Source organism: Balaenoptera acutorostrata, chromosome 3 (assembly GCF_949987535.1).
Source record: "Balaenoptera acutorostrata chromosome 3, mBalAcu1.1, whole genome shotgun sequence".
Taxonomy (NCBI): Eukaryota; Metazoa; Chordata; class Mammalia; order Artiodactyla; family Balaenopteridae; genus Balaenoptera; species Balaenoptera acutorostrata.
The window spans coordinates 6,376,063-6,448,151 of NC_080066.1; positions in this window are offsets into that span (position 1 = coordinate 6,376,063).

Sequence of the window (72,089 nt, forward strand, 5' to 3'; positions counted from 1 at the left end):
CATTATTTATCTCAAATTGTATTTTCTTGAAAACTTTTAAGAAGCTCCTAACAGGGGCACGATTACTGTACTCATTTAAGGAAACACGCAGCTCCACAAGACAGAGGTTCATATTCTGATCACCCTTTTAAAAGTGAATTATTAAGAGAGATTCTAAAGAAAGATTAAATTACACTCTTATGTAGCTTCCTGTTTTTGTGTGTGTTAGCAAAAGGGCACTCATGAAAATGAATAAACTAATGAAATGCAACTTATTAGTTGATGTAATCAGTAAAAAAATGAGTGGTTAAAGGATGATTCTGTGGTTCAGTGGTTAATATGGAAAATGAAGAGTTAAGAATTGTGGGAACTTTTCAGTGACTCTGTCAGGTTGCTGAGGAGTGTAGGTTATCCATACTGCAAAGTTATCCACAGCTGGGAGAAATGCTGTCTTTATCACTTACTGACCAGCTACCCATTTGCTTTCTCACTTCCTCCAAAAACCAGGAACAGTAATAATCATCAGTATGTTTTACATAATAGAAAAGATCAGAGGTTCTTGGATAAAATGGCTATTTTTGCAACTTTTCCTTCTGTGACGATATATTTCTGCTAACAGGGCACTCTCCCTTTCGTACTTTGAAGTCCATATTGCAGCAGTGCTTTATTTGGCCTGTTCAAGTGGCAGTGGCAATGTAAAAACACTGATGAAAAACAAATAGGTAAATAAAATTAGAGTAGGACTCAAGAAAATTAATTCTAATACAAGTTCTGGAACCAAGAAGTTGGGCAACCTGCATAACTTCTAAATCTCTATGGAATTAGGATATTAGGAAAAGTGTTTTCCATTCTAGTAACCTTTAAATCATTTTTGTCATTTTCATGTTCAAATATAAAAACAACACACATAGATATGCAAGACACTTGTCTAAGAACTTTAGATATATTAGCTTATTTAATTTTTACTGTGATGTAGGTAGCATAATGATCCTCATTACACAGATGCAGAACCAAGGTTTCACTGCCAGTAAATGGCAGAACCTGGATTTCAATCCAGACAGGCCAGTTTCAGGATTTATATGGTTATTCACTGCATTGTAATGCAATTTATTGAAACTTTTTCTTGATATCAGTTCTCATCAATAAAGTTTTTCCTTTTTTATTTTAATAAATTTACTTCAAAGGAAACCTTTTGTCCCAATCGTAAATGGAAATCCAATGTCATCAACACAGACAGAAGATTACTATACACATTAAAAAGATATAAAGTAAGATTGTTAATTTAAAAATAATAACACAGAAGGAATAATAAATCTAATTATAGCAGAGGGGAACGAGACCGATTTGCCCCAGATTTCAGAGTGGTTTCATTGTACATTGGGAAGACAATCTCAGTGTTCCAATTTCCAGTCCAGAGTTCTATTCACCACATCCTTGGGAATCCTTTCTCATGTCATTAGCAGTTGATCATTCTGCTGGCTCCCCATCGGGTCTCTATTTACCAGAAATCCCAACTCCTCCACTCTTAGTTGCATTTCCTATTTCTCTGCCTCTGAAGGCTATATTGCTCATTTCCTTTTCTGCCTGCTTTCCCATTTCCTATCCCACATGGCTTCCCAAACATTCTTCTCTTCTATTGTCTGTGGGGTGTGGCTCCTTTTTTTGGGCGCTGAGTTCTACAGCCAGAGTCCTTGGAGTGTCATGGAAGGACTGAGAAGTCAGTGTGAATCAGTAGAGCTCATCTCCCTCTTCGGTGCTATGTCCATAAGCCCGCATCCCTGGACATGTTATCATTCTCTCCCTCCCCCTTCCCCTCCCCCTCCCCTTCCCCTCCCCTCCCCTCCCCCTCCCTTCCCCTCCCCTCCCCCTCCCCACCCCTCCCTCTCCCCTCCCCCTCCCCTCCCCCTCCCCCTCCCCACCATTTTACTCACAGCCACCGGTGTCCCAGGAGTCAAACACCTCTGCCTGAGTTCTAGATGGGTTTCCTAGCCTCTCTTTCATCTTCCTCTGGCTCACCTTTTCTTTCCCTTTACTTTCCTCTCTCTCTCATCTTTTTAGGCGCCCCCCCTTCCTAGTCTCTGTGCCACTCAGGGTGATTATGCAATGGTGGATAAATATAAATATAAAAAGATATTTGAGGGCTTCCCTGGTGGCGCAGTGGTTGAGAATCTGCCTGCTAATGCAGGGGACACGGGTTCGAGCCCTGGTCTGGGAAGATCCCACATGCCACGGAGCAGCTGGGCCCGTGAGCCACAATTGCTGAGCCTGCGCGTCTGGAGCCTGTGCCCCGCGACGGGAGGGGCCGCGATAGAGAAAGGCCCGCGCACCGCGATGAAGGGCGGTCCCCGCACCGCGATGAAGAGTGGCCCCCGCTTGCCGCAACTGGAGAAAGCCCTCGCACGAACCGAAGACCCAACACAGCCAAAAATAAATAAATAAATAAATAAATAAGAAAATCCTTAAAAAAAAAAAAAAAAAGATATTTGATCCTGTACCACCTAAAACTACCTCATAAACTAAAGACAGCCTACACCCTACACTTTTAGAAGTGCTACAATTTAGAGGATGCATGTGGCCCTTTTCAGCTTTAAAATTACGTGATCTAAAATGGACCAAGTCAGCTACCTTCTCATCAGTAATCTTTCCTCAACAATCATATTAAGACTTCTTTGCAGCTGGAACCAGTTGGGTGATTACTTTCTGGCCTGAATCTCATTAACAGCGTTGAAACCAACGCAGCCCTTAAGCTTTGCATGGGAGCCTTTCAGCTGAAATCACACTCTCTCCCCTAATGTGACTGTGATCTCCTATGGCAACCCTTACACAGAACAAGGGCACTTGTGTATCTTCAGGAAAAGGAGGGGACTTGTGAAAACGGGTTGACACTGACTTGGATAGGGTAATGGCTTAGTTAAACAGAACCAGGGGAGTTTAGAAAAATTAATTTCACAGAAATACAAATTTAATATGCAGTATTACACTTAAAGGGAGGGGTGCGTACCATTTGAAAGAGTTCTTGGTCAGGAGGAGCACCACCTCAAGCAAAATAAGGCAGGAAACATGAGGTTTAAGGACTGGAAAACTGCGCCTTAAGGACTAAAGGATTGAGGTGAAAGTGGGGAAATTTTTCATAAGTCTTGAGTTTGGAGTAATAGAATCCAGAAAGTACATGAAAATACAAGAATCGTTATTGTTTATCATACAGTGTAATAGGAAATGAGATGACTGTGAGCTGCCTGAATATGGAAAGAAAAAATATATATATATATATAATGTTTGGGGAAAAAAAATCTATGAGTTTAACCCTGAGAATGGGGACCACTGACTGTTAGAAATTGACGTACCATACAGTGGAGTCATTAGCTGTAGTAAGTTGTGGTAAAAGTAGGGTGTTTTATATAACTGCTAAAGTGGGCCAATTTGAAATCCAATGCAAGAAGTGAAGGAGAAAACACATTTATCAATAAGTTCTCCCATATTTATAGCTTCAAACACATCCACATTACAATGGGGAATCCGAGCTACTTTTTTCAATTGCTTGATTAGTTGGATACTTGCCCTACTAGATCTTATTGTATCAGATTGTATTTTCATTGTGCTCTGTGCCAGGGTGGGGCAGAGAGGGGGTTAATATCAGAAAATAAATTAAAACTAAACAATCTGTTTGGAAAGATGCACACCCATTTCATTCTGAAATATATTCTCCTCATTCCAAAATGTCATTAAAAGGCCCCAAATGGAACTGTACAAATGCGGTCTTCTCACACAGTCTCAAGAGGAGATTACCATGCTGGATGGGTCTATACCATATATACCATAGACCATCGGTAGGCAGAGAGGAAGCCTTCTGAGTCCACCTTGGCTCCCAGGTAGTATGGGAAGAATGCAGATGTACCGCTGTTTAGCCTGTGGGGAAGTGAGGAGTAGTGTTGGACCTTTCCTGAAGGCAATGAAGGCAAGGGATAGCATGACCTCTGCAGGGATTGTGGGGTGCACAATTCCTAAGCCCAACCCCAGAAAGAGAATGTAGTTGAATATTAGAGTAGTCTTTAGAGCCAACAAGTCTTGAGTTGGGATTAAACCAAAGGAGAACCCAAGGCCCTGACCAAACCAACAGAAAGTATAGAACTTAGACTGTTAATTATGGACATCAGTCAAGCCTTCAGTAGTAGATGCCAGAAGAGCAGCACTACCAGGCAACCAAGGGCAGTTGCCAAAAAGAGACCAAAAGTGATCAATAACAGCCTAAGGTCACAGCGCTTAGATCCCAGGCTCCCTCCAGCATGAGGGCCTGTGTGTTCCGCCATCACCCGGGTACCGTCTTGGGAAAGAGAAGGATGTAGGAAAACATCTGAAAGACTGAACATTGACCTGAACACAATAAGTTGCCTGAATTAAATGGTTTAAACTAGAAGAGATGGAGGCATTTAATTCGCAAGTTTAATGCCCATCTTCCCTCTTTCAAGCCTTGGTAGAGTGAGGCTTATGAAGAAGAGTAATAGATGAATAGTAGGGGAAAAAAGCTGTATTGTTTTTGCACATCTGATTAGTAGTCTGTAAATTGGTGGTCTTACATGCTTTTTCCTCTCTCCTTTCTTCCTTCCTTGACTTCTTTTCTCCATCCTTTACTAAATAAACACTTAATTCATTCCTCCAGTGTCTGACACTTTAATAGGTGCTTGGAATGAAAGGGCAACAATAGTAGCTCCTGCCTCCAGAGATCAGCCGTCTAAGGAAGGAGAAAAACAGGTAAATAAATAATTACGTTACAGTATAAGTACAAATATAGACGTGAGCAAACAGTTGTAGGTGAGTAATTGGAGGAATTAGTTTCCTCTCCATGGAGTAGAGCTTGGAGTTTGAGTATGCTTTTGTGAGGCAAATAACAGGATTTCAGACAGTATTATAGTCTTTGTAGAAAATCCCGAGGAAGTACTTTAGAAATGTCACAGAATGCAAAGACAATATACTAACGCCAATCTGGCATATCTATCTGCGAGAAATGAATATTTGGAATTTGAAAAACAATCTCACTTACAATAAAACCCAAAACGATGAAATATTTAACCAAATATGTGCAGCATCCATGTGCTGAAAACTATAGAGCACTCATAAAAGAAAGGAAAGGTGTATGCAAATAGAGAGATATCACATGCTCATGCATTGAAAGATTCAATACTGATGTCAGTTCTCCCCAGTTTGATCTATAGATTCAACCCTCAATCGTAACCAAAATACAAACAAGCTTCTTTGAAGATAATAGCAAGTTGATTCTAAAATTTACCTGGAAAGGCAAAGGAATTAGAATAGTCATGATAATTCCAGAAAAGAAGAACAAAGTCAGAGGACTCACAGTGCCTGGAGGCAGGACCCACAGTTGTCCCCTGATTTTAAGACTTACTATAAAGTATAGTGATCAAAACAGTGTAGTTTTGGGACTTTCCTGCTGGTGCAGTGGTGAAGAATCCGCCTGCCAGTGCAGGAGACATGGGTTCAAGCCCTCGTCCGGGAAGATCCCACATGCCGCAGAGCAACTAAGCCTGTGCGCCACAACTACTGAGCCTGTGCTCTAGAGCCCGCAAGCCACAACTACTGAAGCCCGTGTGCCACAACTACTGAGCCCATGCGCCTAGAGCCCATGCTCCGCAACAAGAGAAGCCACCGTGGTGAGAAGCCCGCGCTTCTCATTTTAAATAAATAAATAAATAATAAATAACTTAAAAAAAAAGACAGTGTAGTTTTGGCAAAAAGATAAGCATATCCATCCATGAAACAGAATAGAGTCCAGAAATGAACCTACACAAATATAGTCAACTAATTTTTGACAAAAGTGCAAAGGCAACTCAGTGGAGAAAGGATAATCCTTTTTTTTTTTTAAATAAATTTATTTATTTATTTATTTTTGGCTGTGTTGGGTCTTCATTGCTGCACACAGGCTTTCTCTAGTTGTGGCGAGTGGGGCTACTCTTCATTGTGGTGCACGGGCTTCTCATTGCAGTGGCTTCTCTTGTTGTGGAGCACGGGCTCTAGGCACATGGGCTTCAGTAGGTGTGGCACTCGGGCTCAGTAGTTGTGGCTCATGGGCTCTAGAGCACAGGTTCAGTAGTTGTGGCACACGGGCTTAGCCTTTCTGCAGCGTGTGGGATCTTCCTGGACCAGGGCTCGAACCCATGTCTCCTGCATTGGCAGGCAGATTCTTAACCACTGCACCACCAGGGAAGTCCCAAGGATAATCCTTTTAACATATGGTGCTGGAACAATAACTAGACATCCATATGCAGAAAAATAAACCTTGACACAAATCTCACACAGTATGTAAATATTAACTCAAGATTGGTCATAGCCCTAAATATACAACATAAAATGATAAAACTTCTAGAAGAAAGCATGGAATAAAAATCTACGTGACCTTGGGTTTGGTAACGAATATTTAGACACTGCTTCAAAACTATAAGCCATGAAAAAATTGATAAATCAGACTGTATCAAAATTAAAAACTATCACTTCATGAAAGACGCTGTTAACAATGAAAAGTCACAAACAGGAGAATATATTTTCAAATCATACAACTTTTAATGGACTTGTATCCAGTATATGTAAAGAATCCTTAAAACTCAACACTAAGCAAACAACTGATAAATGGCAAAAGATTTGAACAGACACTTTACCAAGGAAGATACATTGATGGCACAGAAGCATGTGAAAAGATGCTCAACATCATAAATCTTCGGAGAAATACAAATGAACTCCATAAGGTACTACTATATATGCATTGGAATGGCTAAATTTTTCAAATAAAATACATATATATATAGTGTATAACACGATGTTTTGAAATACACAATGAAATGATTACTACAATCAAGCTAATTAACAGATCCATCTCCTTTATAGTTACTGTTTTTTGTGATTGTAGTTAGGACACCTGAAATCCACTCACTAAGTAAATTTTGAGTATATACTACAGTATTATTAACTATAGTTATCATGCTGTACATTAAATCTCTAGATTTACTCATCTAAAGAATGAATTCACGAATTCAACTTTGTGCTCTTTGACCAGCACCTCCCCATTTCCCCCACCAACCCACCCCTGGTAATCACCGTTCTAGTCTCTGCTTCTATGTATTTAACTTTTTTAGATTTTACATATAAGTGAGATTGTGCAATATTTTTCTTTCTCTGTCTGGCTTATTTCACTTAGTATAATGCCCTCCAGGTTCATACATGTTTTCACAAATAGCTAGATCTCCTTTGTTTTAAGACTGGATAATATTTCAGTGTGTGTGTATGTATCACAATTTCTCTATCCTAGAATGGCTAGATTTTTAAAAAGAAATTGACAATATCAAATGCTAATGAGAATACAGCACAATAAAACTGTTATGCATTGCTGTTAGAATGCAGAATGGTACAGCCAGTTTGGAAAACATTTTGGCTGTTTCTTATAAGGTTAAATACATACTTACCATACCATCAATCCTACTAGTAGGTATTTGTCTAAGCGAAATGAAAACTTAAGTTCTCACAAAAATCCTATATATAAATTTTTGTAGCAGTATAATTCATGATTGTGAAAAACTGGAAACAGTCAAGATGCCTTTAACAAATGAATGGAAAACAAAATGTGGCGCGTTCATGTTCATAGAACGAAATGCTGCTCAACAGTAAAAAGGAAAACAGTTCTGTTTCATGCAACAACATGGATGAATCTTAAGTGCATTTTTCTAAGTAAAGTAAGTCAGACAGACTCCATAAGCAATACGTTGTATGGTTCCATTTATATGACATTCTAGAAAGGGCAAAATTATAAAGGGAAGAAAACAGTTATAACAGCTTCATCTTACACTAATATGTTGGGCTGCTCTACCTACTCTCTCAAACTAGAGAACTTGGATCCTGCATAGGATGAGATCTCCAAGCTTTGTACTCAGGGGACTTGATCACCCGAACTGGGCTCTTAAAGATACTCTGGTCTACTGCAGTCATCTTGGTTGGTATACTCTTGGGACACACACTCCTTAACTAGCCTTGCTCTACTTATTATTTAACCTCCTAGCAAAGACACAAAACCAAGTTTTATAGTATTCTTTTTTTCTTATAAAGGCCAACATCTGGCCTTTTCGGTATTGCCTTAATCATTTTCCTTCTTTTGGAGAAGAATACATTCTTCCTAGGAATAGTACAAGCAGTAGACCTATAAAATCTCAGACAGGAGGAAAAAAGATTAAAGAAAAGACTAAGTGCAAACTAATAAAGCATAAAACACTTGCACCATAAAAAACTGGGAAAATACCATTAGTGTGGCAAATTATTGGAAGAATAATTATCCCCAGAATGTTCAGGTACTCCCTACATCTTGCTTGCAAAGGACTGACATAATGTGATAAGGAGATAAAACTGTCAGCCCTCAAATGTTTGGAGGGATAAAGGTTTGAACGTGAGATTAAACTGGCTGTACAAACAAGGCCAATGTCACTGCAATGAAAATTGGACATTGCGGGTGTTTTGGGTGTGTATGTGAAATGCGCATTTGAATGCATAGCACAGGTGACCTTGTATTGCTTTATTGGGAAGAAAAGAAGATTAAAATTTTCCTCTCAGATACAGCCATTAGTTACTTTTTCGAAGTGGAAAACACCCAGTGACTGTACGGGGCATATTGGAATGATGCTCTGATTAGAGTAATGCCATTTGGATGCAGAGGTTTCTTAACAGTTTCAGGGATGGTGAAACATGCCAAGTCTAGGTCATCAGGGGACTCACCAGATCTTCCATGTTAAAGACAGTCATGACAGGAAATCATACTCTCTGGGACCAGCGCCATCCACACGTTTCCACCCCAACTTAGGGCATGAGAAGGTGAACCTTCTGGGCTGATTTGGTGTCATAATAATACAGCAGAACTTATGACAGACTCTCATGTACGTGTAATTGTACTGGAAGATCCTTTTGGGAAACAGAAGTTAAATTTTTAGGACAGTCATATCTTGACGATGATTTTTCTGAAATTCCTAAACCATTTCCTAGTTATAAATCAGGGAAGCAATTCTTCTCACTTCTGCTTTAATACAAGTCAACTGTTTGTTAATTTCTACTAAACTAAAAGGATCCAGGGAATTCCCTGGCGGTCTAGTGGTTAGGATGCCGTGCTTCCACTGCAGGGGGCGCAGGTTCAATCGTTGTCTGGGGAACTAAGATCCCACAAGCCATGCAGTGTGGCCCCCCCAAAAAAAGGATCCATATGTAGTTGACCCTTGAACAACATGGTGATTGGGACACCAGCCCTCTGCGTAGTCGAAAATCCCTGTATAACTTTACGGTGGGTCCTCCACATACACAATTCTGCATCCACGGATTCAACCGACCACAGATTGTGTAGTACTATAGTATGTATTTAGTGGAAAAGGTCTGTGTATAGGACCTGTGCACTTCAAATCTCTGTTGTTTGAGGTTTCACTAGGGAAAACAACTTTATTTTCTAAAGATATATGTACATGGGTTAAGTGTTGCTGAAACCTATGTCTTCACTTAGCTCATGTGTCCTTCTACTAACCATGTGGTTAGTTGGCACCAGAATTGGGCTTGTTCTAAAGAAGTTTCAGAGAACCAAATTGCATTATGCGGTTGTTCAGTACTGGTGGCTTGTATACCATTGTTTCATAGACAGAGATGATTTACTTTGTCTGCAGGCCTCTCCTCCTTGTTGGATTCTTTTAGGAATATGCTAATACAAGTTAATATTTACATATGGCCTTATGCTTGATACAACACTTTCACATATATTCTCCCTTTGGGTTCTCTAGTTATCATTGGGAAGTGTGATGATATTTTTATTGTAGATGAGGAAACCTAGGCTTGCAGAAATCATCTGCCCAAGATCACTTGGTTACTAACAAGAGAGATGGGATTCAAGCCCAGAGTAACTGATTCCAGAGTCCAAGCTCTTTCCATTGTGCCACACTGGAAGTTGATTCTGTGTAAGGGTAGAGGTGATGTCAGGCCTAAGCTATCTTGTCCCCCAAATCATTTAATAACCAACAATCCAAATGGTAAGTGAAGCCCCATTTGGTGATGTTAGGATAGAACAAGATAAGCTGGTTGAAGGAAAGATGATAAATTCCACTTTGGACGTGTGGTCTATTTAAGAGGAGATGTTCACTTGACATTGGATGTACTGGTCTAGAGAACCAGATAGAAATCTGGCTGGGTGATATAGATTTTGGAAACCCTAGTTATACATGGTAATTAAAGGCACTGGAATGGAAGAGACTTCTCTGAACAAGGATACTGCTATAACTTGAATCATGGCATGAATGGTGTTCAGATGATATTCAGTTCTACTTACATTTAGCTTGTAGCTTTATAACTATTATCATATCCGAGAAAAAACAAGAGAAGGAATGCTGGATTTTGGAAGTACGACCCAGCGAAGAACAACAAAAAAATTTTTGTGGATTGCTACATATTACACAGTGATAAAACATGACATTTAGACTTCAGCACTTTAAATAGTCCCTTGGGCTATGTTCAGGGCACAGAACAGCTGTATGTGTAATTAAATAAAGCTAATTTAAATAAATTAGATGAACCAGAAAAATCACTCAAAGTTTGTATTCATAAAAGTTTTTTGTGTAAGGCCTTGTCAATGCAGTTTCTTCAAACTGCATGTTTTGGAAAATGGTGGTCTCTAGGATAAGGCATACATTTTAAAGTAGTAAAAATAGAAAGTTTTTTCTTCAGATTTCATATTGAAAGTATAATTTTACTGTTAGTTTACACAGATGAATTGCAAGAGAATGTCTGCGATATAATTGTCATGGAAGGCACCAAGAAAGACAGTGAAATAGAATAAAAACACACTTTTTTTGGTTTCCTTTTACTGCATATATTTTAAGCACAACAACATGCATCTGGGAAATGATATTACTTTTCTTTTGGGTAGAAGCTACTGTGTGAACACACACTCATGTCAGTATTTATATGAGAATCTGTATTGAAAAAATTGGTCAGTTGTATTTGTTCCTGGGTTTGAAAAGGGAGATGTTGCTTTAGCAAAACTAAAAATTTTTAGAATAAAAACGAGCATATAACTAGCTTTAATGTTCCTGACTACAAGATTGTTATAATGTAATCATCAAGGGCTATGAAATTGTTTTCATCAAAAAGCTATAAGGACAGTTTCTGGGAACCAAGGTGAATTAAGGTTTGACCTTTAAAAATTCTTTTTTTCTTTCTCGACACTCTCTCTCTCATAGATACTTATTTTCAGGTTTTAGGAATGAAGTGCATTGATCCTGTTTTTAGAGATCAGTCATACGGGTAAACAGAAGCCTCTGTGATTTATGACCAAACCTACTGATAGTTCCTTAGAGAGGTTCAGCATTCACAGATTGAGAACTGTTTGAGGACCCAGGGATTCAAACATTACAGAGGAACTGCACTGCTCCGTCCCCATTTCAGAAATGAAAATAACGGCAAGTTGAAATTTATTAGAGCCCAATATAAAGAAATCTAATATCTAGCCAATCCATAATAAACATATTTTTTTTCTGGCCTTATGTAAAATTAATCACCTTGTTTTGTCTCATTTCTTTTTAAGATGGCTTTAGTGCAAGTGTTTAAAAAATACACTTAAATCTGAAGATGAAGAGAAGCTTTTAGGCTATTTAACTTAATGCTGTTCTAGAACCAATGGTCAGGGGAAACCTTAAGCAACAGAAGAGCTTTAAGAAAAATTTTCAAAACAGTCGAATGAGGTATCATCAGCTCTCAGTGTCATTTCATAGCAGCCATGTAAAAAGGAAATATTGTGTGCTACATCTTTATTTGTCATATTAAGTGTCATGGATATAAAATAAAGCAAATGCAATAATTACCCACCATACATTAATCAAAACCTCTTTTTCCTCAATGCGAGTCATCCAAATTGAGCTTTATAAAAAAATGTTCTTTATTTTAGAGAGGATATATCACATTTACTGAAGACATATGCTTATAATGGCAGAAAGCTAGATTTTTCCTTTGATTTCATATATATATATGTATATGTACGTGTGTGTGAAAAAAATATATACACACACACACATACATGTATGTATTTGTATTAAATAAAGTTGTTTTCCAAAGCTCAGAATTATTTGCTTAGTTTTTGCTTTTTTAATCAGAACATAAAACACAACAGTTATTTTGCTATTCTCTTCAAATTCTTCTCGTTATGAATGTGAATCTGATTTCTGTCCTTCCCTTAAAACAATCCCAGTAGGGGGCGTGGGATGAATTGGGAGATTAGGATTGACATATATACGCTACCATGTGTAAAAGAGATAGCTAGTGGGAACCTGTGGTATAGCACAGGGAGCTCAGTTCGGTGCTCTGTGATGACCTAGATGGGCGGGATGCGGGGACAGGAGGGAGGTCCAAGAGGGAGGGGATGTATGTATACATATAGCTGATTCACTTCGTTGTACAGCAGAAACTAACACAACATTGTAAAGCAACCATACTCCAATTTAAAAAAAATTCTAATTCTCACCTGGGTTACAATTTGCCCCCTAAACCAGAAAGCAAGAAATATCTTCTATCCACATCCCCCTGTGTTCAGAGCTATTTATGTTTTCTCAGTATTGTTTGGGGCAAGTGCTTTGGTTAAAGTGTACTTATGGAATCAAACTGTTTACTATTGACTGTGAGAAATATAGAAATAATGATTTCACATTCCCAGTTTGAAAATATTTGAGCCCATGCTTTATTGGACACTTTTAGCTTAGTGTTCATTCCTTAGTTTGTGTGTAATAAAGCCTTGTTTCTGAGATAGGTGTCCCTGGGAATTGGTTCTGTACCTCTTATGGATATAATACTGTATCTTTGGGGAGATTTAATGACAATTTCATTGATTATCTACAAATTACCCATATGTCATGGTAAACAGACCGATAAGCTTCAGAATCAATGAAAGTTTTAAAAATGATCTAATCAATGCACCAGTTCCAACTATGATCATTTACATCTAAGATTTGTATGTTTCTTCCTTTCTCTGAATGCCAAGTATTTTTACAACCACATTTGTACACTGATCAAGATAGAAAAATTACATCTAATTTATAGGTAAACTATTTTCTTTCCTAGAAAACAAAGCCCTTTACAGTAAAAATATTTGTTGTTTTTGTCATAATTGCACTAACACCAAGTTATACTTAAATTAGTGTGCCTCATCTAGTTGACTTATTTAAGTCCTGTCAAAGCAATGTTACTGTCTCAGGTTCAATCAAAATATAGTTTAACTAGCTCTGTAGGGAGAAATATATTATCACAAGCATTTTATTTCCAAGAATAGGAAGAAGAAATACCTAGTTCAGTTCCCTCCACAGGTCAAAAAAGTTATCGATTATAGATAAAGTTTTTTAAATGTCTTAAATTCATTGATGAGCTTGGAAAAGTAAAGGCTTATATTTTTTATTTTATTTCTTGTTTCCTCTTGTTCCCTTTTTTAGTTTATTTTTTCCTTCTTTTGGGTTACTTAAACATTTTTTAAAATTTCATTTTGATTTATCTTCAGTGTTTTTGAGTATAACTCTTTGCTTAGTTTTTTTTAGTGGTTGCTCTGGGTATTATAGACACACACACATACACACATATATACACACATATATATGTATATATACACATACATACACACACATATATACAGTCCTCACCATCTACCGGTATTAACATTTTACCAGTTTGAGTGTAGTGTAGAATATTATCTCCTGTTTATAAATGTTTAAAATTTTTTCTTTACATAGATTTAGGACTACACAAGACAGTGCTATAATTTTTGTTCAAAACTCAAACACACTTTAGAAAACTCAAGAAAGGAAAATTGTATTGTATTTAACTATATTTTACTCCTTCTCTTGTTCTTTCTTACTTCCTGATGTTTCATGGTCCTTCATTTATCATTTCCTTTTTATTTAAAAAATTCATTTAGCTATTACTTTAGGGTTGTTTTGCTGCCTACAAATTCTCTTACTTTTACTTCATGTAAGCATAGTGCCTGTAGTTTAAAAAGACTCTATTGTGCCCTTAAAAATTTCTTAACAGGGTAGATCTCACAGTAAGTGTTCTTACCACAATAAAGAAAGAAAAAAATTCCATGCAAGTGTTTACACGTGGTGGGGAAAGGTTTGGCTTTGGCTGTGTAGATGCATTTGTAGCATGACTCACACGCTATTAAATCTCCTAGCTCTATACTCCATGCCTTTCATTATTCTTTATTCTTTACCCCTGAATTCTGGAAATTTAAAAAATTTTATCTTCTGCTTTGTACTTTGATTTTCTGCAGCATCCAGGCTGAAGTACACTGCCCCCAGTCTGATTTTTATTCTGCAATCATTTTTAACCCCATACAGTCTCTCTTGATCTAAATATTTTTTTTCTTTTGTTCTGGATGCTATATTCTCTTGAATCACATAAATAACATAAATCAGGAATTTTCCTCTTGTCTTTCTCAGTAAATCTGTAACAGAAGAGGGCATCTGTTCTGATTCTTTGTAGTATCTTCTTATTTGGGACTGGAATATTTTCTCCCAGGTTTGGTATATAACATTTCTGTTTGCTTATCCTTACAGCAAGAGATCCACTGGCTTCTGGCTGAAATCGGCATTGAAATAGGGTCTGTCAAAGACTGATGTGGAATTCTGCCCAGTTCTTTTATATTTAGACAATAGGGAAAGGGACAATATAAATCTACTGTAAATTATCATTACCAATTCACAATACAGCAGCCTGAGGGAAATAGAGCAGAAGCTGAAACCCTGGGCAGTCCCCGCAGAGATCTGAGTCTTGGTGTCATTTATTCTCTGTTAAGTGAACTGCCGTGCTGGGTTTCGGCTTTCAGGATAACCAGTTTCTATTTGGTTAGTCCAATGCCAGGTACCTGGCAAAGGTAGTGCCCCTTTCCCCAACAGTGCTGTCATTCAGTTTACGATATCTCATCCCTCCAAGAACAAATTCGAGCATCACCCACAGTTGTAGGTGGCTTCTCAGGGTGGTAACTGACATAATGTTTGCAGTGAGTCCTGTCAGGCCCCAGTACACCCACCTTTGCTCTTCCTTCTGTCATCCATCCGCCTAATGTGTTTTTGGGTTTGGCCATTGTCTTCTCACTTACTTTCTTCGGATCCTTTCTTATAAGTAGGATTTCTCCTTCTCCTAAGAAGGATTTTTAAGTTAGTCTTCTGTATACCCTTGTGTTATATTCAGTTAGTTGTTTCAATGGGAATCTAAGAGGTGGCCATTAAAATCACTATTTTCTGCTCTGTACTTTTCCCCCAAATCTTTCCTATTAAATACAACATGTAGAGCATCACCTTCAGACCCTTACTGCTATTGTCTTCTCTCTTCATTTTTTTTCAACTTCTGAACGAAAATTCTTCTAGAGACTTAAAAGCCAAGTATGATACTCTCAGAAGCTAGGATGCTTGTACCATTAAATTAATGACTGCAATAATTATGGAGGAACTAGCAAATATATTCATTTTATTCATGCAGCAAACATTTTCTCAACACCAACTATTCAAGCTCCATGCTAGGCATTGGGAAAAAATATTTTAAAAAATATATATGGCCTGTTCCCTCAAAACATCTTGTGGAGTAAACAACAATTAAATACACAGTTATAATTTAATGTGTTACGAACAATAAAATATGTGGTGGGAACACCTGAACGGTATTATTATTATACTGCAGATCAGAAAAGATTTCTCGGAGGACTCAATAATTGAATTTTGGGGGGGGAAAAAAGGAAGTAGAAATTGCTCCAAAAGGGCTGCTTGGTAGAGATGGGAAGAGAAAATTTCAAATGCAGCCAAGTCAGCTTTTGCTGCATTACCATTCTACATCTATATTTACATTCTCCCGTGAGCATCTCCATGCAGCATCCGTATCTACATCACCCATGATGAGTATCACCATTCAGACGCCCCTATCTACACTCTCCCATCATTCAGCACAACTGGCTCTACCCTGATAAGTCAACAGAAGGATTTTTTAAAAATAGATGGCAAGTTTTCTTAGCCCCCAGAGTGACAAATATAACAAGATTTGAGGAAAATGGTCTTCATGCGGTTATCTTCTTTTTGTTTGTTTTTGTTTCTACTGTCACTTTAGCCGCAACCAGGGTGGAAAGGAGCCTCAAAATCAGATGAGAGGTCACACTTGACACATCCCAATAGAGACAGCTAAAACCCAGGGAAAGAGGCTCTGGCTGTGACTTAGAGCAAGATAAAATCCATAGTTGTTCGTTGACTTTATAAATGCTCAAAACATTCATGTTGGAGTGGGTGGGACATGACCTAGGCAAGGATGAATTCGGTGAAAGGATCCATGAGTGTGTGATAAAACCGTCAAGGAGCTCTCATGAATGAAATGGGACTCTAGTTGGGCCACGGAAGGTAAATTATAAAGGGCAGAGGAGGGGAGATGGACAAAGTCTTGGAATCAGGTAAAACTTGACCTGTCCAGGAAAGAGTGAAGAAAGGAACGTGAAAAGAGGAAGGATTCAAAACAGTGAGTCCTATGGCTGAAAAAGTGAGTCAGTGCCAAATTGTAGATGATCTTAATTGTCACATGGAGAAGTTAGAATTTTATCTTTCTCGAAAATGTTTGAGAAGGGTAATGGCATAATTTTAAAAATAAAGTTGAGGAAGGTTAATCTAACGAGTGTGCATAGAGTGGCTAATTTAGTAAAAATTCAATGAGCTTTCAATATACTGATGGCTCCCGCATCCTAACACTTTGTTCTCTCTGGTCCAACAACACACTGTACTCATCAGCTCACTTCCAGCTACTTTCGTCTTTGTCCTTTTTTTCCCTCCGACTTCTTATGGCCTTGTCCTCTTCCTTTCATTCATTCATTGTGCATCATCTATTCCTTTAAGACAGGTGTTGTTTACTGTGAGCCACACATGGTGCTGGGTTAGAGTAAAGAACAAAATAGTCATTGTTCCTGACGGCTTGGAGTTCAATATAACGTACTCCATTGTTCATTCTTTGGTCTTATTCTTGTCTAATTCCACCCTGTTATCCACAGTCTCCTACAATCCCATGACTTTAATGTTGTATGGTCTTTTAAACTAAACTTCATATTTATTTATTTATTTATTTAATAATTTCTTTTTTAAAATTATTTATTTATTTATTTATTTATTTTTGGCTGTGCTGTGTCTTCGTTGCTGCGTGCAGGCTTTCTCTAGTTGCAGCGAGCGGGGGCTACTCTTCGTTGCGGTGCGCGGGCTTCTCACTGCAGTGGCTTCTCTTGTTGCGGAGCACGGGCTCTAGGCGCGTGGGCTTCAGTAGTTGCAACACGCTGGCTTCAGTAGTTGCGGCACACTGGCTCTAGAACACAGGCTCAGTAGTTGTGGTGCAAGGGCTTAGTTGCTCCATGGCATGTGGGATCTTCCCGGACCAGGGATCAAACCAGATTCTTAACCACTGTGCCACCAGGGAAGTCCCTAAACCTCATATTTAAATTTCCACTTGCCAACTATATATTTTTCTCCTCCTGGATACCTTGTAGATGCTCCAAGCTGGACATGTCCAAACTAAACTCATTATCTTACCAGTACTCTACGCACCAGTGAAGTGGAGTTCCCTGTACAGGTTCTCATTAGTTATCTATTTTATACATATTAGTGTATATATGTCAATCCCAATCTCCCAATTCATCCCGCCCCACCCCCTTTCCCCCCTTGGTGTCCACACATTTGTTCTCTACATCTGTTTCTCTATTTTTGCCTCGCAAACTGGTTCATCTGTACCATTTTTCTAGATTCTACATGTATGTGTTAATATACGATATTTGTTTCTCTAATTAGATTATCTTAGCATTGCAGAGACAGCTTAATTCTTTTATTTATTTATTAAAAATGTTATTGAGCCCCTATCACATGCATGTAGTGTGGATACAAAGATAAGTATGGCATCTAAGGTTCATTTATTGGGGTTACATACACAAATACAAAGTATAATGCAACTTTATCTTTTAAAAACATTAAGCTCCCACTTCACTGTGCAGCGGAAACTAACACAACATTGTAAAACAACTATGCCCCAATAAAAAATAAATAAATAAATAAAATTTAAAAGGTAATCTAATTAGAAATAACTTGATAAGGATTTTTCTAAGCAACATAGGTTACATCCTGTTTTCAAGTCCCTTGGGGGAATCTTTGAAAAGTATATTTATAGATGTTAGCTCCATCAAAAAGTTAAGTACGTAACTATTTCCTTAACTTTCTTTCAGTTCCTACTTCCCTTCTTGCACTCTTTCACTTAGCCATAATAATATATATGTTCCAAACCCTTCCCCTTAACCCAATAAATTCTGTGTGTGAAAAATCCCATGAGATTGGTCCACATTTATTTACCTGGGTTTGATAGGACAGAAAGAAGATATTAAAGCAGCATCTTAAAGAACTTCATTTCCAATGGGTCTTGGTTCAAATTTTTTAAATGTCTGCTCTCCACTTCCCAAAACTAAATTAAAAACTGTGCACATTGAACTCTCTATGCACAAGCTCACGTAGAAGCAGCTCCTATCAAAATCGACACAGTTGTGCTGTGACTTCTAACACAAGCCTCGTAAGTTTATATTTGTTTGGCCCCTTCACTTATTCCACATGGCAAAGATAATATCATTCATCCATTCATTCACTATCTATTGAGTGGTTCCACCTAGTGTTTCATAAATGTATCATATGTGTATACAACACACAGTTTCTACTTTTCAACAGTGTCTAAAGTTGGGCTTAGCTTTTTCTGTAACTCCTTCATTTTCATTCTCTTATTCTTCCTCTTTATGTAAATAAGATCATTTAAAGCCACAGATGTAAGGAGTGTTGACCCTCTCTCATATACTCACAGACTGTTAACTCCTCCGTCATCTGAGCGATTCCAAAGATCGCCCTCTGAGTCATCTCATACGGTGCTGTAAAGTGCTGGCCGACATGTGTGTTTACTTTAGTCTCACCTTCTGGAAACTCCAGCCTGCAGAAAAGGCCACTGATAACATCATTTACTAATTGACCTCTTATGTACAAGACTGTTAGTGGATATATTTATTCAACATATATTTTTAAGCTCTCTTTCCAGGTATGATGTGCTAAGATCCAAGGATACAATATTGAGCAAAAACAGTCTCTACCCTCTTGGAGCTTTTGGAGAGACATCCTTCAAATCCTCACACTAAAAAAGATGTAAATCTATTAGTGCAATAAGTGCTGTGATGAAGAGGTATATAGGACCATAGTAGTGTTTAAGAGGTCTGGCTGTTTAAGAAGGAAATGTGGCTAGTCTAGGGGGACTGTGAAAGGCTTCCCCATGGAAGCGTTGATTAATTAAAGTGGTGAACGTTGTGTGACTAAGTTGGACTAATTTGAGGAAAGAGAGGCAGAAGCTCCAGTAACAGGGAAAGCTTGTCCCAGACTCTATAAGATACTCATGCTGGTATCAGAGGTGGATGATTTTAAGAAATTTCTCACAGAGTTGCGATTTATATCAACTTTTACTGAATGTAATTAATAATATTCAGAAAACATTGATCTGACCCAGGCCGGGTATATTCCGTGAAGGAATAATCCTTGATGTAAAAAGGAATCCTATGTGATTTATGTTTTAAGAGAGCTGGAAGTAAATAGTGAAAGGAACATTGGCTTTGATATCAAGCATATCTGGATTTGAATTTTGGCTTGGATGTTTACTAGCTGAAGGACCTAGAAGAAGTTGTTGACCTTCTCTGAGTTCACGGCATAGGTTTATCCGGGGAACTAAATGAATGAGACAGCATGTGTACAGTATCAGGCACTCAGTACATGTAACTTTCCTTAAACAATCATGTATTTAATTGACACTACTGTCCTAAGGGATGATACTCCTTTGTGTTTTGTTGTTTTCAGGTTGCTAATGATCTTGAATTAATTGGTTTGGCATATGATTATGTGTAATGATTTAGGAGTGTGAATAGATGAATTTATTCATGCTGTTTCACCTTCATGTGTTTAAGTGATTTTATCCTGCCTTTACGTTCTTCAGGACCCTTTATTTATTTCCCTTCTATTGATGAAAATGTGATAATACGCGATCCCTTTATTGTTGTCCTTTTTTTTAAGTTCTGTTTTCTCACCTGTATTGAAAATACTGAAAGCCAAGGACTCGGTTTTATACCTCATTATAGCCTCACTGCCTGACATGATATCCCCCTCATAACAGGAGCTCAATAATTATTGGCTGATGATAATGAGAGCCAAAATCAAGTCCAAAACTTTTCTGATCTAGAACCACTATACCTGGCCTCCATAGTTTTAACATACTATCTCTAAAACTAGGTGGGAAGGAGTGTTACATGTCATAGCTGTTTATATCAACATAGATATAGACTTCTTATTGAAAAATAGAACTATAAATAGTGAAAAGAAGAAAGTAGGAGAAACTGTGTATAAGTTTGAGATAGGCCTGGAGGAGCATTAATGAAGTAAAATTCAGTGTGTTAATGCAATCTTTTTTTTTTTTTGGCTGTGTTTGGTCTTCGTTTCTGTGCGAGGGCTTTCTCTAGTTGCGGCGAGCGGGGGCCACTCTTCATCGCGGTGTGCGGGCCTTTCACTGTCGTGGCCTCTCTTGTTGCGGAGCACAAGCTCCAGACGCGCAGGCTCAGTAGCTGTGGCTCACGGGCCTAGTTGCTCCATGGCATGTGGGATCTTCCCAGACCAGGGCTCGAACCCGTGTCCCCTGCATCGGCAGGCAGATTCTCAACCACTGCGCCACAAGGGAAGCCCTTGTTAATGGAGTCTTTAAGATAACTTATAATGTTATCTGATTTTATTTTTACTTTATCTATGAAGGTTGCTATTCACAGTATAAATAATGACAACTTTTAGTAAAATTGATATTTTAAGCTTGTTGAAGTTATTCATTAGGGATTAAAAATTACTTTATAAATATAATTATAACGCTACAAACTCTAACCCTACAACTATAGTAAACTCTAACCCTACAATTACAGTAAACTATAATCCTACAAAATAAGTTGATTTGAGGCTCTTGAAATACATTAGAACACCTTTAATTAATGAAGCACTAGAACTTAAACAAATTCCTAATACCATGGGATCAAAGACTCGGTGGATAAAAAACTGGCATCTAATTTAAAATAGAAATTTGCACTTGGGACTCCTGAAAAAGAAACTAATGGAATATGACATTATGTGGGTTATTGGACAAGTGGGGCGAATTTATATAGGTGGCCATCCGCCACCCACCCTGCCAGAAAGGCCTTCAGTTCTTGTGAGTTCTTGACTGGCCAGGCTAACCCTTCACTATGATAGTGATTTCAAGCTTAGGATAATTTTTCCCATTGCAAGACTGGAAGAATAGGAGACATTAGAGATGAAGTTTTCCATGACTTATCTTTGCTAACTTCAGAATGTAAAATCTAATCATCCTACTTCCAAACTGTCTAACTGCCCATGTTCTTATCACCAATAGATGGATGGCACTTAGTGAATAATTATCAGCCATCAGAATCTTGATCAGACTGAGTTCACTCTTGCTTTGACAGTGAATGTTAAGGCACAGGTAGTTCCTTAATAGGACTTGACTCTCTTACATGGAAAGAGAAACAATTAAAGGATGCTCTTTTTTTGTTTGTTTGTTTTTAACCAAGGTGATTAGATAGAACAGCGTTTACGCTTGACTGGATAATATCATTCTGTGTAGGAATAGCTCTTAATATAGTTTATCTAATGAGTAGCACATACTAGACATATTTTTCATATTCTCATCAGTGAAATGCACAATGTTGCTTGAGTCATCTATGTCTACATTACAGGAGGTATTGGTTTGATGGGATGCTTCTCCAGGATTTCGGGTAGAGCTAGATGAGTATCGTCCCCTTTAGTTCAAATTGCTTGATGTTCCAGAGCCTTTGGGACACAAGAAAGAAGAACCTACACTAGCCACTTTCTGTTTAGCAACTTTGTTTCTCATTTTTTTTTTTTTTTTTTTAATTTATGGCTATGTTGGGTCTTCGTTTCTGTGCGAGGGCTTTCTCTAGTTGTGGCAAGTGGGAGCCACTCTTCATCGCTGTGCGCGGGCCTCTCACCATCGCGGCCTCTCTTGTTGCGGAGCACAGGCTCCAGACACGCAGGCTCAGTAATTGTGGCTCACGGGCCCAGCTGCTCCGCAGCATGTGGGATCTTCCCAGACCAGGGCTCGAACCCGTGTCCCCTGCATTGGCAGGCAGATTCTCAACCACTGCGCCACCAGGGAAGCCCCCGTTTCTCATTTTACTTGAATCTCTTGAATAAGTAAAGTTCTGATCCACTTAAAAATTTTTCTTCTCGTTATTTCCCAAGCCAGTTCTGTCCCTAAGGAGTTTGGTATTGATGTCTTACATATTTTTACATCAAAATGCACTTGATCTCCCAGGATGTTTGTGCCATGGTTATACCCTGCCCTCTTTTGAATCTTAAATCTCTCTCTCTTCACTGATACCTTCCACTGTGTCTTCACACTTGAACAATGATCTGCTTATCTTCAAAGTATTTTGAAGTTGTTTCTTCTATTCACCTTCTTCTGATTCTCCTTACATTTAATTCTCAAATCTGTAATTTCTTTTCACTACTTACACCTTCTCAACATCCATTGCTTACCAGGTATTTGTAATTCTGCTTTTATTCTCTATAAACTCACCAATGACACTTTTTTTTTTTTTTGGTCAAACTACGTGACCTCTTCTTAGGAGCTTCTCTATGGATTTTGATATTTTTCATCATCTTCTCATTCTTGACTGTTCTCCACAGTTTGTTTCCATGGCTATGCACATGACTGAGTCTCTTCCTGTTTGTGTCTGTTTTGTTGAATTGTTGCTTTCTCTCCTCCATAATTGTAAAAAAAATTCCCACAGTTCAATTCTTGGCTATCCACTGCCTCTGATCCTGTCCCTAGGTGTAAAACAAACAAACAAACAAACAAAAAACTACTTCATCCTCATTGCTTCAACCATTGTCTCCTTAAAGATGGCTCTCAAAAATAAATTTATCTTAAGTACAACCTCTCTTCTTAACTTTAGACCTTTATCTCCAAAAATTTGCAACATATTATACTTTTTCTTTTTAATTCCAAGTCCAATATGCAAGTATGAATTTTACAGTGTGGCACATAGTAGATATTTAACAAATTTTTGTTAACTAAAGGAATGAATAAAAAAATCTTTGAGATGTCTGAATGTTTCCAGATTCCTTTATTACTTTGCAATTTTTTTTATCAATCACCTCTTTTCAGTTCCCATCATCACACTTTTAACTCTTCATTATTTTATGCCTGACCAAAATAATCTCCTATAAAGGTGCTGTGACTCTGTTTCTCTTTGCTCCAAAGCAACCTTCATATTGTTACCACTTGACTCTCTTTTAAACCTCAAATTTAATTATGTCGCTTCCATACTGGTAAATCTCCATGGCTCCCTCCCCAGTATGAACTCAACATTAAAGCTAGATCAAATGGTTAATGCATTGATAAATTTAGCAGGTATGCTAAATTTTTTTTGCAGTGATGTAACAACACTAAATGTCTCCCCAGAAGAAATGAACTATCAAGCCATGAAAAAGACATAGAGGGATTTTAAATACATATTAGTAAGTAAAAGAAGCCAATCTGAAAAGGATACATACTGTTTGATTTCAATTACATGACATTCTGGAAAAGGCAAAACTATGGAGACAGGGAAAAGATCAGTGGTTGCCAGGGGTTTGGAGGAGGGAGGGAGGGATGAATCGGCAGAGAACAGAGGATTTTTAGGGCTGTGAAACTATTCTGTCTGATAATGGCAGATACATGTCGTTATACATTTGTCAAAGCCTATAGAATGTACAGCACCAAGAGTGAACCTTAATGTAAACTATGGACTTTGGGTGATAATAATGTGTCAGTGTAAGTTTATCCGTTGTTACAAATGTGCCACTCTGGTCCATAGTAGAGGAGGCTGTGGGTATGTACGGGCAGGAAGTATGTGGAAACTCTGTACTGTCTACTCAGTTTTGCTGTGAATCTATAACTTTTCTAAAAAATAAAGTCTATTTTCAAGTCTCCCCAAAGCCTTTCCATAGACTATATAATGAAACTTTTAGATTTTTGCTCATAGGTTAGGTAAAAAGTGTATCCCAGAATAGTTGTAATTTTCATTTCTCTTATGAATGAAAGAAGTTCTTTTTCTCTCAACTCCATTCATGTCCTTTGTTCATTTTTCTATGGAGTTGTTGGTTTTTTCGTACCCATTTTTGGTTTTTTAAAAGAGTTCCACTATGTTTTCCTTTGCTCTGTTAAGCTTACTTCCTCCTATATATAAGGTTTTTACTTTGTTCTAAAGATTCCTATTTAGTTACACTTTTATATACTACTATATATTTTATACACTACTATATACTTTATATATTACTATATACATTCATCTCCTGCCATAAATATTATTTCCTCTTTGACCCCTTCTCTTCTCTCTCTTCCACAATTTAGTTTCAGCCACTAGCATTATCTAGTGCCTAGTTTTGTACTCTTAATACACTTTTATTTAAATAGAATTGATGACTTGATTTGTTGCCTTTAAATATTATCCTTTAACTCCCAGCTATCATTAAGATGATGGAATAAGTAAACTCACTCTACCTCCAACTTTTTTCTCTTCCTTTCCCGACTTTTGACATTTCTGGTGTTTCTGCATTTTCAGGACATACAATATTTACTTACTTTTCTTTTCAGTCTCCACATCTGTTGAGTGCTAGTTCTTCACTTAAATATTTCCTGTGTTCATCAACAGTACTCTCACCATACTTTCCCAAACCATCCCTTGCTTGGCTGAAGTCATCCACTAGCACTTTATTCAAGAAGCATTTTGAGTTCTGGCGTGTTTGATGTTGTCTATTTACTGGAAGAACTTTCTAGATATCAAATTGGTAATTTTCTTTCTTTAAAAATCTTGAATGTTTCTCTACTATCTTCAGTCATTGAATGTTGCTAGGCAGAAACCTGATGTCAGCCTAATGTTTTCTTCTTAAAGCAGGGTGATTATAGGTACTAGTTTGTCCAAGACTTCTTGCCATATGAATATCTCAGCATCTCACTGTATTTAGCATTTTCCTTGTCCTCCTTTACTTTCAAAAGTGCCCTAGTGTGGATGATAAATTAAATGGCCATCCTAACTTACAATGACTTGATCCCTTGTGTACTTAATAAAAAACATTTCCTTTAGCTTTGAAGTTCACTAACTTTCTCATGGTATATAGTGATGCTGAGAATTCTTAGACAATTTTACAATACAAAATGTCCATGCAAAATGTAGACTCAACTCTTATTTAGTGCAGATTTTGAAATTATCCCTTTAAATCTTTTCTTCTATTATATTGTTTTGGTCATCACTTTGATTTTCCTCAGGGGTTGCAATTATGCTTCTGTTGAGTCTCCTTTGCCTTTCTCCTTTATTTGGCATTCTTCTCTAATCCTTTTTTAAGGTTGTTTAATTTTCATTTTATTTTAATGATTTATTTCCTTATTGTGTTTCTTTGCATCTATTGCCCCTTATGTTCCTTCCAATTTTCCTCCCTTTTGAAATGGCATTTTTTTCTTTCTTTCCTGTACTCAGCTGACTCATATTCCATTTTCTATTGGTTCCCCATCTCTTCTCTGAGTTCTTGTATTGCTGCTTTTGATGTTCCTTTATAGAAGCAATTAGTTATAAAAGTTTAAAAAATTTATGGCAAGATACTTTGTCACAATTTTCTTCTATACTATGGTTATGTTTTTATGCATTTTCTTTTCATAAAAATACTGCTTTTTGCCCCTTTGACTTTCTTATGGTGTCTTTCTATTGATACTATTCTAGTTCTCTTTTTTTCACTCATCCCAGCATGAGATGGATATTTCTGGACAAGATATTTGTACAAGTTTTGGAGACGGAATAGAAGGACAGGCAAAGGAAAGGGCCCAGGATAGTCTTCCAGACTAGACAGGTTCTCATTCCGAAGATTCTTCATCTCCGCAGCTGCCTACTTCTGAAATGGTTTCTCTGTATGATTCTTGCTGCAGCTCTGCCTCTGCTTTTCTGAACCAAACCACCTTCCGGAAGGCTTCTACCACCAACTCTTCTCATTCAAATTCCCATGCTTATTTTTGCAAGTGAGGAATATAGTTTCTATACTTTAGCATAGCCCCTTAATTTTAAGAAGTGTATTTTCCTGGTGCTTTTTTCTGAGGTGCAAGTGTCATGCCCTCTTGCCAGTCTCTGTGTTTAATTAGCACTTTCTCCTGCACAACTTGTGCCCAAGCTCAGCTGTTTTGGGCAGCTCTCACATATATTTTGGCAACTGTTGATTAGATTTGTCTCCTAAGATTATTGAAGATGGATTTTACCATTCTGTGTTCAGTCTCCATTAGGATTTTGGTGACTTCTAGGAGAAGAGAAAAAGCACTGAACTGACTTTTTCAGAAATTTTATAGACTTTCTTTTAGTCTGTCCCAAATTTTCCAAAAAGAAGAAAAATGTATCTGTGGTTACATTTTACTAATTTAAATAAAGTCACATTTTAATTAAATCCACAGACCCCACTTTTTAGCTTTTATTGTCAAAAATAGAAAGATCAAAGGGTATTCAATATATAATTGTTTGCAATGTGCTTTCATATTCATTTTCTTGAATGATCTTCAATAATCTCTATGAAGTCAGCAAGATATGCACTATTAGTCCCATTTCACAGATGAGAAAATGTAATACCACTAATTTTACTATGCACTAGGATGACAATATTGTATACAGATTTTATAGGCCAGATCAGGATAATCCGCACCTATGTAAGACCATTTTCCTCATAAATTAAAACAAGATGTGTGTGTGTGTGTATATATACATATATGTATATAGTATATATACATATATGTATATATATATATGAACTGAGGAGATTTTCTTCTTCTAATGCTCCAATTACCTTGATTTCAAATGTGTTCAATAAAATATGAAGTTTCCAAGAAAGTGCCTTGATACTGAGAGGGATACTGGGGGGGGGGGTCTGTTCCCCATTGATCTGAGCTACACATCATGTTTCCATGTAAGACTTTATATGCCAAAGAAGTTCATCAGATAAGACAACGATGCTAGAACACCACTTTCCCACCAAATAAGAGAAGAACTTATCTGTGGCATATTGGTGATAATTCTAGGAAAGTCATATTTCCTCACGAGTCACCTCATCCTTTTACTTCTTCGATAGCCAAAAAAAGACAAGAGATACTTTGGCTTATAATTTATATATCAGTGCCTTGGGTTTCACTGAAGCTGAATGTTAAAACTTGAGTAAGAGTCCCTTGAGGAGCAAGCAGGGGTGAGTATTAGGCTTTGGGGTGGCATGAGCATAAATGGTGCAGGGAACTACATACAGTGCAGAGTTATTAGAGTGTAATAGGAAAGTGGATGCACTTTATTGCTTACCCCATGCTTAGAAGCTGAAGGCACTCTTTTGTATCATTATCACTTAACTGTGATCTCTATATAAACCTGTGTGTCACATATACATATTTGATGACTTTTTCATGGTACTTTCTGATCTTCTCCATTCCTGCATCTTGTTCCCTTCGTAACCTCCTGTAGCTCACTTGAAAGAATAACTGAACATAATGTAATTTTGAATCTGGAGCATGACAAAGAAAAAGCAGGAAACTTTTCAGAAGTTCTAAGATCAGAGTTTGCTCATCAAGTCAAGGAGTCACAAAGTGACACTTTGCCAGAAGAGGAAGGGCTTAGCAGGCTGTATTTTTCCATCACCATCTGACATCTATGTTTGTATCTGCCTTCTTGATGGAAAAAACCTTCCCTGGACACTTCCATATGCTTCCTCTCTTCCCATCTCTATCAAAGTTTATGTAGAACTCTGTGGATTTTAAAACACAGATAGGGCTTCCCTGGTGGCGCAGTGGTTGAGAGTCTGCCTGCCAGCGCAGGGGACACGGGTTCGAGCCCTGGTCTGGGAAGATCCCACATGCCGCGGAGCAACTGGGCCCGTGAGCCACAGTTACTGAGCCTGCGCGTCGGGAGCCTGTGCTCCGCAACAAGAGAGGCCACGACAGTGAAAGGCCCGCGCACCGCGATGAAGAGTGGCCCCCGCTTGCCACAACTAGAGAAAGCCCTCGCACAGAAACGAAGACCCAACACAGCCAAAAATAAATAATAAATAAATAAAAATTAAAACACAGATAATGTATGTGAACTTGAAATCCTCCATAAATAAGACTGAAAGACAAAACACTTAACTTTGGAACAACCATGTAAGAACAACCTTGTAAGAGTGAAACTGGAATTCTTCTCAGCTGCTATCAAAGGCACCCTGATTAACGTCTCTTTTCAATTTGTCTCTTTCCTCGTCTAATTACAATTCTCCATCATCTTGCATTCCCTTAACCATCAACAGGTAATAACTGACCCAACTCAGAGGTGCTCCCTTTCATTCCGTCCCGATACCATAGACAATGACTCATGAAAGAAGCGTTCTGGAGGGGGGGGGTAGGGGGAACAGGTGTGATGGAGAATTACATAGCACTGAGGGTTTATCAGAATATCTGGGGTCAAGGAGATTGGTAATTTGAAAAATTCACATTTTCTGTGGCAGCTTCTTCAGACACAGGCTTTTCCGCCTCCCACTCCTGCCCCTGACTATTACGGCTAACCCAGCTTGGGCTGTTTTCTTAATCTATTAATGTTTTACATGATGTGCCAAGTCAACAAACTGAGTTTTCACAAGGTACTTAAATGTCATAAAGGAAGAAAGGAAGAGACTTCTCAGGATAAATATCTCCAGAATGAGTAGAAAGATTGCAGTGGCAAGCTGACTAGTCCCTGACAGTGTAGCTGGTTGCTGTAATTACAGTAAAATGCTGAAACCAAGGAAGTGTCGATTATGAAAACATTCAGCAGGAAAAGTAATGAGATGTGGAGCTTTCCTTATTTTTCTCTACTCAAAATGCATCCCTTTGAGCGAGGTGGGGGACATTCACATCCTAGCTATGGAGGTACTGTGATGATCGTGAGCCAATAAAATCTAAGGTTCTCAAGCCAAACAAATACCATTTGTTCAATGATTCAGTAATGCCTATATAACCTGAACAGGCCACTTAGACCCACAGCAGTTCCCTCATCCAACCTCAACTGGATAAATCCGTGGGGTTGGCTAAGTCTGTCTATCTGTCTGTCTGTCTGTCTCTCTCTCTCTTTCTCTTTCCCTCCCTCCTTCTGTGTCAAATTTAAAGTAAAAGATACAGAGCCTGAGCCAAGTGCTAGCTGAGTTTCCTTGCTGGTGAAGCATTAATTTGAAGGTCCATGACCCTGAACTCCCAGTTGTTGAAATACCCCAAATTACATTGTTCACAAGGCTGGCTTTTTCCCCTCTTCCTTGATTTCAGTGAAGTGTCTATGCTTATAATAAATTCTTTGCAAAGTAATTTGAGCAGGTTTAAGCCCCTTGCAATTAAATATTCTCTCTGTTGCAGTAGCCCCTGCCCTCAAGGAGCTGAGAGTGAAAGTAAATAATTAGCTGTAATCCTGTAATCTAAAAGCTTATGTAACCAGTTTATGGACCCAATTTCTTGGAGCATAAAAATGAGATGGTTTATTACAAGTTGAAAGCCTTCCTTAATCACATGGCCAAATCTTATACTTTTTCAGACACGTGCAGTTATCTGAACCTTCTCATTCTAGTATTTAAGATTCAGTCCTATTTACTTAAAAATTTTTAGTTTCAGGTCTGCCTCAAAGTTCTCCTTGTCTCTTCTCCATAGAGAAGGGAGAAAGGAGGTGATCTGGCTCTCAAACACCTTCCCCCCTTCCTCTCCTAGATGCCTGTTCCTTCTCTGTCGGGGATCTGTGAGAGGGAAGAAATAGAAAAGGTCAATTAAATCTGTACTGACCTCAGCTTATCGCTGCCGCTGCTCCCCCTGGGATTGATCGTGGCTGTTCTCTGTGTGGCCGGCACATTGTTGACGCCCACTGTGTGGTGGGCGTGGTTATGGGTGGAATATTCAGGTCCTATAAACGGACGCACACATGCAGCGCTCCTGCAGGAATTCGCCCACGCCTCAGTTTCCTGATAGGCGAGCCTAGTTCCGGTTGGACCACCATCCTCCCTCTGCGCCATAGCTCACAGCGCAGGTCGATCGTCCTACAGCTTCTAGCTGCTGGGATCGTCCTGCTCTGCAACGGTGTACCAGCAAGCTGAGTCAAATCACGTCCCTCAGTGTCCACGTGACCCCTGGAAAATCGCATCGGTTACCACCTTATGTAGAGGGAAAGCAGGCTGTTTTAATGCTGTTCCTGTACTCACCTTTGGCATCTCGTCTCTTTCCCCTCTCGCTGCACTACCTCAACAGCATTAGTCATTAGACTCAACCAAGTGGAATAGGGGACAGTTCAGAAACTCACCAACTTTACAAGTGAATCTCTTGGAGTCTACTTCCCTTGGCTTCAGGAGGGGATATCCTTCTTCCCTCCCCCTGAAAGAAGTGAGGTCGGGGAATGCCCCATCACGCAGGGGAATGCAGTGGCTCATATAAGCCTTCCTGAAGGGAGTGAATGTCTAAGTAGAGAACTGAAACCTAAATCATTTCCCAGGAGAGGAAAGAGAATGGCTAAGTGGCAAGGAGATGAGAGAAAGCACAACATATGTACCCCATAGCTACGATCTAAAGTCTCTCTCCCTCCAAATCCCTCTCTCTGCCCCTGGCACAAGCAGGCATCCTAACCGTGTATATTGACATCAGCTAGTCACCCTCTAGGAAGGTTTCCAGGATAATTAGGCTGGTTGTTGTTTGGGTACTAAAATGTTCATTCACACACTCAACTATGATCACAAACATTCTCCCCCCAGCCACTGGTGAATTCTTTTTTTTTTTTAATTTTTATTTTATGTTGGAGTACAGTTGATTAACAATGTTGTGTTAGTTTCAGGTGTACAGCACAGTGATTCAGTTATACATATTCATGTATCTATTCTTTTATAAATTCTTTCCCCATTTAGGTTATTACAGAATATTGAGCAGAGTTCCCTGTGCTATACAGTAGGTCCTTGCTGGTTATCTATTTTACATATAGTAGTGTGTATTTGTCAATTCCAAACTCCCAATTTATCCCTCCCCCCCCCCCCATCTTTCCCCTTTGGTAACCATAAGTTTGTTTTCTAAGTCTATGAGTCTGTTTCTATTTTGTAAATAAGTTCATTTGCATCATTTTTTTTTTAGATTCCACATACAAGCAATATCATATGATATTATATGATATCTTTCTCTGTCTGACTTACTTCACTTAGCATGATAATCTCCAGGTCCATCCATGTTGCTGCAAATGGTACTATTTCATTCTTTTTAATGGCTCAGTAATATTCCATTGTGTGTGTGTGTGTCTGTGTGTGTGTCTGTGTGTGTGTGTGTGTGTGTGTATGTATACCACATCTTCTTTATCCAATCATCTATCGATGGACATTTAGGTTGCTTTCATGTCTTGGCTATTGTAAACAGTGCTGCAGTGAACATTGGGGTGCATGTATCCTTTCAAACCAAGGTTTTCTCTGGATATATGCCCAGGAGTGGGATTACTGTATCATATAGTAGCTCTATTTTGAGTTTTTTAAGGAACCTCCATAGTGGTTGTACCAATTTACATTCCCACCAACAACGTAGGAGGGTTCCCTTTTCTACACACCCTCTCCAGAATTTATTGTTTGTAGACTTTTTCATGATGGCCATGCTGACTGGTGGTTCACAAATATTCTTGATGATATTCTTGTGAACACCTTCTGCAGTAGGCTGGATTGTGCCCTCCAAAGACGTCCACTTTCTAATCCCAGAAACTTATTAATATGTGCCTTATATAGTAAAAAGGACTTTGTGGGTATGATTAAATTAAGAACCTGCATTATCTGGATGAGTCCAATGTAGTCAGGATGTCCTTTTAAGAGGGTTGTAGGAAGATTATAATCAAAGAAGACAATGTGGCCATGGAAGCAGAGGTTAAGTGATGGCCCGTGAGCCAAGGAATAACAGCATTCAGTAGAAGCTGGAAAAAGCAAGATATGTGTTCTACTCTAGAGCTTCCAGAAGGAACATAGCCCTACCAATACCTTGACTGTAGCTCACTGAGATTGATTTTGGACTTTTGACCTCCAGAACTGTGAGATAATAAATTTCTGTTATTTATTTATTTTTTTTTAAAGGATTTTCTTATTTATTTATTTTTGGCTGTGTTGGGTCTTCGGTTCGTGCGAGGGCTTTCTCCAGTTGCGGCAAGCGGGGGCCACTCTTCATCGCGGTGCGGGGACCGCTCTTCATCGCGGTGCGCGGGCTCCTCTCCATCGCGGCCCCCCCCCGTCGCGGGGCACAGGCTCCAGACGCGCAGGTTCAGCAATTGTGGCTCACGGGCCCAGCTGCTCCGTGGCATGTGGGATCTTCCCAGACCAGGGCTCGAACCCGTGTCCCCTGCATTAGCAGGCAGATTCTCAACCACTGCGCCACCAGGGAAGCCCCGATTTCTGTTATTTTAAGCCACGAAGTTCAGGTAATTTCTTGCATTAGCAAAAATGAAACCAATACAGTTTTCACGTCCCTTGCCCCCTGGTGAATCTCCCGTCATGTTCTAAGAGTTTCTCTTACTTCCTTCATTGTAAGGGTCACTTCCACTTACAGCTTGCTTCCTTCCTGTCTCATGTCATTTAAGTTGATGATCTTATCAATGTGACAGTTAAATTCTACTGCTCTTCCCCACACTCCACAATTTTCACAGGCTGCACAGTGCCAATTTTTCTTGTCTGACTTCTTCACCTGGAACTAGTCTCGCCTGGGCTCAGTTTCACTGTTCAGTGTTAGCAGACAAAGCTGAAAGAGGAGTTTTCTTGTTTTGTTTTGTTTTTTAATTTAATTTTATTTAGTTTTTAATAGATCTTTATTGGAGTATAATTGCTTCACAATACTGTGTTAGTTTCTGTTGTACAACAAAGCGAATCAGCCATATGCCCCATATCCCCTCCCTCTTGAGCCTCCCTCCCCTCCTCCCTATCCCACCCCTCTAGGTCATCGCAAAGCACTGAGCCAATCTCCCTGTGCTATGCTGCTGCTTCCCACCAGCCAACTATTTTACATTCTGTAGTGTATGTGTGTCGATGCTACTCTCACTTCGCCCCAGCTTTGCCCTCCCACCCCGTGTCCTCAAGTCCCTTTTCTATGTCTACCTCTTTATTCCTGCCCTGCAACTAGGTTCATCAGTACCATTTTTTTTCTTTTTTTAAGATTCCATATATATGTGTTAGCATATGGTATTTGTTTTCCTCTTTCTGACTTACTTCACTCTGTATGACAGATTCTAGGCCCATCCACCTCACTACAAATAACTCAGTTTCGTTTCTTTTTAAGGCTGGGTTTTTCTATTTTGTTTGGTTTTCATCCTAGAGTTTTCCAGCTAGTGAAACACCTTTGACAATACCTCTCTTTCAGTGAAAACTAGACACACATCTCTTTCCTCAGCAATAATGAGGGAGAGGGAAAAAAATCGATCTTTAATGTGAAATAAAAGGTCTCAAATGGATCCTATGAGTCTGTTGAATCTTCTCCAGCTCTCACTTATTTAATCCAAATGGTCTGAGTCAAAGAATAAATAGATTCAGGATCAAGCTGATAACAGGCAACTCAGAGAAGAAAATAACTAACCTTGTCAGAAAGTAAAGCTCAAGGCCAGATAGTATTTTAATTCTCTGCTATGCTTGTCTTTTGTTGTTACTATTAAGATTTGGAAGCTACCTTAGGTAGTGTTTCTGATGACTTCATAGTCCTTGTTTCTCTCTTCTGATTAAAAATAATAATAAAGGGCAAATTTTAGAGCTGATGGGAATCAGTGTTCTAGCAGTGAAAATCATCTCTACCATGTCCTCAAAAAATATCATCAGCATCTTCTTAAATGTCTCCAGTGAGCAGCCATTCATTGTCAGCCAAGGTTGCCTTTGTAAGAGAGTGCAGTGAAAAGTATGGTGTTCTTTTTCACTAAAATTCTATGTCACTATGACACATTTTTCTTGAATAAATCAATTATTTTAAGGAAATACATATGTATACATATATACACACATATATGTAACTATATATTTTTTTTTCTTTTGTGTATTGAATTAGGCACAGGATCAAAGACGTACAAGTAAATACTTTGGAAATGCTCTCTGATTTCTAAAGTAGCCCAGATGCCTGCTGAGGCCTCCTGCCCTTGAGAAATGTGGTTGAATTTGGCCTAAAGCCCAAATCCATAGGCTGTGACAGTCTAGAGTCCTCCTCACAATTTTTCTGGCATCCTAATTGAACTCCTAGTCTTCTCTCTGCTCCCAGCTGGTTTCGTCTTCCTAAATCTGGACACAAAAAGTATCCTCCTTTGTCCACACCATGCATTCACCCCAACTGTTGTATGTGCTTCATAATTTAACTGCAGAGTTGGGGGATCAGGGAGAGGTGATAATACAAAGCATAGAGCCTTTTGTCTTTCCCTGGCTCTGCCCTCTTATTATTTTTCCCTTTCTTCCTCTTTCTTCCTTATTCAATCAAAAGTTCCTCTCCTTGAGTCATTCAGGGCAAGCCCAAACTCCACTGTGATCCATGCTTTGGCACAATCTGCCTGTTAAGTAATTTCCTCCAAACAAGCACAACGCTTTCCCTGAAAGGAACAAAGAAACGATAAATCAGTCATGTGTCTGTCATTGCAGGGTGGACGCTTACCATTTCATTTCCTCCCACCTAATTGCTCTCATAGGCAAAGACAGATATCTCTGGTCTCAGCTGTGGCATCTACTGAAGATGGACCACAGTGATGCAGAGTGCTGGGTGGGAAAGCCAAAGACCTGACCCCACCACAGACTTGCCTTGCTTTTCACCTTGATCCTGGAGCTTCTCAGAGCCTCCGAAATTCACAAATTTTGTTGGGAGGATGAAGTTATTTCTTGCATGTGGAAAGAATTTTAAAAGCACACAGTACCGTACAGGTGTCTGTTGTGATTATTCCTATGATGTTCATTTAAAGCAACAAACAGACCATGTGTAATTGAACACAGTTGTGCGCAGAAAACTCACAGTTTGCATTTGATAAGCTTCCCAGATTTAGCAACATCTTGGCTGCCTGTTTGGCCAGGAAACTCTGTAAAGATCTGTTTTCTGAGGAGAGACTAAGGACTTCCTTCTCTCTTTCAGGCTCAAATTTGTGAGACCGTCCTTTCTGGTTTTTTTTTTTTTTTTTTTTTTTTTTTTAACAAGTCCACCTCCAGTCCAGATGGTACAAGGAAGCACGGTGGCAGGACAAAATAACAAACAACAGCAATTACACTTTTTCAAATATTCCTCCATTTATATGCAATTCGGGAGACTGGGAAATGTTTGAGGACAGCTTCAAGGATAAACAAGATCAGTGAAATATAGGATATCCGTGATTCAGATGCAGGGAATAATGAAGTGACATTTATTTATGTAGGGCTGGGATAAACGGTTTTATTTTAGAGTCAGTTCTCCAATTCTGTTCAGCTAAGACCCACAGGAGAAGGTGAGGGGAGGGCAGCTGGATGAGCACCCCGTGAGTCTGGAAGAAGACCAGTCTCGGAGGAGCAACCAGACTGGGCAGAAAGGAGGATGGCAGCTGACACAGAGAGTCCAGGAAGCAGTGACTCATGTTTGCCCCATGGTCCCTTCTGCATACATTTAGTGACCAGTCGCCATGGTAGCCCCCATCATCTCTTCTCTTTGCTTCTCTTCTTCCTGAGGTCATCAGTGACCTCCTAGTTGCTAAACATGAGAGCTTTACCTCCATTCTCATGCTCTTTCATTTCTCCAGGGCACTTAACAATGAGGACTACCACTTCTTTTTTTTTTTTTTTTTTTTTTAAATCATCACCTTTTTTGACCAGGATTCTTTATTTGTTTATTTATTTATTTATGGCTGTGTTGGGTCTTCGTTTCTGTGCGAGGGCTTTCTCTAGTTGCGGCAAGCGGGGGCCACTCTTCATCGCGGTGCGCGGGCCTTTCACTGTCGTGGCCTCTCTTGTTGCGGAGCACAGGCTCCAGACGCGCAGGCTCAGCAATTGTGGCTCACGGGCCTAGTCGCTCCGCGGCATGTGGGATCTTCCCAGACCAGGGCTCGAACCCGTGTCCCCTGCATTGGCAGGCAGATTCTCAACCACTGCGCCACCAGGGAAGCCCCAGGACTACCACTTCTTTGTGACATCCTCTCTTCCATCACAGATGTAGAAAACAAACTTATAGTTACCAGGGGGTAAGGAAGGGAGGGATAAACTGGGAGATTGGGATTGACATATACACACTACTATATATAAAATAGATAATTAGTAGGGACCTACTGTATAGCACAGGGAATTCTACTCAATACTCTGTAATGACCTATAGGGGAAAAAAATCTAAAAAAGAGTGGATATATGTAGATGTATAACTGATTCACTTTGCTGTACACCTGAAACTAACACATTGTAAATCAACTATACTCCAATAAAATTTTAAAAAATAAAATAAAGTGCAGCTCAAATGCTAAAAAACAAAGAACAAGTCCTCTCTTCTACCAGCTTCTAGGTCAGCCTTCTCCTGCTTCTCCCCTGGGTCTCTTACCCACCCAGGCCAACGCTACATTGCACAAGTTGTATGAAGGACTTGCTATGATTCTTCTTCTTCCTCTCATAACCTTTATGTCCTTGGAAACTTAGCTAACTCATGTTTCCAGTAATCAATTCTATTGCTCTCAAACATGATAACATCATCCTTAATTTCTCTCTCCATTTTGTCCAGTTTCAACTACATCTATATTTGGATGTCTCACCAATAATCCAACTTACTCTTTAAAATTAAACTCATCCTCTCCTTCCTGAGCCTCCTGTCCCATGTTCTCTGATTCTGTTAATAGGATCATTGTTCCCCAATCCAGCCCCTATTCCACCTCCAACCCATTCCCACATCGCCCTTACCTACCATAAAACTTTATTTTAATTTTATAATTAACATTTATTGAGCACTTGCTATGTGCTAGGCATTGTACTAAGAAGTTTACAGAGATTAACTCATTTAATCATTACAGTCACCAAAGAAAGTGGGTAACATTATTATTTTGATTTTTGAGATGAGGAAAATGAGACCCAGAGAGGTGGCATAACTTGCCCAAGTCACACAAGCAAATGACTAAGTATTCTTAATTACTAGGATTTGAATAAGATTCAGATAAGCTGCAGTGATTCTTTAAATAACTGTAAATCTGTATCATTAATTAGTGTGCAGTTGCTATTAAGGGTAATCATTAATATTGATTTTTCTTCATCTGATTGCCCCACTTAACTACGGATAATTTACTAGTTAACAGAACATAACATATACACTTTAGTTTCATCTTTGATCTCTCTCTCTCTCTCTCTCTCTCTCTCTCTCTCTCTCTCTCTCCATGCTAAGACTCATCGATTTTACCAGCTCAGTTTCTTTTTTTTAATTTTTATTTTACATTGGAGTATCGTTGATTAACAATACCCTGTTAGTTTCAGGTGTACAGCAAAGTGATTCAGTTATACATATATAAGTATCTATTCTTTTTCAAATTCTTTTCACATTTAGGTTATTACAGAGTACTGAGCAGAGTTCCCAGTGCTATACAGTAGGTCCTTGTTGGTTATCTACTTTAAACATAGCAGTGTGTACATGTCAATCCCAAACTCTCAATCTATCCCTCCCCCGACGCTTCCCCCCCTGGTAACCACAAGTTCATTCTCTAGGTCTGTGCCAGCTCAGTTTCTTTAACTTTTTCTCATCTCTTCATTCAAACTGCTCTTATCCCAGATTAGGTTCACTAACTCTCTAATTTTTTCTTTTTAATTATGAAATCTTTCAAAGTTTAACAAAACGTAGAGATAAAAGTAAGAGATGTCTGTGAAAAAACCCAGATATTGCAAGTATTCATGTTTTATATGTTAGTACATAAAACGTTGAAAATTGTCCCCTCATCTTCATTACGATCGTTACTGTATATCCCATTTCCCTTCTCTGAAGTCACGACTTTTCTGAAATTGGAAAATATTCTTCTCAGACAGTTTTATGCTATGAATAAATGTGGATACAATAATAATGTATAATATGGTTGTGTTTTTTTAAGTTTCATGAATGACATACTGTACATATACTTTTGTAACTAGTTTTGCTATCACAACATTATGCTTTTGAAACTAGTCCCATGATGATTCATTTTAATTAATATTTCAATTTCATTGAATGATGATACCAAATTTATCTATTGCTTTATTGTTTTATAGTATTCCCAGTTTTTTATTAATACAATGTGTATTGAACGACACACCTCTGTATACTTGTTAAAATTTCTTTAGTTTATGTATCTGGAAGTGGAATTACTGGGTATGTCCATCCTCAGCTTTACTGGGAATTACTGCCAAATTGCTCTCTAAAGAGTTGCATCAAAATATATTTCCACCACCAACACATAGAGATCCTATTCCCATGTATTCTTGTCAACATTTGATGTTATCGGTATTTAAAATGTTTGCCAATTTGATGAATGTAAAACTATATCTGATTGTTGCTTCAGATTATATTTGCATGGATCCTAGAGAGATAAATCCTCTTTTCATGCATTTATTGGCTGTTTAGGCTTTTTTTCCTATATATGCTCATACTTATCGCTTGGTTATTTTTCTTTTATTTTGTTATTCTTATTCATCTGTAGGATTTCTTAAACGTTCTGTATATCAGTGTTCTTTTTGTTCAATGCAAGCACAGTTCTATAATTTTTCCCATTTGAAAAATGGCATGTAACATCCTTAGTTGCATGGAAAGTATTAACTTTAGTGAGGCCAGATTCCCCAGTTTTTCTTTCTATTTAGAGTTTTTGAGGCATGTATAAGAAGTATTTCTCTATCTAAACATAGCCTCCTCTACTTTTTAAACAATTTTTAATTTTTTGCTATTCTTCAACACTGGTTTGTAATACCGTCTTTGTCACGTGATATATGTATGTGTATGATAGGTAATATACATCTTGGCATCCAATAATATACATCTTTCTGTTGTATTTTCTTCTTTAAGATTTCTCTATCTATTCTTAGACCTTTGGTGAAAGCATTTCTCTGGTCATAAAATGTAAATTATATAATTAGCTTGTCAATTTCCACACACACACACACAAAAACTAGTTATATTCTTAATGGTATGGAATTAATTTTATGGAACATTTCAGGAATAGTCAATATTGACTATCTTTGGATAGTTGATAGGATGTTGAATCCGGATCCCTGAGTATGGCCTTTTCTTCCATTTATTTAGATCTTCTTTAACTCTCACAATAATATTTTGTAGTTTTTAGTGTAGTAATATAATGTTTTGACATAATTTGTTAGGTTTATTCCTATTTGATATTTTAGATGCTACTGTAAATGATATCATTTTTGTAGATTTTGTCAGTGGTATATAGAAATACAACTGATTCTTGTATTTTAACCTTATGTCTAGTGCCTTTTGTGGGTTTGTTTATTAATTCCAGTAGTTTGTCTGTAAGCACAAAAATGTCATCTGTAAATAATGGCCTTTTTTCCTTCTTTGTGATCTTTTTAGTATTTGTCTTATCTTACTTTACTGGCTAAGATCTCCAGTATAATATTAGAATCAACTGATAATAGCAGATAACTTTATCTGATTCTTGATTTCAGAAGAAAATCTTTGAATTATTCATGATTAAACATGAGGTTTTCTACTGGTTTTATTTGTAGTTATTGAAATAGAAATTTTCCTTTTATTCTCAGTTTATCAAGTATTTTTATCATTAATGAGCCTTGAAGTTTTAAGTACTTTTTCTTCGTCTATTAAGTTGATCATATTCTCCTTTTGTCAGTTAAGATGATCAACTAAATTAACCAGTTATCAAATGGTAAGCCACCTTATATTCCTGAAGTGAGTCTCACTTGGTACTGTCATATTATCTTTATTTATATCTCTGTATTAAAGTTACTAATATTATATTGGGATTTTTGCATCTAATGTCATGACAGGGAATAACCTTTACTTTCACTTTTTTGTAATGTCCTTGTCAGGGTTTACTATCAAGTCTATTCTAGCTTCATAAAAAAAATTGGTAAGTGTTCCTTCTTTCTGTATTCTGCAAGAGTTTGTACATGATGATGTGGTTTCTTCCTTAAATATGTGGAATAATTCACCACTAAAGCCATCTGTTTGTGAAGTTTCCTTTAGGAGATGGTTTTTAATGATTCAATATCTTTAATAGAGCTGCTTGAAATTTCTATTTCTTCTATTTTCCTCAAAAATTTTCAGTATCACTTAAATTATTAAATAATTATGAATCATAAATTTGCTCATATTTTCCCATTACATTTCTGATGAAAATTGTATCTGGAAATTTTGTCCAGTTTTTCATTCCTGATATGATAATTTATTATTTTACTTCTTGTTAATATTTTCAAGGAATCAACTTTAGGTTTGTTGAATTTCTTTATTTTATGTTTTCTATTCTTATTCCTGTTGTTATTTTTATTTACCTCTTTCTGCATTGTCTGGATTTGTTTGTAGGGTTCTTCTTCCCTAGCTTCTTCAGATAGAAGCTGAGGTAACTCACATTTAGTCTATATTCTTTCTAGGAAATTCATTTAAGATTATAAATTTCCTTCTAGGTACTGACATCCCACAGTTTGAAAATCATTTATTTCAATTATTTTCTAAATTTCACTTTTATTTCATTTTTTGTCCTTGAGTTATTTACAAATGTATTATTTAATTTCTAAATAGCTTGATATTTTTTAGTTGTTTTGAACATCAATTTCTAGCTTAATTCTTCTGTCATCAAAAAACATGCTATAAATTATTTCAATTTAAAAATTTTACTAAGGCTTCCTTTCCGGCCCAGAATATTGTCAATTTTGGTATACAATACATGTGCACTTGAGAAAGTCTATGTTTTTTGTCATTATTTTGTGCAGTGTATTAATTGTGCTGTTCAGGTTTTCTGTATCCTTATTGAATTTTATTTTCTCATGTAAACTCAAATTTTTTATTCCTTTTTTTGGAATGTAACAGGCTCTTCACTGTTTACAGGGTTATATCTGAGTTATAAAAAAATTTTCTCCCTTCCTTGGTGTTTTTGTAATTCCTATATTCCCCCCTTCAATCTTGGCTGCCATAATCAGACAGAAAATGCAAGACAAGTTTTTCATGCATCTGTAGGGAAAACCTAGCAGCAAACAGTAACTCCTCCAGGTCTGTCAAATAGATGCATTTGAATTTGTTGTCTGCTTGTTCTATCATTATTTTTAATGACAAGTCTGATATAATTCCTAACGTTGTTTCTCTGGATGTAATCTGTCTTTTTTCCAGATGCTTTCAAGACTTTGGTTTTCAGCAGTTTGATTGTCTGGGTATGTTTCTTGGGTATTTGCCCTGCTTGGTTTCCTCTAAAGCTTTCTGGAATTGTGTTTTGGTGTCTGGTTAATTCTGGAAAATTCTCAGCCATTATTTCTTCAAATATTTTTCCTGCCCCATTCTGTATCTTTCCTTCTCGGATACCAGTCACACATATGTTAGACCAGTGGTCCCCAACCTCCTTTTTGTCACCAGGGACCGGTTTCATAAAAGACAATTTTTCCACGGACAGGGGGGCAGGGGGTTATGGTTTGGGGATGATTCAAGCACATTACATTTATTGTGCACTTTATTTCTATTATCATTACATTGTAATATATAATGAAATAATTCTACAGCTCACCATAATGCAGGATCAGTGGGAGCCCTGAGCTTGTCTTCCTGCAACTGGATGGTCCCATCTGGGGGGGATGGGAGACAGTGACACCCGAAGTGTGTTTCTTATGTCCCGTCTACTCCATAACCTCATTTTGGTTGCTGTCACTGCAGAAAACTGCTTCACAAAGATAGGATGTTGGAAATGGAAGCAGGCTTTTCAGTGCTTTTGTGGCAGTCTCAGGATATACCACCTTGACTTTAATCCGGAACGTATGGAGATTGAAGTTGTCTCAAACATACTTTTAAGACCAGCGTCACTTGCGATCTCAAGCAGTTGATCCTCTTCTAGCACGGATAAAGGCCATTTACCTGGCTTATTCACAAATGGGTTACGGATGCATTCCTTCCCATTCCTTCCCATTCCTTCCCATTCCTTCCCTTTTGTGGTTGGGAAGTAATGCTCAAACTCTTTTGAAAGCTGAGATAGGTGATCATGCACCAGCTGGGAGAAAAAAGGCCCTGGCTCAGTCTCTTTCAAAATCTCTGCTAATGTTTGAAACATGTCAAAAATCCCAATGTTCACTCGTCGCCCCCATAATTCCAGTTTGGCTTTGAATACAGCCACTTTATCTGCCAACTTGAACACAGTTGTCGTTCTCCCTTGAAGTGACAGATTGAGTTCATTGAGCAGGTTGAATATGTCACACAAGTAAGCAAGTTTTGCGACCCATTCTGTGTCACTGAAATATGCTGCCAGAGGTGACTGCTTTTCTAAAAGAAATCTCTGGAGCGGCTCTCATAACTCAGAAACTCTGATGAGTGATCTACCTTTGGAAAGCCATCTCACTCTGTGTATAAGAGAAGACGTGTGTGCTCTGTGTCCATCTCCTCACGGAGCTGCGCGAACAGACGTGAGTTAAGGGCATGGGCTTTAATGTGGTTGATAATTTTAATCACATCCTGCAAAACGTTGTGAAGTTCAGGTGACATTTTTCGGCTAGCCAGCACTTCTCTATGGATGACACAGTGCGTAGACTCACATTCAGAAGTGACCTCTTTGGCCCGAGTAGTGAAACAAGAAGGCTATCCAGTCACGGCAGCTGCTCTGTCCGTGCATATACCTACACAAAATGACTGATTCAGTTTCCCTGATATGTAATCATTCAAAGACTTGAATAGTTCTGCAGCTGTGGTGTCGGTTGGCAACAAAAGTGCACATAACATATCCTCATGCACATCCTCCTGAAAAATATGTCGCACAGAAACAAGCATTGTTGCCTTGTTGTCAACATCAGTAGACTCGTCAACCTGGATTGTGTACCATGGTGACTCATTAATCCTCTCTAACAACTGTGCCCCAATATCCTCTGCTATTTCATCAGTTTGTCTAGTTACGGTGCTAGCCAAAAGAGGAACACGTGCCACCTTTTGAACTGCAGCCTCTCTTAAAAGTTCACTACAAATGTCCTTAGCAGCAGGCAGGATCAACTCTTCACCAACAGTGAAGGGCTTCTTAGCTTTAGCAATGCGGTTAGCCACTAAGAATGATGCTCTCAGTGCAGACACATTTGATGAAGTGGTGGCCTTCAATAACTGCTTCTGTTCTTCGTGTTCACCTTTTTTCTTTTGAAAAACTCCAAAGGCTTGTCTTTTAATGCAGGGTGCTTGGTCTCCATGTGGCAAAGCAGTTTTGAAGGTTTCATGGCTTCATTGGATAGCCAGTTGCCACATATTCTGCAAAGCTGGCTTGGAGAATGTGAATCACCTGTTGCAATGAACCCGTAATTTAAGTAGGACTCTTGGTATTTTCTTTTAAATGCAGCTTTCCTTTTGTTGGCAGTCTTAGAGTCTTCTGCTGTCTCATGATTCGGTCTTTCCCCCTTTTTAAAGAGGCTCTCCAGCGACATTTGTTTTTTACTCATTTTGGCTAGGGTTAGCTTGTGGGCTTACCAAAACTGTGACTGAGACAAGTGCGCAGTGTGGGAAAGAGGCACGGATGGTAGTGATAAATAAAATACAGGGTGGGCCACGTGCAGACTAACATAAGTGTTGGATTCTGACTTAAAGCCTTCCACCAGATGCAGCTGTACAATTGAAGTACATCAGCTCACTTGCCACTATAAAGCCTGCCACCAGGTGCAGCTTAATTGTCACTTGCCACTCACTGATAAGGTTTTGATATGAGTCTGCAAGCAACTGATTCATTATGGTCTCTGTGCAGTCAAACCTCTCTGCTAATGATAATCTGTATTTGCAGCCACTCCCTCGTGCTAACCTCACCGCCTCAGCTCCACCTCAGATCATCAGGCATTAGATTCTCATAAGGAGCACACAACCTAGATCCCTCGCATGCACAGTTCATAGTAGGGTTCGCGCTCCTGTGAGAATCTAATGCCATTGCTGATCTGACAGGAGGTGGAGCTCAGGCAGTAATGCGAGCAATGGGGAGCGGCTGCAAATACAGATGAAGCTTTGCTCGCTCACCCACTTCTCACCTCCTGCTGTGTGGCCTGCTTCCTAACAGGCCACGGACTGGCACTTGTCTGTGGCCCGGGGGCTGGGGATCCCTGTGTTAGACTTTCTGATATTGTCCCACAGCTACTGGATATTCTATTTCATTTTTCACTCTTTTTGGTTTTTGTGCTTTGTTTGGGTGATATATATTGACCTTATCTTCAATTCACACATTCTTTCCTCACCTGTGTCAAATTCTTTCCTTATGATGATCCTATCAAAAGTGTTTTCATTTCTTTTACTGTGTATTTGGTTTCTGCATTTTTATTTAATTTTTTCTTATACTTTTCTTCCCCTGTAACTCCCCATCTGTTCACATGTTGTCTGTCTTTTCTACTGCAAATCATGTTAATAAGTTAATGGTAGTTATTTTAAATTCCCTGTGTGACAACACAAATATCTGCATCATATTGGAGTCTGGTTCTGTTGATTTCCTTGACAGTGTGTTATTTTTTTCTTGCCTCTTTATGTTTCTCATAATTCTTGTTTGAATGCTAGACATCTTGTATTGCACCATAGTGTATTAGGTAAATATTAATTGTGTGTGGAAATGGCACACATTTTCATTTGGTACGTTATTAGTATGGCGGTTGAATCAGTATAGCCATGACTTGACCTGGATTTGGGTTGCTTTAGCTGTGGTCACCCTAGTGCACCTCAGATTTAAATTCCTCTAGTGGTACTTCATGCTTAGGTAATGGCTGCATTTCTGAGTTTTTGTTTTTTTGGGTTTTTTTGGCTTTCTATTACTTTATTCTGTGTCTTTATTTATTTTAAATTAATTTTTATTGGAGTATAGTTGATTTACAATGCTGTGTCAGTTTCTGCTATATAGCAAAGTGAATTAGTTATATGTATATATATATCCACTCTTTTTTAGATTCTATTCCCATATAGGTCATTACAGAGTATTGAATAGAATTCCCTGTGCTCTACAGTAGGTCCTTATTAGTTACCTGTTTTATATATAGTAGTGTGTATATGTCAACCCCAATCTCCCAATTTATCTCTCCTCCCCTTCCCCTTGGTAACCATAAGTAGTTTGTTTTCTACAACTGTGGCTCTATTGCTGTTTTGTAAATAGGTTCATTTGTACCACTTTTTTAGATTCACATAAAAGCAATATCATATAATATTTGTCTTTCTCTGTCTGACTTACTTCACTCAGTATGACAATCTCTACGTCCATGGAGTATTTTTTATTAATTTTTCTGTTCTACCATTAGCCTTAGGCTTTCCCTATGACCTCAGCTCTCTAATGCATTCAGGAAAGATTAGTATTTTGTAGATTAGCCATCTTTTTCTTATTGTAAGAGTGGTAGCAAAATTCTTTCCAGCACTCTCCATTTTAAGTAGAATCCCTGAATATTTGGTTTTTAAGTTTCTCTCAAACTACAAGATTCTGATACCAGGAAATCTCAGAAGAAATTGTCCAGAACACTTCAAGAGAAATTGGACAATGTATCAATGGACTGTGTTTTGCAAATGTTTGCCAGGTGACCACAGTTTTAACATATGTGACCATAATTTATGAGGATCTGGTAAGAAAATCCAGCTATGAATTAAAATTAATAGCTAGTATTTATCAAGTGTTTAAAATGTACTAGGCACAATGTAAGGTGTTTTACATCTCTCATGTCATTTAATTATGTTACCATCACAGGATAGGAACTGATATGATCTCTACCTTATACCAGGGAAAACTGAGGTTCAGAAAGCAAGTGACCTGTTCAGAATTACACCACTACAAAATGTTCTATCAAGTTCCAGAAGCCCTAGTCTTGACTACTATACTGTATTCTTTCCTTTTGGTGTTATCAGGCTATTTTTTTCTCTTGTGAAAGTACTCTCCTTACCTTTTTTCCTGTATTCCTTTTTTGGTATTTGTTAAAGGAGCAAATGCTTAAAAGAGTTTGGCAGAGTATCCTATCTATCTCTGGTTTTGACTTTATTTTTCTGTTACAAAAGATTGATGAATTGTCTACTTTTTAAGCCTTGTTCATTATTTACTGTATGATATAAAGTTGGCAAAAGTTTTGAGAATGGGGTACAGAAAAGTTCTCTATTCTGAAACTATCATGTTTATCTCTCAGTTTTAGGAGAGTTGGGCTGCTCATAAATTCCATCACTCTCTTGCTGCTGTTTCTGTCTAGCAAATTATTTCTTTATTCACGAGGCAATAAAAGGTCACTGGAAAGAAGAATATAATATTCACTCTCATAAAATAAAGTTAAACAGTATTTAGCATTTATATCTTTCCAGTGTAGTAAACAAAATATGGTTTATTTGACTCAATGAAGACCTATGATACCAAAAAAGATAAATCTAATGATTTGTTTGAACACAAGAAGATAAATCTTGCACTGCATGCCCTCAATGATGACATGTTACCATTGTCCTAGTTCTCTGTAAAATTAGATAGAGAGGCAAAGCAGGCCTGGCTTCTTGTTCCAAAACATCCAGAGCCTATAGGTCTACAGTCTAAGGAGACCAGCTGAACAGAACAATTCATTTCTTTGTTTACTTGCTTGGCTTTTTATGCTGCTTATTGAACTAAGATTGTCATGGTGTTCTATATTTGCAAGAGAGGGTAGAAAAAGAAAAGGTCAATTGTTCTTTTTAATTTGCTTTATTTTTCACTGAGTGTCTGAGAAAATGTAAAATTTTCTGACCTTTCTTCATAGATGTCACAAGATAATTATTTCCTTTTTTTTTATAGACATTCATATCTGTGGTTAAAAAATTTAGCAGGTGCACTATGAAAACTGAGTTGGGAATTTCTTACAAGTGAAAATGTATTATTTTTATAAAATTTCTATAAATTGTATTTATAAAGTGAATTTTTGTGCAAAATATTTTTTAAGAAAATGTTTCTTTACAGTTCCAATCACTTTTGTTGCCATAATTCAAATCATACAACTAAAATACAGTAAGTTAGTTAGTGCCTTTGAGAAATTCAGATATCAAAATAATGCATTTCTCCTTGTAAACGACATGGCTTTAAATACTTTTATGCAGAGTTCTTTTGAGTAGGAATGCAGTGATGAAAAAACTGGAAAAGCAAAGAAAAGAAAAGCAATAGAAGTAAATGTTTCGAACTATAAAGGGGTCAGCTTTTGTACCCTATTTATCAATCTAGGCATTTCCACAAGTTTTGATGCTTTTCTATATAGTAAGAGTAAATCCAATTTCAAAATGTGCTAATTTCCTCTAAAGTTATTTACAAAAAAAAGAAATCCATCCATTGCTTACAGTCTTTTTTCCAATTTTTTACACACTTTGTTTCTCTGTCTCATGTTTTTAGAAGGCTTTTATAAAGGACTTCCTTTACTGAACAGCCGAATGTGGCCTTTTCTTTCTGTCTCTCTAATTAAAACATTGCAACCTGGGGAAGCTATCAGTTAGTTCTCAGTAAATGGCACTTATTTTGATCTCCTTTGGTAGAGCAAGAAAAATGGTGACGTGAACAGAAATGTCCTGGTCCCTAAAATTAGATATAAGTCCACTAATATGCAACCTGCAGAGCCCTCTGGGTCTTCAGAAATGGCACTCAGGAATTTATTTCGACATAAATCAACTTGCTTTCACTGTACAGCTCAGCTGTGCTGAGATCATTTTTCAAAGGAACTTAACAGTTTAAGATTGTTCAGGCCTTCTGGAATCCTACATCTATATTTTCCTTCTTAACGGATTCTCTGAAGTTTGAATCAAAGACCATACATCGTGATATAACTCCAGTACTTACCAAACTCATCATTCTGGCTACCATTTTGTATTCTTTTTTTTTTTTTTTTTTTTTTGCATAAGCCTTATTGTATTTGGTTAACATGATTGTTGGGGATTATTAGGTTTTAGGGCTTTTTGTCGGTTTGTTTATTTTTTGCTTTCAAAAGAAAAAGTCTTATGCTCTATTGTCAAAGGCATAGGCAAGATCTTAAAAATTGTACAAACCAATGCCTCTACACCTTCTTCTGTGTCCCGAGGGTATCAATAAGGTCATATGTAATGGACACTTTGACCTAATAATGGTTTGTTTTTAAAAAGATTTCTTTTGAGGTAAATTAACCCTAATAAAGAATGCAAAGCAAAGAGCATAACCAGCTCATGTTTACTGAGCATCCATTAATATTATGACTGTTTAAGTGCAAGATAATTCAGAAGCAGTTTCTCAAGAAATTTAGTTTCTAGAATAAAGGGGCCAGGCAGATGTTCAGAGAGATAATATGTGTTTGCATGGCTTGTGTATAAAATTCATGTCAAAATTTTGGCAAGAATATGTGATAAAGGATACCTACTAGACATGTGAGAAAACTAGCATAACTGATAGTTGTGTAGGAAGTACTCGATTCATAAAAGTTGTTTACTTCAAAGTGGCCAAATTGATTTTATATAAGAATGTGAGCCCTAGTTCAGAAAGTAGCGATTTCATGAAAAGGAAGCATTGGATTTAGTTATGAAACTTGAATGTCATTCCTAGACTTGTGCACTGGAAACTACAAAATATTGATAAAAGGAATTAAAGAAGACACAAATAAGTAGAAAGACATCCCATGGTCATGCACTGGAAGATCTACTATTGTGAAAATAACTATACTTTCCAACACAGTCTACAGATTCAGGGCAATCCCTATTAAAACCAAATGGTATTTTTTTATAGAAAAAATAATAGCAAAAACAATTGTAAAATTCAGATGGAACCACAAAATACCCCAGATAGCCAAAGCCATCTTGAGAAAGAACAACAAAGATGGAGGCATCGCATTGCCTCACCTCGAAATAAATCACACAACAACAGGAATTAAAACAGTTTGGTGCTGGCACGATAACAGAGCAGAATAGGTAGCCCAGAAATAAACTCACATATATATAGCCAAATGGAGATAGGATAGTCTCTTCAACAAATGAAGTTGGACCCTTATCTAACACAGTACACAAAAATCAACTCAAAGTTGATTAAAGACTTTAACTTAATACCTGAAACTATAAAAATCCTAGAAGAAAACAGGGGAAAATCTTCATAACATTGTCTTTAGCAATGACTTTTTGGATATGACACCAGAAGCGCAGGCAACAAAAGCAAAACTAGACAAGTGGGACTACATCAAACTATAAAGCTTCTGCACAGCAAAGGAAACAATCAGCAAAATGAAGAGGCAACCTACACAATGGGAGAAAATATTTGTAAACCATGTATCTGTTAAGCGGTTAATTTATAATAAAGACCTAAAACTCAATAGCAAAATAATGATAATAGTAATAATTACAACAACCTGATTAAAAAAAATAGGCAAAGGATTTAAATAATTTCTCCAAAGAGAACATGTAAATGACCAATGGGTATATCAGGTATGTGGAAAGATGTTCAACATCACTAATCAGAGAAGTGTAAATCAAAGCCACAGTGAGAAATCACCTCACACTTGTTAGCATTTCTATTATATGAGAAAAATGATACTAAATCTTGACAAGGATGTGGAGAGTTCGGAACCCTTGGACATCACTGGTGGGAATGTAAAATGCAGTAGCTTCTATGGATAGCAGTACGAGGTTCCTCAAAAAAATTAAAAGTAGAGCTACCCACATGATCCAGCAAGCCCTCTTCTGGGTGTATGTCCAAAAGAAATAAAATCAGGATGTTGAAGAGTTATCTGCATTCCTATGTTCATTGCTGCATTATTCACAGTAACCAAGATTTGGAAACAGTGTGTGCATTTACAGATGACTGGATTAAGGAAATGTGGCATACGCATACAGTGGAATATTATTCAGCCTTAAAAAGGAAGGAAACCCTGCCATGTGCAATAATGCGGATGAACCTGGAGGACATTATGCTACGTGAAATAAACCAGTAACAGAAGGACAAACATTGCTTAATTCCACTTCTGTGAGGTATTCAAAATACTCAAACTCATAGAAGCAAAGAGTAAAATGGTAGTTGCCTGGGCATACAGGGAGGAGGAGATGGGGAGCTGCTTTTCAACAGGGATAAAGTTTAAACTTCCAGTTATGCAAAATGACTAAGTTCTAGAGATCTCCTGTACAACCCTGAGCCTAGAGCTAACAGCGCTATACAATGCATTTAAAAATTTGTTAAGAGGGTAGGTCTCATGTTCAGTGTTCTTACCACAACAAAAAAGGGGGGTAAAAAGAAGAAATGTATCTAGTCCTATTCTGCTCTACTTGCCCATGAGTGACTTAGGGGAAAAAAACAATCTCGATTCATCTGTGATGTGTTGTAAAAACCCATCCACGCAAGCATCAGCCAGAAAACTCCACCTGGATATCCCAGGCAGGTTTCCTTTCATCTCCATACTTGTCACAGTATCTCTCATTCACGCAGGAGACTGTGGCTACCAGTCCCACCAGAAGGAAGGGTGTTGCACTGTCTTAATGCCATCTCATCGTGTAACGTAGTACCTCCTGAGAGGAAGCAAATCAAAACATGCGGCTGTCTGTGCACTGCTTGGGGTTAGCGCGGGAGACCAGCCGTGAAATGTCGATCTGATTGCTAAAGTCCGTTTGTGGTTTCCTAGCAGCCTCTGTGGAAAGATGCTGAAATCACCAACACATAGTTTGCTTATGATGTTTCTGTTGGGTCCACATGGTTATCATAGGGAGAGGGCGTGTAACTTTTATTTGCCTGATTAAATTTCAAAGCCCCTTCACTCATGCCTGAGAAAACTCAATTTAAAAATGAGACCTGCTGAAAGGTGCCCATTAACCCTGCTAATAAGCAAATATAATTTTTGTCACTTGCAGATGACACTCAATGTGTCTTGGGCTCCCGTTTCAGAGGAGACTTCCACGTGAGGTTCATTCTAGTGGAAAAAAAATACTTCCTGACTACTGACCCGGAGCAGCTCTCCAGGATGTGGTTGTTCTGTGGCAGATGCCAGACTGGCCTGGGTCCATCCTCGGCGGCCATTCATAAAAGCAGATCTCTTTATCTGAGAGACTAATCTCTCATGATGTTTGACCATCCCTAGACATGGAAAAGGCATAGACATCTCTGCTTTGTCTGCAACCTCTCCTGCAGAATCCTATGATTTCTCTATCTTATCTTGTGAGTGCTTCTACTAAACAGAGAATGAGGTCTACCAATATGCCCCATGCAGTATTGAGCACACCATCAACCTTCACGAAAGCATCTGTGATCGTGATGTATTGATGATGTCGGAGGAATTCACTAAGAGATCTTAGAGCGTCCATGACTAAATGAAAGCTTCAGAGGAGGTGAAAAATAAAACAGAGTAAGAGAGTATCGTGTGTCATCTAAGCAAGCTCCCTGCCCTCATTCAGATAAGGGCGTCTCTCCATATTACTAATGAGACAACTTCCTTCTAAATTAGAGCTGAGATGAGTTTTTCAGCATCATCCACAAAATGAAGAAATGGAAAGAAAAGCATGAACCCCTGGTTGTGACACTGCAGCACAAGTGCTTGTTTGTTTACACAACAAATATTTTATTGAGTGCAGCGTCCAAAAGAAATGGTCACTATTGCAGAATGCAACAGAAAACAGTTCTTTCCTTTGGCAACCTGACAGCATAAGAATTGGAAGGCATAAGTGAGGAGAGTTTCTAAAATACTAAATGAGGCTCATTTTTTTTTCTAAACGCTTTAGCTACCATATTTTTAAATCAATTTTTTTAAACATAGGAAGCATGTTTAATATTCATGTTCTTTATTATGGTATTTTAAGGGATGGGTGCATTTCCTGCCCTGCTTAATTCAGCTAGTCTTCCTTTCATATAAGTTAGGGAAGGTCCTATGCTTAAAAAAGAAAAGCATTAATGAAACTATAACGTAACTACCACTAGATTTTTGAATGTGGTCACCATCCATAATTTTTTGGATAAAAGGTAAAATATATAACTTACTGTGATTTAAAGCCTAGCATTAATTTGTAATATCTTTAATTAACATATTTGATCCAACAGCATTTATTGAGCATATATGGGCAAGGCACTCTGGGGAGTACAAAAATGAATAAATGAGAAAGATCCATTCTCACCTTATCACTGAATTGCAAATACAAATATCCTTAAATGAGGGTAGGATATAACAAGTGCCTAAAGGGGGTAAAAACAAAGTGCTCTGGGACACAGAGGAAAGAAGCTGCGCTGTGCCCCAGGGCACTCAGGGGAATATTTATGGGGAAGTGGCAAATGAGCTGAGCATGGCTAAAATGTTATTAGAGAGGGAGAAAGTCCCTCTAATGACTAAGGGAGAACAGCATGCATAGAAAATTGTGGAGCAGGTAGTCTGCTTACTAGAGCGGAGGTTAGTTAGAACAAGGCTGGTGAGAGAAAAAAACAGGTAAGTATATTATCCCTGCCTACAGAAATTCCTTAGATGTGACCTTTATAATACAAGCAGAGAGGAGTCATTGAAAATTACTTAGCAAAGAAGTGACATGGTCAGTTGTCTCTTATGAACAACACTCTGCAGCTGTGTGTCAGACAAGAGCAGGGAAAGATTCTGAAATAGAGAAAAGACAAGAGGCTACTATGATGTACTAAGAGGTATAAGAGGATTAAACAGGACTAAGACCAATAGGGAAAAAAGAGAGAAAGAGCACTGAGAGCCTTGGTGGCAGGATTGAATGCTGCACTGATCTTTGCATAATGCGTGCAGTCAGTCAACAAATAGCCACTGAACGAGTACCAGGTGAGAGGCATTACATTGAGCAATGAAGATGCAACAGTAAAAGGATTTTATAGTTTTTGCTTCTAGGAGCTTACAATTTTGGATGTGACAAAAATAAACAAGCATGTAACAACATAAGTAAGAATAATAAGCATGAATGGATGTTCCAGAAGAGGAAACAGCATATGGAAAGTCCAAAGATGGGATAGAGGATGCCTGGGATATTCAAGGAACTGCAAGTGATTCAGGTAATTCAGCCTGGCTGAAGCACGGAGTATAAGGCAGCAAGTGGAAAGAGATAAGACTGGTGATATAATAAGCAGGACCAGATAACAGTAGAGTCTATAAACCACATTGAGAGTCTGTGACCAATGCTGAGAAGGGAATGGTATGACCACATTCTGCTTCAGGAAGTGAAGGATTGTAGGAAGAGGATATGAGTGGGTAGAATTTTTAAAAAAAGAGAGAGAGAGAGGAGTAGAAAGGAGGAAAGTCAATGATGGTGAGAAAATTATAAAATTATAAAAACCCAAAGGGTTTAACAACTTAACAACTCAAGATTTTCGAGAGAACGGTTTCAACAAACCACTGGGGCAGAAGCCCAATCACAAAGGGCTTGAGAAGAGAAAGGAAGGTAATTGGATTACCTCATTTTTTTAAAGAATTTAGGAAAGCAAAGGGGAAAAATGAATTAGGTCATCGTAAAAGAAGTAGCAGCATCTAGGGAAGGATTTTCTTTTGTTCATGGAAAGCAGAGACATGAAGATTTTATTACAAGAATGGAAGAAGCTCAAAGAAGAGATTGGATACAAAGGAGGTGGAAGAAACTCTGGATGGAGCAGAGAAGGAACAGTATCAAGATTAATAAGGACCTTTTTCCCAAAAGAGTACATCCTAAGCTAGAAAAGCCCAATCATGATTTCCCATAGTCATTTAGGAAAAAATAAATATAAAATATTTTTCAGAAATTTTACTGCAAAAAAAGAATCTGATAGAGAAATCCACCACATAAAAAATTTGTTTAACAAGACCTTGGTGTTAGTTAGAAACCTACAGAACCATGCAGGGTCCATATCCCAGTTTGAAAAGAAGGTACTTCCAACTAGGATTATTTAATGTTTCAGTCAAACAAACCAACAAACGAAACCTGCAGAAAAGGCATTGCAATTTTTTCTCTTAAGTTGATGAAAATCCATTCATGTTTCCTCCCATCCAAAAATGATTTGTAAGGTTTAGATCATGGTTCCTCCTCTATTAGGTGTAATTGGACAATGAGGTGTCCTTGCTAGGTCTCTCCATTCTTACAAGATACAAAAGATGCCTCAGGCCAAAGAATAAGACAGCCAGCTGAGAGCACAGCTGGAGGTCTGGACTGTCTGCCCTGGCTGTCAAGGATCAAATATCCTTCCTTTGTACTCTGTCTTTTTTTTTTCTTCCAGGCAAACACCCAACACTTGAAAAATGTTTTGATTGGAACAGTGTTTTGATGGGAATATACCCATCACTATCTTGAAGGAGAAGCCTTCCAACAACCATATACTCGCTTAAACATAGAGTGTAAACACCACAGGAATTGTTAGGGACTTAAGAGTGGTTTGGGGACTTCGCTGGTGGCGCAGTGGTTAAGAATCTGCCTGCCAGTGCAGGGGACATGGGTTCGAACCCTGGTCCGGGAAGATCCCACGTGCCGCAGAGCAACTCAGCCCGTGCGCCACAACTACTGAGCCCATGTGCCACAACTACTGAAGCCCACGTGCCTAGAGCCCATGCTCTGCAACGAGAGAAGCCACCGCAATGAGAAGCCCGCGCACCGCAACAAAGAGTAGCCCCGCTCGGCACAACTAGAGAAAGCCTGCACGCAGCAGTGAAGACCCAACACAGCCAAAGATTAATTAATTAATTAATTAATCTTTAAAAAAAGAGTGGTTTGGGAAAATCTAAATAACCTTCACAATTTGACTTCACTCATGCCTCTCTTCTCAACGCATTTTCTTGATGCATGGATCCTGATGGTGAAGCTGGGGATGTACAAAGCCTGGACTATCCAGAAGGCAAACTGAAATAAAGGAGTTAAAAATCGACTGTCCCAAGACACTAGGGCTCTGGTAGATAATCAAGCGTTTGTTTGTTGCTTGCTTTTTTTTTTTTTTTTTTTTTAAAGAGATATGCTCCCTGTACATTCACAGTAATTATTTTGGAATCTAGTCTTTGTTTTCAGATTCCTGGGGGATATTTTTCTTTTCTTTTCTTTTCTTTTTAATTTTTATTTATTTATTTATGGCTGCATTGGGTCTTCGTTTCTGTGCGAGGGCTTTCCCCCGCTGCGGCAAGTGGGGGCCACTCTTCATCGTGGTGCGCGGGCCTCTCACTATCGCGGCCTCTCTTGTTGTGGAGCACAGGCTCCAGACGCGCAGGCTCAGCAGTTGTGGCTCACGGGCCCAGCTGCTCCGCGGCATGTGGGATCTTCCCAGACCAGGGCTCGAACCCGTGTCCCTGCATTGGCAGGCAGATTCTCAACCACTGCGCCACCGGGGAAGCCCTGTTGTTTGCTTTTTAAAGAAGGCTCTTTCTGTCTTCTCTGAGGAAAAAAGAAGCATGAAAAAAAATGAAGTTACCAGTATGCCATATTTCATTGAATCTAAAATATAATTGATTGGATCATATATACCAGTTTCAGATATGTTAAACTTGGGGGGAAAAAAAGAAAACGAGTCTTGGAACCAAAAAATCATGTTATCTTGAGATGGTGAGATTGAGAGTTGATGTGATTCAACATCAAATTGTCTTAATATCCTCTAAGAAAGAAGACCGTGTTGCAAGCTGAGAATGAGATGCCCTTAGAACATGATGAGGGTTGAACAGAGCAAGACCTGTTCAGAACAGCCTTTGATAGAGATGACAAGGAATAAGAGAAAACATTTTCTCACTGAAACTCCTCTTTCTCCTGACTTTGAGGTACTACCTTCTACTCAGGCATGCAAGCTAGAATTTGAGGTTGTCTCTCATTCTTCCTTTTCTCTCTCCCATACCTAATCACCAAGGTCCATTAATACTGTGCCTTAAATATTTATCAATTCATTCTCTACTTCCTTCCCCCACTGCAATTCCTATTGTTAAAGGCCCTCATCATTTCTGGCTTAAAGTATTGATATAACCTCTTGTGTTAACCAGTCTCCAAGATGGTACCTCATGATCCCTGCCTCCTGGGATTCACTCTTGTGGACGTGCCCTCCTCATATCAAAGTGATCACTAGAACATGGTGGAAGTGAGAGTACGTCACTTCTTAGCCCAAGTCATTAGAAACATTGTTACTTCTGCTTTGTGCTGTCTTTCACTCTCGCCTCCCTGCCCCCCGCCCTCTCTCTGGGATCACTCACTCTAGGGGAAATCAACTTTCATGCCATAAGGGCACTCTGGCAGCCCTGTGGAAAGATCCATGTGGCAAGGAACTCAGGTCTCTGTGAAGAACCAGTGAAGAGCTAAGGCCTCTTGTCAGCAGGCATGTGCACGAAATGGGGAGTTGATCCCTCACCCCTAGTTAAGGCTTTAGATAACTGTAGCCCCAGCTACACCTATTTAAAAAAAAAAAAACACCTTATTGAGTTATGATTGGCATGTAGTATATACATTTAATGTACACAACTTGATGAGTTTGGGGATAAGTATACACTTATGAAACAATCACTACCATCAAGGCCATAAATACCTTCATCACCTCCCAAAGTTTCCTCCTGCCCCCTTTATTTTTTTTTTTTTTGTTTGCTTAGGGTATGGTTGTTTTACAATGTTGTGTTAGTTTCTACTGTACAGTAAAGTGAAGTAGAGTTCTCTGTGCTATACAGCAGGTTCTCTTTAGTTATATATTTTATACATATTAGTGTATATATGTCAATCCCAATCTCCCAATTCATGTCCCACCCACCCTTCCCCCCTTGGTGTCCATACGTTTGTTCCCTACGTCTGTATCTCTATTTCTGCCTTGCAAACCGATTCATCTGTACCATTTTTCTAGGTTCCACATATATACGTTAATATACGATATTTGTTTTTCTCTTTCTGACTTACTTCACTCTATATGACAGTCTCTAGGTCCATCCACGTCTCTACAAATGACCCAATTTTGTTCCCTTTTATAGCTGAGTAATATTCCATTGTATGTATGTACCACATCTTCTTTATCCATTCATCTGTCAGTGGGCATTTAGGTTGCTCCCATGACCTAGCTATTTTAAATAGTGCTACAGTGAACATTGGGGTGCATGTGTCTTTTTGAATTACGGTTTTCTCAGGGTATATGCCCAGTAATGGGATTGCTGGGTCATATGGTAATTCTATTTTTAGTTTTTTAAGGAACCTCCATACTGTTCTCCATAGTGGCTGTATCAATTTCCATTCCCACCAGCAGTGCGAGAGGGTTCCCTTTTCTCCACACCCTCTCCAGCATTTATTGTCTATAGATTTTTTGATGATGGCCATTCCGACCGGTATGAGGTGCTACCTCACTGTACTTTTGATTTACATTTCTCTAATGATTAATGATGTTGAGCATCCTTTCATGTGTTTGTTGGCAATCTGTATATCTTCTTTGGAGAAATGTCTATTTAAGTCTTCTGCCCATTTTTGGATTGGGTTGTTTGTTTTTTTGATATTGAGCTGCATGAGCTGCTTGTATATTTTGGAGATTAATCCTTTGTCAGTTGCTTCATTTGCAAATATTTTCCCCCATTCTGAGGGTTGTCTTTTCATCTTGTTTATGGTTTCCTTTGCTGTGCAAAAGCTTTTAAGTTTCATTAGGTCCCATTTGTTTATTTTTGTTTTTCTTTCCATTACTCTAGGAGGTGGGTCAACAAGGATCTTGCTGTGATTTATGTCATAGAGTGTTCTGCCTATGTTTTCCTCTAAGAGTTTGATAGTGTCTGGCCTTACATTTAGGTTTTTAATCCATTTTGAGTTTATTTTTGTGTCTGGTGTTAGGGAGTGTTCTAATTTCATTCTTTTACATGTAGCTTCCAGTTTCCCAGCACCACTTACTGAAGGGGCTGTCTTTTCTCCATTTTATTTTCATGTCTCCTTTGTCACACCTGCCCCCATTTATTTTGTGTGTGTGGTAAGAACCACTTAACATAAGATCTATTCTCTTAGCAAATTTTAATTATACAACACAGTATTTTTAGCTATAGGCACTGTGCTCTATAGTAGCTCCGGAACTTCTTTATCTTGCATTACTGAAATTTTGTGTACTTTGACCATCAGCTCCCCACTGACCCTTACTCCTAGCTACCGCAACAACCATTCTACTCTCTGCTTCTATGGGTTTGACTATTTTAGATTCCTCATATAAGCGAGATCACACAGTATCTGTCTTTCTGTGTCTGGCTTATTTCACTCAGATAATGTTCTCCAGGTCCATCCATGTTGTCACCAACGTCACTTCTTCTTTAAGACTGAATAATATTCTACTGTATGTATACATTTTCTTTTTTATTAGTTTTTTCAGTATTCTTGAGATATAATTGACGTACAGCACTGTGTAATTTTAAGGTGTATGGAATACTGACTTACATGTATGGTGAAATGATGACCACAATAAGTTTAGTTAATATCCATCATCTCATAGAGATACAAAACAAAAGTCGTTTTTTTCCTTATGAGGAGAACTTCTAGGAGCTACTCTTAGAAGCTTTCAAATATACCATACAGCAGCGTTAACTATAGTCATCATGCAGTACATTATCTCCTGGTAGTTACTTATCTTACAACTGGAAGTTTGTACCTTTTGACCACCTTCATCCAATTACCCCACCCCCACCCACTGCCACTGGTAACCACAAATCTGACCCCTTTTTCCATGAGTTTTGTTTTTAGATTAAACATGTGAGATCTTACAGTATTTGTCTTTCTCTGTCTGATTTATTTCTTTTAGCATAATGCCTTCAAGGTCCATCCATGTTGTCATAAATGGCAGGATTTCCTTCCTTTTTATGGCTGAATAGTATTGCAATGCATATTTTTACCACTTCTTTATCCATTCATCCATTGATGGACATTTTAGGCTGTTTACATGTCTTACCTATTGTCAGTAATGCTGAAGTGAACAAAAGGGTGCAGATACCTCTTCGAGATGGTGTTTTCGTGTCCTTCAATAAATACCCAAAGTGGAATTGCTGGATCATATAGCAGTTCTCTTTTTAAATTTTTTTAAGAGCCTCCATACTGTTCTCCAGATGACTGTACCAATTTACAGTCCCATGAACAGTGCACAATGGTTCTCTTTTCTACACATCCTTGCCAGCATTTTTTATATCTTGTCTTTTTGATGACAGCCATTCTTATCGGTGTGAGGAGATCTCTCATTGTAATCTTGATTTGCATTTCCTTAATGATTAGTGATGTTGAGTATCCTTCTGTGTACCTGTTGGCCATTTGTATATCTTCTTTGGAAAAATGTCTATTCAGGTTCTCTGCCCATTTTTTTGATTATTTGGTATTTTGCTACTGAGTTGTATGAGTTCTTTATATATTTTGGGTATTAACCCCTTATTAGATCTAGGATTTGCAGATATTTGTCCCATTCCATAGGTAGTCTTTTCATTTTGTTGATGATTTCCTTTGCTGTTTAGAAACCTCGAAGTTTGATGTAGTCCCACTTGTAAAATTTTTGTTTTCTTGCTTGTACTTTAGGTGATACCAATGATATCTAAAAAAATCATTGCCAAGACCCATGTCAAGGAGTTTTTTTCTATGTTTTCTTCTAGGAGTTTTATTGTGTTCAATTTTACATGTAAATCTTCAATGAATTTTGAGTAAGTTTTTATGAGTGGTATAACTTAGGGATCTAGTTTCTTTCTTTTACATATGAATACCAATTTTCCCAGCACCATTTATTAAAGAGACTCTATTTTCTCCATTGAGTACTCTTGGCTCCCTTGTTGTATAAGTTTACCTTATATGCATGGGTTTATTTCTGGGCTCTTGATTTGGTTCCATTTGTCAGTATGTCTGTTTTTATGCAAGTACCACACTAATTACTATAGATTTATAATATAGCTTGAAATCAGGGAATGGGATGCCTCCCACTTCGTTCTTTTTTTTTTTTTTTTTTAGAATTGCTTTGGCTTTTCACAGTCTTTTGTAGTTCCATATAAGTTTTATGATTGTTATTTCCACTTCTGTAAAAAATGCCATTGGAATTTTTACCGTGACTGCATTGAAGCTATAGGTGTCTTTGGATACTATAGACATTTTAGCACTATTAATTCTTCCAATCCATGGCACTGGATACCTTTCCATTTATTGGTGTCTTTGATTCCTTTCCCCCATGTCTTATAGCTTTCAGTGTAGAGATCTTTTACCTCCTCGGTTAAATTTATTCCTAAGTATTTTATTGTCTCTGATGCTTTTGTAAATGAACTCATTTTCTTTACATGTTTTTCAGATAATTAGTTGTTAGTGTATAGAAGCTACTGATTTTTGTGTGATGATTTTGTGTCCTGCAGTTTTACTGAATTCATTGGTTAGATCTAACAGCTTTTTGATGGGCTCTTTGGGATTTTCCAAATATAAAGTCATATCATCTGAAAATAGAGACTATTTATTTTTCCCTTTCCAATTCTGATGCCTTATTTCTCTTCCTTTCCTGATTGTTGTGGCTAGGACTTCCAATATTATGTTGAATAGGAGTGGTGAGAGTGGGCACCCTTGTCTTGTTCCTGATTTAGAGGAAAAGTTTTTAGTTTTTCACCACTGTGTGTGATACCTGTGGACTTGTCAAATATGGCCTTTATTATATTGAGATATGTTCCTTCTGTACCTAATTTGTTAAGAGTTTATTTATTTATTTATTTATTTATTTATTTATTTATGGCTGCATTGGGTCTTCATTGCTGCACACGGGCTTTCTCTAGTTGTGGCGAGCAGGGGCTACTCTTTGCTGTGGTGTGCAGGCTTCTCAATGCAGTGGCTTCTCTTGTTGTGGAGCACAGGCTCTAGGCACGTGGACGTCAGTAGTTGTGGCACGTGGGCTCAGTAGTTGTGGTTCACGGGCTCTAGAGCACAGACTCAGCAGTTGTGGCGCACGGGCTTAGTTGCTCCATGGCATGTGGGATCTTCCCAGACCAGGGCTTGAACCCGTGTCTCCTGCATTGATGGGCAGATTCTTAACCACTGCACAACCAGGGAAGCCCTTGTTAAGAGTTTTTATCATGAATGGATGTATTTTGTCAAATGCTTTTTTCTGCATCTATTGAGATGATTATATTTTTTTTCTTTCATTCTATTAATGCTATGTATCACATTTACTGATTTGTGTATAATGAACCATCCTTGCATCCCAGGGATAAATCCTACTTGATCATGGTGAATGATCCATTTAATGTGCTACTGAATTCAGTTTGCTGTTATCTTACGAGAACTTTTGCAGGGACATTGGTCTGTAGTTTTCTTTTCTTGTAGTGTCCTTTTCTAACTTCGCTGTTAGGGTAATGCTGGCATCATAAAATGAGTTGTGGAGTGTTCCCTCCTCTTTGATTTTTTGGAAGAGCTTGATAAAGATTGGTACTAATTTTTCTTTAAATATTTGGTAAAATTCACCAGTGAAGCCATCTGGTCCTGAACTTTTCTACGTTTGGAGATTTTTGATTACTGGTTCAATCTTTGAGTAACTGAACTGTTCATATTTTCTTTCTCTTTCGGATTCATTCTTTGTGGGTTGTAAGTATCTAAGGATTTTTCCATTTATTCCAGATTTTCCAGTTTGTTGGCATATAGTTCACAGTAGCTTCTTATGATCCTTTGTATTTCTTGGGTATCAGTATGACAATTCCATTTTTATTTATAATTTTGTAGATTTGGGTTCTCTTTCTTTTTTCATTGGTTAGTCTAGCTAAAGACTTGTCAATTTTGTTTCTGTTTCCAAAGAAACAACTCACAGTTTGATTAATTATTTCTATTGCTTTCCTTCCGTCTATTTCATTTATTTCCACTCTAAGCATTATTATTTCCTTTCTTTTACTAACTTTGGACTCAGTTTGTTCTTCTTTTGCTAGTTCCTTGAAGGATAGAATTAGATTGTTTATTTGAGGTCAGTTTATTTTTCTTTTTCATATTTAGTTAATTTTTATTATATATTGGAGTATAGTTGATTTACAATGTTGTGTTAGTTTCAGGTGTACAGCAAGGTGATTCAGTTATACATATACATATATCTATCCTTTTTCAGATTCTTTTCCCATTTAGGTTATTACAGAGTGTTGAGTAAAGTTCCCTGTGCTATACAGTAGGTCTTTGTTGGTTATCTATTTTATATATTGTAGTGTGTATATGTTAATCTGACCTAATTTATCCCTCCCCCAGCTTTCCCCTTTGGTAACCATAAATTTGTTTTCTAAGCCTGTGAGTCTGTTTCTGTTTTGTAAATAAGTTCATTTGTATCATTTTTAGATTTCACATATAAGTGATATCATATGATATTTATCTTTCTCTGTCTGACTTACTTCACTTAGTATGATAATATCTAGGTCCATCGATGTTGCTGCAGATGGCATTATTTCATTCTTTTTTATGGTTGAGTAATATTCCATTGTGTATGTGTGTGTGTATACACACACACACACACACACATATATATATATAGATATACACACACACACACACACACCACATCTTCTTTATCCATTCATCTGTCAATGGACATTTAGGTTGCTTCCATGTCTTGGCTATTGTAAATAGTGCTCAATGAACATTGGTGTACATATATCTTTTCAAATTACAGTTTTCTCCAAATATATGCCCAAGAGTGGGATTGCTGGATCATATGGTAGCTCTATTTTTAGTTTTTTAAGGAACCCCCATACTGTTCTCCATAGTGGTTTTACCAGTTTACATTCCCGCCAACAGTGTAGTTGTATACGTGTATGTTTCCCAATGTAGACATTTATTGCTGTGAACGTCCCTCTTAGAACTGCTTTTTCGGCATCACGTAAGTTTTGGTATATTTTGTTTCCATTTTCATTTCTCAAGATACTTCTTTATTTCCCCTCTAATGTCTTCTTTGATCCATTGGTTGTTCTGGAGAACATTGTTTAATTTCCACGTGTACATCAGTTCTCCAGTTTTTCTTCTGTTATTGATTTCTAGTTTTATACCACTGAGCCAAAGAAGATACTTGGTATGATTTCAGTCTTCTTGAATTTGCTAAGACTTGTTTTGTGACCTAAATTATGGTCTATACTAGAAAATATTCCTTGTACACGTGAAAAGAATATGTATTATGCTGCTGTCAGAATGTTCTGTATATATCTATTAGGTACTTTGGTCCGTAGTGTTGTTCACATCCCCTGTTTCCTTATTGATTCTCTATCTGAATGACCTTTCCATTGTTGAGAGTAGGGTATTCAGATCCCCAACTATTATTGTATTGCTATTTATTTCTCCTTTTGGCTCTGTTTTTGCTTTATACATTTGGGTGTTCCAATATTGGGTGCATATATATTTACAACTGTTATATCTTCTTGATGGATTAACAACTTTATCCTTATATAATAATCTTCTTTGTATATTTTTATCATTTTTAGCTTTAAGTATATTTTTTCTAATATAAGTAAGATACCTCTGCTTATTTTTGGTTACCATATGATGAACATACCTTTTCCATCCCTTTACTCTCAGTCTGTGTGTCTTTAAGACTGAAGTGAGTCTCTTGTAGGCAGCATATCATTGGATCTTGGGTTGTTTTCTTTTTTTAATCCATTCAGCCATTCTATGACTTTTGGTTGGAGTATTTTATCCATTTACATTTAAAGTAATTTTTGTTAGGCTAAGACTTATTATTGCCATTTTGTTTAATTGTTTTCTGGCTATTTTGTAGATTCATTTTTCTTTGTTTCTTATCTTGCTGTCTTATTTGTGTTTTGTTTTCTTTCAGTATTAATATTCTTTGACTTATTTATCATGTTCTGTTGTGTACTTTACCGGTTTTTCCCTTGTAGTTAGCATGAAGCTTACAAAAATAGCTTAAAATTATAAAACTGATTTTAAACTAACAACTTAGCTTCTGTATCATTCCTAAACTTCTCTCCCTAGGGGGTTTAGGTTATTGATGTTACAGTTTACCTATTTTTATATTGTTTACTCAACAACATGTTATTGTAGTTATGGTTATTTTTACTATGTTTGTTATTTAGCTTTTAAACTAGAGTTGCAACTGAATTATGTACCACCATTACAGGTCACAGAATCTAACTTTCACAATATATTTACCATTACCAGTGAGTTTTATGCTATCTTCTTCTGTTTTCATGAGGTTAATTAGTGTCCTTTTACTTCCACTCAGGGAACTCTCTTTAGCATTTCTTATAAAGCAGGTCTTGTGGTGATCAAGTCCCTCAGCTTTTGTTTGTTCAGAAAAGTCTTTATCTCTCTTTCATTTCTGGACAACAACTTCTCTGGGTATAGGATTCTTGGATGATCTTTTTTTTTTTCTTTCAATATTTTGAATATATCATCTCATTCTCTCCTGGCCTGAAAAGTTTCTGTTGACCAATCTGCCTCAGTCTTGTGGGTGTGTTCCCTTGCATGTAACTTGTCTCTTTTCTCTTGCTGCTTCTGCTTTCAAAATCCTTTCTTTGTCTTTGACTTCTGACAGTTTAATTATAACGAGTCTCAGTAGTAGACTATTCAGGTTCTTTGGGCATTGTGAATTGGGATGTCCATTTCTCTCCCCAAGTTTGGCAAGTTTTCAGCTATTGTTGCTTTAAACATACTTTCTGTATCTTTCTTTTTTCTCTTCTCCTGGAAGAAATGGCTTGTGCCTCAAGTTCTTTGGCCAAATGGGGATACCTGCTTTGCTCTGCTGCCAGTCAGTGTTGTTACCTGGGCTTTCATTTCAAGAATTCCATTCAGGAATTGCATTGCTGGGCTACACACCTTCCCAGATGCTCAGACCAGGCTTCCTGGTTGGGTGAGGTTGCAATCTACATACTCAGTGACATTTAGGGCTAAGACTCAGCTCACCTGCCTAGATGGAAATAGGGGTGGGGTAACACCAGGATCCAGGGCCAGTATGGCTCTTCATTTGAGATCCAAATCAGACATACATGTGCCCCATGGAGTTTCCAGATCAGACTGCACCACCATCTACAAAGGAGCAAAGATGCTGGTTGGGACTACCATTTAAGAACTGCCAGTTGGAATTCACTCTGCCAATATTTGAGTGTTGGTTGTTGCAAGTCCCTCCACCCTTCTCCACTGCAGTCACATTCCCAGTGGTCAAGATGCCAAAAAGCCTTGCCAGCCTTGTAGTTGGTTCTGCCACCTCACCCAAGCAAGGGAGCTAATTCATTGCCTTGTTCACTGCTTTTGATAGCTTTGAGCCCTGCCTGACCAGAAATCCTGTTCAGCTGGACAGTGCTGGTACATAGTAAATGTTGATCAGGGATTTTTTTAATGTAGAAGTCTTTTCTCCCCCCTTTTCCCTTTATCCAATCTGTAACCTAGTCTTTAAATTATTTTTTAGTTTAACTGTGAAATATATCATATTTGCAAAGTATTGTATATAAGTTTTATGTACAATTGAAAGAATATTAATTTTAAAAATACCTGTCACCAAGCTCAAGAAGTACAATGTTTCCAATCCTTTGGAAAATTCCATGTGACCATCCCTAATCACAGTATCTTTCTTTTCCCTCAGAGTTAAATGCTATTTTGTGTTAATAATTTTCTTGTTTTCCTTTACGATTTTATTTCCTATGTGTACAACTCTAATCAAACTGTTTAATAGTTTTTCTTCTTTCTGAACTCAGATAAATGTATATATTTCTGTGTATTTTTCTGTTTCTTAACATAGGATTCATGCACGTGGATGAAAGTCATATTTCATTTCATTTTTCACTTTTGCATAGTATTTCTGTATTTGGATATTCCACAGTATAGTCCCCCCCAGATTTCTGTCATTAAGCATTGTGGGTTTGTTTTGCTTTGTTTTACCATTACAAACTGTGCTGTTATTAACTGTGAGGATACAGTTCTCTATGAATCTCTCCTGTTGCTAAACATCTAAGCACTAACAGCCCATTTGCTCTAGTAATATCATTTTAGCAATATTGGTATAAGCAAACAGCCCTAGATAGATGGGGTTAGTACTTGTTCTGGAATGAATTCATTTATGTTCCCAGGTAATAAATATAGACACATCCCCTTCCCTGAAGACATTCGGAGGTAAAAAAGATACAGAGGCCTTCCTCCTCTCCCAGAGAGGTTGCTTACATTTCAGGCTAATAAGATCATGTCACTCACGGGATAGGAGAATAGGCAGGTTTGTCAGCAGCCCTTATATAAGATCACAGTCTCTTTATCTCAGGGTTTCTGTGCATAATGCATTTTCATTGCTTATACAAGAAACACCTAGCCCTCACCACAGCATCCTGTGGGAACTGGAGGGGGGATGCCTACAGTATTACTCTGATTGTTACTTTTGCTGTGAACAATAAACTATCTTTCGTCTCTAACCCTCGCACTTCATGTATTTCTACCAATATCTATGAAACTGACTGGTTAACTTGTTAGCTTGCAAGCAAGATGAAATCTCAGATGGTTTCACAGTTACTGACATAATGGTTTAACATGAACACTCTTGTACATGTCTCTTAGAGCACTTGTTCAAGAATTTCTTAAGGGATATACCTAGAAAGAGAATTGCTAGGTTATAACTTTTCTGGGTAATGCCAAGTTGTTTTTTAAAGTGGTTAAACCAATCTACACTCCACTCAATGATATTCAAGAGTTTTTGGTTACATATCTTCACCAATGCTTGGAATTTTCATTTTACTAAGTTATTATCAACCCATTAGATGTGAAAAGGCATCTTGTTGTGGTTTTAATATGCAATTTACTGATCTATGGTACCTAAGTAACTTTTCATATAAATACATAGTAGCTATTTTGTTTCCTCTTCTAAGAAAGGCCAGTTCATGGTGTTCTTCCATGTTTCTACTAGGTTGATTGTCTTTATCTGGTTAATTTCTATAAATTCTTTATATTTTTTGGATCCTAGTCACTTATTAGTTACACGGCATGCAAATACCTCCCCCCAGTATTTTGCTTTCATTTTCTGTATCATGTCTTTTGATAATCAGAAAATTTTATTTTTTTTAAATTAAGATTTTGACTTTTAAAAAAATTTTTATTGGAGTTTAGTTGATTTACAGTGTTGTGTTCCAGGTGTACAGCAAAGTGAATCAGTTATACATATACATGTATCCACTCTTTTTTTAGATTCTTTTCCCATATAGGTCATTACAGAATATTGAGTAGAATTCCCTGTGTTATACAGTAGGTCCTTATTAGTTATCTATTTTATATATAGTAGTGTGTATATGTCAATCCCAATCTTCCAATTTATCCCTCCCTCCCTTACCCCCAGTAACTCTAAGTTTGTTTTCTACATCTGTAACTCTATTTCTGTTTTGTAAATAAGTTCATTTGTACCATTTTTTTAGATTCCATATATAAGTGATATCATACTATATTTGTCCTTCTCTGTCTGACTTAACTTCACTGAGTATGACAATCTCTAGGTCCATCCAGGTTGCTGCAAATGGTGATAATCAGAAAATTTTACCTTTAATGTAGTAAAAAGTGGCAATGCTTTTCTTTATTATTTTTGTTTGGGATCTTATTTAAGAATCATTTCCTGCACTCAAGATTATAAAAATGTATATTGTCTTTTGAAATTTAGTGTTTTGTGTTTAACACTTAAATCTTTGAACCCTCTAGTATTGATCTCTGTGTATGTAATAGGGGAAGAATCCACTTTAATTTTTCCCATGTGGATAAGAAATCATTGGAGTACAGTGTATTAAATTGTCCATCCTTTCCATGCTGAGCATAATGCCAGTTCTGTCATATATCAGATTTTCACATATACATGAGCTTGTTTCTAGGCTGTTGTGTTCCACAGGTATATTTGTCACTCCCTACCTCAATATTAATTACTGTATATTACTGTAGTTACATAATTCCTGTAACAATATAATAGCTCTTGTTAGCTGGTATGGCAAATTTGTTCCTAATTCTTCTTCAAATACGTACTTGGTTTTCTAAATATATTTTAGAATCAGCTTGTCAAATTCCACAATAAAAGTGAACTATTTTAACTAGATTTCAATTAGAAACCTATTTAATCACACATTGATTTGGAGAGAATTGCTATATTTATAATATTGCCTATTGCTAACCATGAACATGCTATAGCTCTTCCTTTATTTAGATTTCGGCAATAACATCTTGCACATCTTTTGTTAGATTTGCACTGATACTTTATTTTTGATGTTGTTGTTACTGTTAAATAATAACATCTTCTTCTTAAATTGTATTTTCTAACTTCTTATTGCTGGAGTGTAGAAGTAAATTGAACTTTGATATACTGACATTGCTAACCTCTCTTAGTAAGTCTAATAATTTTTCAATTATTATGAATTTTCATGTAAATCTGACCAAGGCTCCATTGCTTTGGTCAGATTTGCTTTTAGATTGGTTGTAGCTACAAACAATTAAAAGGGTCAGGGATGACCATAAGGTTTTTAGACTGATAAACTAGTCAGGTATCCATTTACTGAAATGGTGAAGATTGTTGAATGAGTAATCTTCCTTTTCTAGAGTAAGCACAGAATCAAGAGTTGAGGCAGTATAAGGTTAAATAACTGATATTTTGATGAAGATTTCAGAACTGGCAAAATATATACATATAAATCCCAAATTAGAGTCATCTATTTCAAGATAATCACCTTGGGAAATTTTGCATTTGTTCCAGTGATGCTGGCATTTCAAAATCTTTTGGGGACTTCTTTTTAAAAATGGCCATCAAAACCTTTGGAATATTTTTAATGTCCTCTGGAGCAGTAAATCTCTGGTCTGTGCAAGAGAATTTGCTTTTTAGAAAGAGTGAAAAAATTTAGTGCTGAGCCTGTTGAAAATGGTGGTTGATCAAGGTAGGGAATGATTGCTTGAGATCAGAAGTGTGTATGACCACAGTTTAATGACTGACATTCTATTGTGATGTCTACATTGGCATGTGCAGATTTCAACTTAGGTGATCTGTATGTATTTATTGATGATGAGACTCTTTACAGCATGATCAGTGACCCTGGCCAGAGTGAGTCAAAATCATACACCATAAATCTGAATGAGTAATTGTGGGGAAGTAGAAGGATTCCACGCATTTACTAATATATCTCACCCCATTGTTTATCCACCGGAGCTCAGGCTAGCCCTATTGAGGATAGTGCTTGTCAGTGGTGCCGACTTTGAATGACAAAGTCTTCACATAACCTTCAAGCAAAGCCTCAGTCCAGACCTATCACAGGCGGCCCAGGGAATCCCTCAGCAGCAATAAATGTCTCATATTCATTTTTCACCGGATAACACTATCGTTCTCAGTCCTGGAAGAAAATCGCACACAGCTCTATTACATTTTAAATGCTCCCAATTCCCTTCCTAACTGGCTTCCCTTTAAGGAAAAAAAGGAGTTCTTTTTGTCATTTAGTTTTTCAGTCATTTGTGTCCTTTTTGTTTCCTTTTCAGTTCAAACGTCCTAGGTAATTGTACTGTAAATAATCTTAAGTGATTCTCACCTCCACTTTAACATGATTTTCATGGACTTCTTTATCTATAACAAATATATCTCTCTTGGCTTTTGTGACATTGTTAATAATTTTGAATCATTTTAGCATTAAATTTGTGATGCTAGCAATTGTAAAATATTTCTACTTCTCTATTTGTATGATATGTATTTTAAGAGAAAAACTATGGATTTTTGCATAACAATAAGTTTCTAATACAAAGACAGCTAAGGAATACGGTGTCAGACTTTCTGGACTGCATAAATCATGCATTTATAGATAGCTGAGTGATTTGTGTTAGGCTTAACCAAGTTGTGTTTCTATTTTTTCTATGGAAAGTCATGATGGTTCTGAGCTGGATTAAGAAATATAAAATTAAATATCCCAAAGTGGTCATAATTACATTTAGAAAATAATTTCTTAAGATGCTATAGTTTAATAGTTAAAATGTTATTTATATTCAATTATAGTTAATTCTCATAATTCTTTTTTTAAATTGAAGTATAGTTGATTTACAATATTATATTAGTTTTAATTATACTACATAGTGATTCAATATTTTATAGATTATACTCCATTTAAAGTTATTATAAAATAATGACTATATTTCTCTGTGCTGTACAATATATCCTTATAGCTTACTTATCTTAGACATAGTAGTTTGTATCTCTTAATCTTTACCCCATCTTCCCCTCCCACTTCCTTCTCCCCACTGATAACCACCAGTTATCATCAAAAAGTCTGTGAGTCTGTTTCTCTTTTGTTATAGTCATTCATTTGTTTTATTTTTTGGATTCCACATATAAGTGATAATATACAGTATTTGTCTTTCTCTGTCTGAGTTATGTCACTAAGCATAAAACCTTCTAGGTCCATACATGTTGCTGTGAGTGGCAAAATTTCATTCTTTTTTACTACTGAGTAATTTTCCATTGAATATATGTACCACACCTTCCTTATTCATTCGTCTGTTCATGGGCACTTAGGTTGCTTTCATATCTTGGCAATTGTAAATAATGCTGCTATGAACATTAGGATGCATGTATCTTTATTTTTTTTTTATTTTTAACATCTTTATTGGAGTATAATTGCTTTACAGTGGTGTGTTAGTTTCTGCTGTATAACAAAGTGAATCAGCTATACATAAACATATATCCCCATATCTCCTCCCTCTTGCATCTCCCTCTCACCCTCCCTATCCCACCCCTCTAGGTGGACACAAAACGCCGAGCTGACCTCCCTGTGCTATGTGGCTGCTTCCCCTAGCTATCTGTTTTATATTTGGTAGTGTATATATGTCCATGCCACTCTCTCACTTCGTCCCAGCTCACCCTTCCCCCTCCCCGTGTCCTCAAGTCCATTCTCTACATCTGCGTCTTTATTCCTAACCTGCCCCTAGGTTCATCAGAACTTTTTTTTTTTTTTAGATTCCATATATATGTGTTAGCATATGGTATTTGTTTTTCTCTTTCTGACTTATTTCACTCTGTATGGACCTAGAGACTGTCATGTATCTTTTTGAATTAGAGTTTTCTCTGGGTATATGCCCAGGAGTGGGACTGCAGGATCACATGGTAGTTTTATTTTTAGTTTTTTGAGGAACATCCATACTGTTTTCCACAGTGCTTGCATTTACCTTCTTACCAACAGTGTATGAGGGTTCTCTCTTCTCCACATTCTTACCAACACTTATTATTTGTAGACTTTTTGATGATAGCCATTCTGACAGGTGTGAGGTGATATCTTATTAAGGTTTTGATTTCTCTTTCTCTGATGATTAGTGACGTTAAACATCTTTTCATGTGCCTGTTGGCCATCTGTGTATCTTCTTTGGGAAAATGTCTATTCAAGTCTTCTACCCACTTTTTAATCAGTTTTTTTTTTTATATTGAGCTGTATAAGCTGTTAATGTATTTTGGATCAATACTTCATCAGTCATATCATTTGCAAATATTTTCTCCCGTTTATATAGTAGGTTGTCTTTAGAACAAATAACCCTAAAATTTACATAGAGCCACAAAAGACCCCAAAAACCCAAAGCAATATTGAGAAAAAAGAAGAAAGCTGGAGGTATCACACTCCCTGACTTCAGACTATGCTACAAAGCTACAGTAATCAAAACAGTACGATACTGGCACAAAAGTAGACACAGATCAATGGAACAGAATAGAGAGCCCAGAAATAAACTCATGAACCTGTGGTCATTTAATCTATGACAAAGGAGGCAAAAATATGCAATGGAGAGAAGACAGTCTCTTCAATAAATGGTGCTGAGAAAACTGGACAGCTACATATAAAAGAATGAAATTAGAACATTCTGTCACACCATATAAAAAATAAGCTCAAAATGGATTAAAGACCTAAATGTAAGACTGGAAACCATAAAACTCCTGAAAGAAAATGGGCAGAACACTCTTTGATGTGAATTGTAGCAATATTTTTTTGGATCTTTCTCCTAAAGCAAAGGAAACAGAATCAAAAATAAACATTTGGGACCTAATTAAACTCAAA